This window comes from Perissodus microlepis, chromosome 5 (assembly GCF_051167445.1).
Source record: "Perissodus microlepis isolate ML-2025 ecotype Zambia chromosome 5, ASM5116744v1, whole genome shotgun sequence".
NCBI lineage: Eukaryota > Metazoa > Chordata > Actinopteri > Cichliformes > Cichlidae > Perissodus > Perissodus microlepis.
In genome coordinates, this window is record NC_140465.1 from 31,199,044 (window position 1) to 31,270,511 (window position 71,468).

Consider the following 71,468-nt stretch of genomic DNA (forward strand, 5'->3'; position numbering starts at 1 on the left):
GTGGGAGCAAAAGTGGCTGTAATGACTTGTTTTCCCACATCTGAAAGCCTTCCAAGTACAAAAAGCACAAACAGATTTTTCAGAAAGTGGGACTTTAAGCTACTGCACTGCCTCAACATGCTTGTTTTGATGGTTTAAATCCCCATTTCCGAGTTCCTCTCATCTGTTTACTACATCATTGAACCATGTAGTTTTTCTCCCAGTGAAACCTAATATTGTTACTGTACGCAGAGGAATGTTTTTCACCCTGTGCGATGTGGGGCGTGTTCACATCTCTCCCTCTACTCTGTTTCCTCCACGTATCGTTATGAATGAACAATAACACATGCCACATGTCATGAAAAAGTGGAGTTACAACTTTTCCTGGAAGTTTGCGTAATTGTACTTCTCTGCAGCCAAGTGTTCTGCTTATTGATGTAACAGATGTTAAATAAGAGCAGAACTGTCCATCATTCTATTGTAAACAGTACTGTCGTCCACTCCGGAGGTGTAATGGTGTATTGCTCTTATCATTGGCAGTGTTTTAAAGTTTTAGCATCAAAACGGTCTAATTCTTTTAGATTTTTGGTGGAAAGTTTCAGAGCTGACTGTTGATGTCGTCATTTATATGCCTTTTTTTCTTTATTTTGGATCTGACAGTTAACAAGGCAGTAGTATACAATGAAAAGAATGTAGTTGAGATTAGCTAGGTGTCTCTCAGTTTATGTTACTAATATACTGTATATAGTCCTAACATATATAGTATATTATTAATATTTAGTATAATAGCATATTACCTTCAACTCATAGGTTGAGTGGTAATATGGTATACTTCAGGGAATATATCATATTATCCTTAGAAGTTATTACTATATTGCCTTTAGTACCACAGTTCCTTTAAACCTTTGGTCTAAAGGTACTATGGCACATACTGTTTATGAGCAGTAAGGAATTATTCTGGGCTGTGTACTACTTTATGTACTTAAGTCCTTCATATATATTTCCAGTGATCTCCAATCATAAATGTTTTGTCCTCATATAATAGCTCACACCCAGCATTCCTTTCAGAGCAAGTAGAAAAGATAACATGTTATAATTTTAGTGGACTTGTCAACTGCATGTAAATGCTCCCAAATCTCAGAATTTCCACATCCCACAGATTATGTCCAGAACACCTAGTAATTCTGAATCCAGGACATTGCATTTATCACACTAGAGGAAGTCATAAGAACATGTTAAACTGTGCCCTTTCATGACATGATGGAAAACAAAACTCCACAAAGAGGCCAAAGTGTGTCAGAGATCCCTCCTAACACCATCATACTGCCAACACTAGCCTGAACTACTGACACAAGGCAGGTTTGACACAGGAATTAATTCTGTTCATTGTAGACCGCCTTTTTCCTGAAATCGAGCCTCATCAGACAAGGAAATATTTATTTTTCTAGTTTTCTAGTTTACATCTTTCTAGTTTTGGTGAGTGCTGATCCAGTGCAGATGCAGTTGGAATTTGTCTTCTTGGCACAACATCTTCTACGTTTGTAACCCATGTACCTCAAGACTAGACAACAGCATCACTGTTGCCGACAACTGGGGTTTCTGTTCCCTTCTGACCTCTTTCATCAACAGGGCTTTCTATCCATACTATTGCTTCTTTTGGGTGCTTTTTAGCACTGCCTTGAGTGAGTAATCTACGGGAGTGTATTAGAGCAATATTAAGAAAAACGAAAAAACACCAAAATTGTATTTGGAGAAAAAAGTGGAGATTACAGTTTTTATTTCACAACAAACTGCCATGGTTGCTGCTTTGGATATTTTTTTTCTCAAAATACAATTTTGACTTTAATCTGGAAATTTTCGACTTAAAATGATCAACAATATTTTGTTTTCTGTGTTGTGGCACTATTACTCTGTTGTAGTAATTTCTATAGACTGCAGTGGGTGAAAAATCCCAGTAGAGTCTCAGAAATAATGAGGAATCACTGAAATTACAACATTTCCAAATTCTGATGTTTAATGGGAGCTTTACTTGAGGTTCCTGACCCTCATCAGCTGATTTAGTGGCTCATAAGGGATTAGGTGTTTCAAAACCATCAATAACAATAAAAAATATTTCTGCTGTACAGCATTTTGGTCGGCCGTGTATTGTTTTTAAAATGCTGTATAAATAAATTAGGGTATGGTATGGTAACTAAAACAACAGTGCAAAGCAGAGTGGGCCATAATTCCTCCACAACAGTGTAACACACTGATAAAGTCATAAAGAAAATGATAACAGTCATTTTGCAAGCTGTTGAATAATGGTTGTACATAATCTTTCACACATTACTTCTGCATTTGGCTTAGTTTTTGTTCAGTAATAACGACATAGTATATCATGTCTTGTTGTTGAGGTTGTTCAGTATTTGCCTAAATTTTAAGACTTGCTAATAACTGAATATATTTTTTTATTATGTTCTGATATGTAAAACCTTAAGATTGCTCATTTTACCATAACTGTACATGGCAAATTGAGAACTGCCAATCAACCTAACATCTGAAGTGCTCTTCGTAGCCATACTTGTTGCACCTCCACTCAAAGCAAGAACGATTATTACAAAAGCATGAGTTGAGATACAGCATTAATTCTGAGCATGGTAATCCATCTACCTGCTATACAACTGCATGTTTTCACAGTCATTATAATTTTTGACAAAAAATTCTATTAGAAAGGCCAAAGATTATTACATGAATATACCTTTGTGTAGCAATAAGAAAACCTAAGGCTAAGTTTTCTAGTTAGCTGCATAAATAGTTTGAGGGGCTATTATACGGTAGGTTAATTTTCTTGCTCAGTGGCAATATGGGGCCGCTGAAGGATGGTTTCTTTAGTTCCTAACTGCTATGAAGGTTAAATGAGCCACGTTGAAAAGTATTTGCTCACTGGACACTAAACCTTGCATAAATTTTGTTGTGCAACTTTTTTCTGCCATGCACAGGCTCCTTTGAATGCCCATCGGCACGTGGGCTGACAGGACATCAGTGCATGATGACATTTACTCAGAGCTTCTGTTTATAATGATAAGATAACGGAGACAGAGCACTGAGTTAATGGGGGCATTGAGGATACAGTATATCTGTCAGGAGGGTCAAAACTTTCACAAATTTACCTCTGATACTCAGGTCAGCAAAAAGGTCACAGCGTTCAAAAATGGTGACAGCTCACTCACAACTATAACTGAACTTCAGTACCTTACTTAATGAAGGCCAATTAAATGAGAATTTAAAATACTAATTATTTTAAATGATTTAAAATGATCATTCAACATACTAATTTCACAGGGAAAATCAAAAAATGACAGTGTAATGTTCATTTTGGGTGACCAACATTTCATTGCATGTGGAGCACATTTGTGAAAACAATAAATCTTTTGTTGCGGTTCAAAGTGAAATATATCAGCGTAGAGGATTGATGGCTTCATGCTGTCAACAATCCCCGCAGAAAACATCATCAATCCAAAAACATCACACAAGTATGTCATAGTAACCGCTGACCCAGTCAAATACTACTGCACTTAATGCACTCCTTCGCTAAGTGGCCTTTAAATTCTATAGTCAGACTTGTTAACCTATTGTTTCTGTGTGTGCACAAAGTAGGTCATCCCATAAAGTTGTACAGTAAGTCATTGTTTCTGGACTGCCTTTCACCAGTGGTCAGATATTCTTTGTTTTTTCAAGGTGTATCTGTACTATAACCATCACAACAGAATGACAGGTAAAGATCCTCTCAGTGAGTTCATGACCCGTTCACTCATCAAATGACAAGCTGAAGAACAAATAAACACATCACAGCACGTCACTTTAATGACAGATGAGCAGCTTTTAGAGAGCACATTCAAAAATGGGTGTGTGTGTTCTTTTTTGTCTATTTGCACATATTATCATAAGTTACAGTGTGTTAAGCTCTCAAGGCCGCTGTACAAACTGTAGACTATTGGATCACTGCAGAGTTTATTGCTCAGACTTACAGATCAGCCTTACTTGTATCAGTTCATAGTTAATGCCACCTTTATTTTGCAGAGTTAGTACTATATCCTGGCAAAACTGTTGTTTTCCCATTTTTAAAACTCCACAGGATTGTTTTGTCTACGAGAATTAAAATATGCTCTATTGGTGTATCTTACATGATGCATGCTTGCATGCTTTCTCTGGGACTGCATGGGTTCTCTCCAGGTGCTATACTCCAGGTACAGGCATGTTCGTTTAACTGGTGTTTCTAACTTGGGCATAGGTGTGAACGTGAGCATAAATAGTTGTCTCTCTGTGTTACCCTTGCTATAGACTGGTAGCCTGTCCAGAGTGTATACTGCCTTTTCCCCTGGGGGCTCCAGCCCCTTAGACTACTTAATGTAATATAATTAACATTCCCAATGTGACTGTTTTTACATACATTGACTTATTTTGTGAATGTTCTCTTATCATTTGTCTGAAAGCTTCCAAAGTATCTAAAAATCCATTCGATACCATCCTCTTATCCACTGCAAATTTATGCTTATTTTGTGACATCCTCCAGGAACTGCAGTTAATAACAGTACCATAAATAAATGAATTAAATTGTAAGAAAAACAGAAAACTAAATATCCAAGTGAATAGCATTAAAGATAAAGCGAATGTGCTGGATTTTAAATCAGGTTATATTATCTTTAATTATCTTTTATATTGTGAACATTAATATGGGTTTGTATGAAAAATCCCAATTTGTTACTGTGGTGAAAAAACATAATAATAAGCTTTGAATGTTACCACAGTGTCCTGAAACATGTACCGTTACCATATCATCATTACTGTTTATAATTAGTAGAATAAGTACTAATACTTACTGTATATACATAATAATTCATGTTTCAGACCCTATTTCACTGTTAACATGAGTTTTAAAGGACATTTTGCTCACATAGTTCAACTTTGTCAACCATACGCCCTCAGTGACCTCTGCATCTCTCATAGCGGTTCACCTCAGTCACCCCTACAGTTCACATTTCAGAAACAAACCTTGTGACTTCCCTGTTGTGCCAACCCTTACTATTTCTTCAGCTTCAAGAAAGCCCTCCCCTCTACAGACCTGAATGCATCCAGGAGCCAACAGCAGCCTCAGTGTATAGGAGGAGGTCAGTAGGTTCATGGAGATCTCCTTCCTTATAGCTCCAGTGCTTTTCCCACATACTCTATCAATAGCAATGAACTAGTTTCCTGTAAATGCCAGAAATCTATAGTCCACTGTGATAACTTAAAACAAAACAAAAGTTTGTTGATGTAACAGATCTACAGGTTTCCCAGTAATCATGAATTTTAAGGCTGAATCATGGCCACACATAATGGGGTGTCAGGAAAAAAAATGGAAAGAAAGGGCAATAACCAGTTGACTTAAGTGGTGGAGGAGTGCTTGTTGGATTATCCAAATCGTAATATATAGGTTCTGGGGAAGAGGGCACTTTCTGGGTCTGGCTGATGTGACTGCATGAGGCTTTTCCATCTCCACAGTCAATCTCCAGTAACGTCCTCCTCTGTAGGCCTCTACATTTTTTAAAGAACATGGTGGTTGTGTGGAGAACCTAAATGAATTTCTGTGGCTTCACATATGAATGTACATCTTTGTGTGCACACATGACTTACGTTTGTATGTACCTGTGTATAGAGCAGCCTCCACTTCAAACATAATCAGTGAACTCCCTGACCTGTCGCTCAATTTGGGCATGAGCGTCTTTAGGTCGTTAGGTTTGTTTGATCCGCGCTCTGGGGAGTTCGGGGCTACTTGAGAGGGTCGACCGGTCCCTATCTTGGTTCATCAGTTATCTCTCGCCTGCTATAGTCACTACTACAAACCCTCCACTGAGCTGACTGTAAAGAACAAAGAGTATTGACCTGCACTTCAATCAAAGGGATGTCTTAAAGATGAGGAATGACTGGTCAGTGGGAAGTATTCAGTCAATTCTCGAGGCTTCAGTTTTAAGCATCTTGCAAGCACAAACAACAAAAACAGTATGCTTGACTGAAACTAAAATGAAAATGTAACTTAGTGTGTTTATTCATTACTTATTTTGTTTTCTTTTATTTGTCCAGCAAATTGATATTCTTAGCAAATAACTAACACAGAAATGCTGACGGTTTGTGTTTCTATGCGTTTGTGCAAAATAATCCATAATACCCCATAAATGAACCCATAAACCCAGTTTGTCCTTGTGTCTCAGTTAATATACAGCTTTATAAATACATTTAGTAATGACTCCCCGATAAATGCCTGGCACAAACACACCACCTCCAGTACACATTTATTGCAATAAAACCTTCAGCTGCGTATTCTGCTCAAGGTCATTGGGGAGGGTGTTGCGTAGTTCTGTTTGCCTACACAGGACATCACAAGAAAACATGTTTTCTTTATGACTTGCACTATGCGCAGTGCCAACTATCTGTGACACTGCCAGTGTTTAATGCGGCAGCACAGACCAGCACACTGTCAGGCTGAAGTCCTGAAGTGACACCTTGCACAACAGCCAACTGCTTTTTGAAATAATAGAAATGTAAATTTTTTAGACTATGTCTAAATCTGTCATGCACTTTTTATACGATATTAATTTGACATTGGATCTAAATAAATATTTAAGTATTAGAAATTTTCAATACTCCAATTAATTACACTGAATTTTTAAGAGTGTTATGCTGCAACTAGCGATCACATTAACTCTTTATAGTGTATGGAAACCAGAGATTTGTCCGTTTCAGGGCATGACCTGAGCTTCACACTGAAGAGGCTGGGAACAGAGACATTTGAAAAGAAATTTAAATAAATACATCTTTGGACAAAATAGTCATTTCAGTTCCATAATGATGCTACTTTGATTTTTCCAAGTAAAGGTATCATTTTAATGCATGTGTCCAACATGCAGTAACTGGGCCATAACAGGCCAGCCACAATTTCTAGAGCACTGGATTATCCACTGGATAATTTTGCAAAGTGTGAGTCATTATTTGTCCAAATTTTCTTTTATTGTTTTGCATGCATATTAATCCCTTTGCAGTGGCCACTATTACTATATGGTAGTAAAAATAAATGAAAAGTTTCTAACTCCAAAAAGTTGGTTTTAAATACTATTTGTGATCTGTAACTTCTGTATGTGTAATGACACACTTACTGCATTTATTTGTCTCAGGATGCTCACTATATGATTTGTAAATGGACTGCGCCTGCGAAGAATTTGAAATTTGAAAGAGGAATTCGGAAATCATTACTTTTTTTAATTTATGAATTATTGCACGCTTCTGTTGATCAAGCCTACTTCAGATTAAATCAGGCCATATGCTCCATAACCTAAAATGGGTTTGACACCCTTCATTTAAGCTGCCCAGTAATGAAAATAAATGCATTTTCACACATTGTACTTCTTTTAAGCTGATGTTTTTTAAGATCAGGAGTAAAAATGTACTACAAATACTTGATTTTATTCATTACAAATGTGACTATGCATAATGAGAAGCACTGCCACTCATGCAACAAAAACACTTTATTGAGACGCTTTGGGATTTTAGAAATGGTTAGGTCCCATTATTTTACAACGTGCTTCAGGCTGAGCACATAGAGTTTGGGAGATGTAGATGTTTACCAAGAAAAGAAGGCTTAAAAACAGATGTTATTAATCTACACTTAACAAAATCACTAGAGTCCTCTTTCGCAAGAATAACTTGATGGTTTGCACAACACGCATTTTTTTAAAATTCTGAGAAACAGATGAGGTGATTGGTGCCATTCTCATGTCAGTATGGTAAAAATAAAAAATCCAGCAAGCAGACTGTTGGCTTAGCTTTGCATAAAGACTTGAAACACTGAGAAACAGCTGGCCAAGATGCAGATCATCTGTCTTTGTTTTCAGACTGACGATATATATACGTATATATAAGAGAAATAATGCGGTTTTCAAGAAGGTTGTGGGTTTTTTTTTAAAGTTTTTAAGTTAACATTTTTTTTAAATAATAAAGTAGCACAAATACAGTACTAAAGCTGCCTGATATCATGTGATACCACATATCAAACAGCATGAGTGGTCACCGTGTGCATTTGTAGGTGCGTGGGTGGTTGTTTTCTCGTTTTTGGGGGGGGAGTGTGTGGGGTGATTAATATGTGCCTGCTACACATGAGACGACTTTTGCTCGCTCACCCAATACCCGGCAAACATCAGTTAAGAGTTCAAGGTTGCTCTGATGCCACCCGAGAGTCTGTGAATGAGCACTTTTAAAGAGCAGCAACACGGGGCCCCAGTACATGTTATTTAAGTCATGCCAGCTCTGAGTGGGCGGCGTGTGCGTCTGTACTTGAGTGTGTGCGCTACATGTATGTCTATCTTTGTGAGAACCAATTAGTTTTAGCTCAAGTGAGGACGGTCCTAATTTGAGAACTGCGAAATGCTGTTGGGGAGCCAGGTTCGAGGCAGGTATATATCGGGTTTGGGCATGCAGTTGGGGGGGGGATTAAGATTGGGGTCCTCGCAATTATAAACGACATAAGGATTCGTGTGTGTGTGTTGGGGGGGGGGGGGGGGTGATTTCGCCATCAACTCGTTTCATTTTTCAATCTAAGAAATATATCAAACAACAAAAATCACATTTTTCATGCCTGTGTCTGGTGAGCTTCTTGTTGGTGGTGAAGAAAAACAGACTGTAAAAAGTCTGACTTTGATTTTGATCATCAGAGGCTACAGAACGATCTGGAAGTGTACGAATTAAATGTTATTTCTCAGCGGGCGACCATGGATGCAGGGACTTTTACATTTCCTGCAATAACAACTCCAATTCAGCGCTCCTGTTAATTGGACTGTATAAACTACCCCGTATAATTAGTACAATAAACGGTCCAAAAAAGCACTTTAAATGCCCACTTACCCCCACCACCCCTTTACCTCTCCACAAAGAACACACACTCCAAAACACCAACAAAGCAAACACACAAGCTGCAATCGGTCAAATATTTGCCCGGTGCAGAAGTGTGGCAGTAGTATTTGCTTTGCTAGAGTTTCGGTTCTTCCAATCACGGGTCGCTGTGAAACAGGTTCAAGCGAACCGCGTCACCTCAGTGGCCTGTGTGTTTATTTATAAAGCGGGGGTGGGGGGGGGTCAGGGCACTTCCTCGGTCTATCTGGGGTCATACGATCCTCTCAACTTGGATCCATAAATGAATGGCGGGCTCGACGGCCACACCATGCAGGACCGGCCCCTGATTGGTTCCGTGCACGGCAGGAATGAACACTCTCAGGGTATATATAATGCGGTATGGAGTAACACTTTTCCAAGAAACTAGAACAACCTCTAGGTAATGAAAAAGGAGCTGCTGTTAAACATCGGAGTACTAACTGAGTAAAAAATAAATAAATACAAAGTTGAGGATGAGGGCGCAAATCCAAAAAGTTCCTCAGATAGTTGAGCTGCTGAAGAAGAAGTCTGTCGGGCTGCAGCACTTCAAGCCAACATCCTCAGTGTGCGTGCTGGAGGAGAAGGATGCTGCGGAGGCTGCACCGTGTCCTCATGCTGCATTCAGAGCGCACAGTTTGGACGAGATCCCGGGACCCACCAACTGGCCCCTGGTAGGCAGTCTGTTTGAACTCCTGAGAAAAGGCGGTTTGACGAGGCAACATGAGGCATTGGTACAGTATTATCATATGTCATCATATAACCATAAACATTCCAAGTGTTTTTTAATCTATTAAAATGTGACCAAAACAGATGTAATCACTTTTTGTTTTCCATGACATTTTATAACTACTTGAATCTTTTTTTTTTTTCAGGTTGATTATCATAAGAAGTTCGGAAAGATATTCCGGATGAAGCTGGGGTCTTTCGAGTCTGTGCACATTGGCGCACCTTGCTTGTTGGAGGCGCTTTATAGGAAGGAGGCAAATTACCCTCAGAGGCTGGAAATCAAACCCTGGAAAGCATACAGAGACCTGAGAGACGAGGCGTACGGACTCCTAATTCTGTAAGTGGTCTTTCGATTTCTCCCTTATTGGTGCCTAAAATGGCAATAACCCACCAGGAGGCAGACTGAGGCGTAAGTAGAAGCACAAATGTTTTAAATTAAAACGCACTTACTTTTGTTTTGCAGGGAAGGAAAGGACTGGCAGAGAGTGAGGAGCGCATTTCAGCAGAAACTCATGAAACCGACAGAAGTGGTGAAGCTCGATGGCAAAATAAACGAGGTAAGACTCTGTTACATAAAGAATATATGCTTTTACTTCTTAGAGTGATCGATGACTGACACTTTCTGCTTGTAAAAACAGGTGTTGGTGGACTTCGTTGGCAGAATTGGAAACATCAGCAACAACGGGAAGATTGAAGACTTGTACTTCGAATTGAATAAATGGTCGTTTGAGAGTAAGTTCACTATTTTTGATTACTCGTTAAAGCTACAACTGGGATTTTTATTACAGCATAGATTGAGATTTCTCGATTAACCGTCTAATACAGAAAAGGTGGAAATTGAAACTCTTTAAAGAATCAGGTGTTACCTTTAAACGGTTTTAAAACCAGATAATTTACAGATAATACATTCAAGGTCGGTTAAGGCAAATAAAAAGCGCGAAAACTCTGGTAAATGAAGTGAAACTGGGCTTCAAAATGAATCATTATAAAACCGAAAAAAAAAACCTAATTATATCTTTGGCTTTCAACCATGTTATTTATAGAAGCAATATTTTGCTATGATGTTTTCTGTCACCTGTAATGTTAAAAAGATAATCATAAACTAAAAGGATTTTGAGACATTGCAGACCTGTACAAAGTAAAAATCTGGTATTCTGAATCTCACTTTTTGCTCTTTTTCACCTCACAGCCATTTGTCTCGTCCTTTATGGGAAGAGATTTGGTCTTCTGCAAGAGAAGGTCAACGAGGAAGCCATGAACTTCATCACAGCTGTGAAAACAGTGAGTATAGGAGCACTGTGACTTGTAAGAGGGGACAGTTGTAGGACTGAAGCTGGCTCTCTCTGTGAGCCTATGGAAACCTCACAGTTCATCAGGTTCACCAAGTGATGCAGCAGTTCAGTGACTAACACTCTCACTGGGATTTTCTGGGGCAAACCAATACCGTTAACAGATAATAAAAATATGCTTACAAAGGTCTCAGGGTAATGGGGGCAACAGTATAGAAAAAGCTTTGAAAACAATTGAATCAGAGACTTTCAGCACGAGTGACGATGGATTACATCAGACTCCCAATCCTTTTCTCTCTGACTCTGTCTTTTCTTGTCGCTCTGTTTTTTCTTGTCGCTCTGTTTCTCTGTAGATGATGAGCACCTTTGGCATGATGATGGTTACACCAGTAGAGCTCCACAAGAGCCTCAACACCAAAACATGGCAGGACCACACCGCAGCATGGGACCGCATTTTCAGCACAGGTGCGAGTTTATGCCTTGCCACAAAATTAAAAAATTAAGATTCCCCCGCCTGCAGTAATTACTGTCATAGGGTACTGTTTGTCTCCACTCATCTGTAATGTTTGCACTTGTCTGAGCTCAGTTCCAGTAAGAACATCAATAGGAAAATACAGACGAGGGTGGGTGGGTGGCAGTGAGATCTGAACTGTGTGCCAGTGTTTTGTGTACTTGGCGCTCTGGTACTCAGTGTTGTAGTAAACTGCATGACCCATGAGGGAGAAATATGCCAAATATTTGTTGTAGCAGAAGGTAGTGGCATACAGTGATAAAGAAGATTATGCTGCTTCAACCTCTTACAAATATTCACACATAACCACTTATTGTACCAACAATTGATGTTTTTATGTGTTTTCAGTACAGCACCAAAATATCTTGTCTTTAATATATGTCTTTCAGTCAGACAAGTTAGATTATGGATAGCATTTTATGAAAGGATAAAAAACAACTGACACACTTTCAGAAAACAGTAACGAAGAATAGCCCGAAAACAAAAACAAAAAAAGTTATTCTTTGTTTTATGTATAAATAACTTTGTATGTACTTCACATGTATTCCTTACATCTAGAGTTACAATTAAAGAGGCCTGACAGTTAGCCTTTAATATGTGAGATTTCAAACCAGCACAAAAGCCAACAGAGCTCCAAGAGCAAACAATCTTTTTTTTTACCATTTTGCCTGAAAGCACCTGAGAACATGACAGAAAAAATAAAGTAACAACCAAAAACCAACTTTTCAAGTGCAAACAAAACACATGAGATTTGACTTTAAAATGAGCATGTTTACATCATGACTGTTTTTGTTCCCTCAGCCAAAGTCTACATTGACAAGAAGCTGAAGAGGAACGCAACCAGAGCTCCTGATGATTTGATCGGTGACATCTTACACCAGAGCAGCCTTTCAAAAAAGGAGCTGTACGCGGCCATCACCGAGCTGCAGATTGGAGGAGTTGAGACAGTGAGTAACATTTTACACTACAAACATATGCATTTAATTCTCATTGAGATAGTTAAAATCATGGACATCGCTCTCCTATTTGTCTGGTCATTACAGCCACTCAGCTTAGTATGAAAACCAACGCTAACATTCTGTCCAACAAACATAAATACATACCGACATCTCTAAAACTCAATAATTAACACATTATTTCTTATAAATTTGATTGAAAAAAAAACACAGCTAACAGTTAACTAGAAATTCTGACTTCTGAAAGCCTTTCTGACAGCTGACATTAGCCGGTAGAATCTACCTTTCAAGCAACTAAGAACTGGTAGCGTAACTGTAGTTTTATAACTGGCCACACAGTGGCGCTACTTAATGTCCGCCAAGTTTAGTCCTGGTATTCTTTTTAACAATCGGGCCCCCTGGTGGTGTCACCCAGACACAACAATTTTATTTGTAACAATCCTTTTTTATTATGTAAATGGATGTAGTCTTCTATCAACCTCTTCAGTGAATCTGTAGTCGCCAGAATTTTTCTTTTACATCACACTTTTATATTCAGCTCAGCTTAGTTCTCACCACATGGTGGCAAAAGTGCTGCTGAAGTCCTTTGACTGGCTTTAACAGTCACACAGATTAGTGATTTGTTGATCAAGCTGGCCACTTCTACCCATTTTTAATGGCTGCTAGATGCAGAAGGCAAAGAAACATAATGCTGTGGCGCTTTAAAGCCATTTCTGTCTATTGCAGCTTTTTGTTTAGTCACACTTTACTAAACAAAAAACTGCAAGCTGCACTTTAACAGAACAAGTATGAGTTTGCTTTTTTAATTTCAACCTTTCACCTACTTTCCTTCAAGTGGTTAAAGAAAAAAAACTTTGTAAACTCTAAAACAAAAAGGTGCTGCAGTTTCAGTCCTTCAAAAGCGGAAAATTAATGTAGTAGATGTAACTGAGGAGCCAAAACATTCCATAGCTCCTTTCAGGACCCCACTGATGAATGCACTTAGTGTAGCTGCCTCACTTAGAGACATCTCCTCGCTACCTCCTTATTCCAATCTCTGTCTCTCTCGCTCCTCCCTCTCTGTCTTGCTGTTTACGTTTCTCAGACCGCCAATAGCATGTTGTGGTTTATTTTCAACCTGTCACGAAACCCCAGCGCCCAGAAGAAGCTGCTGCAGGAGATCAGAGAGATCGTGCCTCCCGACCAGGATCCAAGTGGAGAGCACATCAAGAATATGCCCTACCTCAAGGCCTGCCTCAAAGAGTCTATGAGGTACATTAACACTGATGGTTATATTATGAGCAGCGGTGTAGTATCTAATCTTCCTCTCTGAAAAGTGCCAACCATACTCTGTTAATACAATTAAATACATTTAGAAATCCAAACGATACACCAGTTTAACTATAGACTGGTTAAATTTAAATGTAGTTATAGAAAAATCTTTTTCTTTAATAGGAGTTTGGTGCAAGAGTCACACAAACAAAACAAATACTACAAATACAAATAATCTCCATTTCCTATTAAATGAATGAATTAGACACCAGTTAAACAATCAGTTTTGTTTTGTTTTTCCTAAGCAGTCATCGGTTGTAAATCAGACTTAAATCATAATTTTGGCTCGTACTACAGAGAGATTAAGAATGAAAACTCACACGCATGACTGCCTCAGAAACAAGCTCTGTGAGATGTGGTGGCATGACCAGCAACAACCAGCTTAAAGTCTACCATGTGGTCACATTTAAGTTGTTTCCTAGCCCTTGTAGGTTCTCCTTCGGTCTCCTTTTGAAGTCACAAGTTGTCTAACATTTCATTTAAGTCCACCAACATAACCACATCACCCATGGAATGTACTGTACAAGCCCCCCAACTGGAGATTATATCTCACCTTATTTCACCCTGTGAACAATGCCAGAATACTGCTTATACACACTGTAGTATGAGTATGGTCACTGTGTCATAATCTCACATGTATTTTTGGTCTAATTCCTACAGGTTATCACCATCAGTTCCATTCACCAGCAGAACCCTGGACAAAGACACTGTGTTGGGGTATTATGCTATTCCCAAAGGAGTAAGTGGCTTAGACAGTAGTCGTCATACACCTGACATAAGCAGATTACATTCTTGTGAAAATTTACATTTGACTGATGTCTAAATGAGTTTTTTTTAGAAAGAAAATCTGTTCATGTTCTCAGGCTTTAGTCTCATTATCTACTATACTGCTTCGTTCATCTGTAAAATAGGGACAAAACCAAAAACTTATACTTTTTCCTCCATTCACAGACAGTGTTGATGATTAACAGCCATGCACTGGGCTCCAACGAAGAGTACTTTGATGATGGCAAGCAGTTCAAACCTGAGCGCTGGCTGCGGGAGAACAACACCATCAACCCCTTTGCCCACGTTCCTTTCGGTATTGGAAAGAGGATGTGCATCGGCAGACGGCTGGCAGAGCTGCAGCTGCAACTGGCCATGTGCTGGGTACGATCAGTGACTAAAACATAAGTGGTTAGCTCAAGATGGTCCTCAACAAATGCCATTATTTGAACAGTTGTTGATTTTTGCTTGTCTTTCTTACAGCTGGTCAGAGACTATGAGATTGTGGCAACAGATAATGAGCCGCTTGACGTCATCCATTCAGGCCTTTTGGTTCCCAATAGAGAATTGCCTGTTGCCTTCATCAGGAGATGAAGTAAGAACAGTTTTAAATTTCTAGACTGTTTAGGAATTAGTCAAGATGAAAGTGGCACAAACATTCCCTAAATTACTCTGGCTGGCTACTGTTTGTAGCTTTATTTTAACAGTCTTATGCAGAGCCTGTTTGGACACTAATCTATGTTATTCTGGGAAGCTACAATTTCCAGATGTCCCCTAAATGCCTCACTTGCAGGCAGTGAGTTGCAGCCAGAACAAACAGAAACACACATGTTGAGATTCAGAGATGTAGACATGATATCATACTTTACATCTAAGTTAGACAACTGTAACTATGAATCTGCCAAATTATATTTTTATTTCCATTTCCATCAAGTTCAGAAGAGCCCTAATTGATCTTTTCTTCCCTTCCAGGCTCTAAATTCAGCTCTTCCGGACTGAGCGACAGAAAGGTGATAACTTTGTTGCTTGTCCCAATGGTCCAGTGACTCCCTGCATTGCTGCTCTGTAAATAAAATACAAAACAACAATTATTATAACTCTAATCTTACCACAAATACCTCAGACATATTTAAAACTATGACTGTTAATGACTGACCAAAGTACCAGTTGTTATGTATAAAGTGAATATTGTACCAAGGCAGCTGTCCTCAAATCTTCGATCTCAGACATGTAGAATGTAGTCCAAGTATTTTGTTATGCTTTTTATTGTGTATGTGTATGTGTATATATATATCAATATATATCAATATATATCAATATATATATATATTGATATATGGGTTATGTTTTATGTTTTATTGTATATATAAGCACAATTATAATATTGCAAGATTGTACATCGTTTTTTGAAGAGACATATTTTATTCATGAAAACAAATGTATCAAATAAATATATCTTTAAACACGCCTTTCTGTGTGGAGTTTACATGTTTTTTGTTTCTCCCACCTTGCAAAGATTCGCTTTTTAGGCAAAGCAGTAATTCACAGCTGTGAACATGAAAATGAAATCACTTTCAGCTGGTTAAAAGTTTAGTGAGTTATGGTGAATTTTATAACTCCATAAACATGCATTAAGAGACAATAATATAGCATCTGCACTGAAGCACAAGATTTAACATCAAGGTCAAGAAGCTAATAAAAAAGTGTGTTTGTGACAGTAAATATGTTTGCTTTTACTGAGTGGTACAAGTACATAGCAGTGTCTCACATATCCTTTGTTTACACTTTGTAAAGTAAAAGTTAGGTAATAGTAGGCAATGGACCAAACCACTATGAGGTACATGAGGGGGAGTGCATCTTTCAAAACTAACAACACTTATTGTTTTTCACCCTTTTGCTCCGCCCCTGCCATTAAAATGATGGATTCCTCAAATGCACAATGTGAAAAACATGTTACACAATCCCACAGTCTGACGTTTCTGTGGGATTTCTAGTGTTATGAAAGTAAATTATGAAATTATAACTGAACTTAATAATTATAATAAAAGATCAAGTGAAGTGATTTAAGCACTGTTTTAGTCCCTGTTCCCCCCCCTCACTGTTTTTAAGTATTTCAGATGGGTTAAACAAAGACAGAATGAGCTTACCTATGCAGGGATCAATAACAATAAAAAAAAACAACGCTTAATCAACAATCAATCAATAAACAAAGCCCTGAAGTAACATCAGATTTTCAGTATTACACCGCAAGATCTTCAGTTTAATAAAATTAAATAAAGATCCTGGACTTACATATCCTGTGTTGTACTCAGTGCATTTATTTGACAGATCTGCTTAGTTTTCAGGTCAATGTTTGACATAAAACAAAGTACAAAGCACTCTTAAAAATGAAAATAGTTTTTGGTTTGGCAGCTCCTCAGTAAAAACCTCCATCTTGTCAGGTCTTTTATCACTTTATGAGTCTTGAGCAGCTTCAGCAAAGCCTGATGACGAACTTCCCTTGTAGAACTCCCAGGTGGTTTCATTTTAAATAACTACTTAAAGTACAAAATATGTAAAACTACTTAATATTTCACACATATGCACACAGGAAAAAAACCCCAATCCATTATCAATCATCCCTCGTGATCCCTCGTTTTGGCTCGTGATCTCATACATTACATACACACTTACACTACTTTTTGTAAATACTTTTTACTCGAGAATAAGGATCTGAGTTCATATTCCACCGATTGCTGGGACTAGAAATCTCCTGTGAGGACGCTTTCTGGACTGAGAAGGCTGATTACAGGAGGAGTTTCTTACATAAAAAACAATCTATACACATCGCTTCACTTTTTGATTAATTATTTTCACAAGTGCCATGTGCGCAAAGAACTTAGCTGTGACCTCAGGTGATTTCGATATGTAAACCTGAAATGGTTACTCTGCTCAACAGCAATTATGAACAGTCTCAGTACTCAGGAGAACTGATGGAAGTAGAATACCTTAAAAAAAACAAAATCTTACTTTCTTTATGTAATTTTCATGACAATTTTTTCTATAAATCTCTGCATGTAAAGTAAAATACAATATTTCTGTGACTGAGTGTAGCATTAAAAATTCCCAAGAGGTTATGTTTCTTCCTGAGATTGGTTTAAATGACACATATTAACTACTTATGTAAACAATTCACATAACATAAATTTCACATGTGCAGGCCCTAGTGAGGATCGAACTCACGACCCCTGGTTTACAAGACCAGTGCTCTAACCACTGAGCTATAGAGCCCGGACATGCGTGCTGAGGCACATAAAACTTGATATAAGAGAGGCATATGAGCAACTAATCGCTATGAAACACAAGACGGCTTTAGATTCTTCCTTTCATATTCATGTTTTTTAACGCCCTTGGCTCTGTATGATGTCATGGAGGAGGAGGAGGTTCCTTATATGGTCATCTCCGGCACACGGCTCTGGCTGGGGGAAAAAAAAACAGCCCCACCCACCTGCTGCTCAAAGCCTCTGCTTGGGAAGCTTAAAGGAAAGAAGGGCACGTGGATGAACTGACGGTCAAAATAAGATAAAGAAGGATTGTTCTGATTTTTATTTATATGTGAATGATAAAGTACTTTAGGGGAGTGTAAGACTAGAATTTACGAGCTAGAAATGAGCTTAATGAATGAGAGAAACCTTGTATCGAGTAAAGTGTGAATTGTGGTTGCTAAATGTTCACCTGCTTTATAACAGGAAGTAGAGCTGTCAAAACCACAACTACAGTAAGTTTATGTCAAAGTGCAGCAATCAATATATTTACGAACGTCTAAAAGTCAAGTTGAGTTAACTTGAACAGCAATTTAAAAAAAAAAAGGGTGTTGGCGGTAATTGTGCAACACGGCCACCTACTGACCAGAGATTGTAAGTACGATTTTATTGGGGCTAGGACATGGAGAATCGTCTAATTTTCACAGATTTCTCCAACAAAAAATATCGATATGTGATTTCATATTACACATATTTGATAGTAGCTGCACATAAGAACAAAAACAGGTAGAGTTAAAAGAGGTGTGTCAGTCGTAAATTTTATGGTGCCCAGTTGAATAAAATCTTTTGTCTCCGAAAAAAAGATAACTAGGTCGAATACGAAGGAATAAAAGGTGCATTTAAGAAAAGAAAAATGTGTAAAAAAGAATCCGACTTTTATAATTTGATATCAGCAGACGTTATAGATTTTATATCTTAGAAAAAAAAATCAGCCTACCTAACTTAGACAGGAAGAGATGAGGCCTGTGTTTTGGAAGTTGCGCACACTCACACTCTCAGTCACACACACACCCACACCCACACACACACAAACACAGGTTTGCACCTCCTGCCTGCTTGTCATCATCAGCAGTGACAGGAAGCGTCTGACACCGCTCGTTTTTTTCACCTCGCTCAGTTAGATGCTTTATTTGCGCAGTTACTAATGTTTTGAACGCATCTGTGAAGTACTGTAACTTCGTCCGTTGCGTTAATTATCCACGCTGAGCCTTAATTAAAGTGACGATTTATTTGAGCAAAAGCTATTACAACAGTTACGTTCGTCGGGATTTAAACCTGTTTATTCCGAGCTGGAGATGACTTCTGGAGGTTTGGGGCTCACCGAGGGCCTGGGCCAAGACATAAACCAGGAGGAGTTAGACTTTTCGGACCTTTTTCTGTATAATCAACCTGATTTTTCTGTTGGCTGTGATAAAGGTGTGTATACATAAATTGCATATGCATTTTTCCAAACATAGTATCTTATTATTTATTTATTTTTTAAAGGCATTTCATGATCTTATTGCCGCTAAGACCACGTTTTCTCAGCTGAGGATGCGTCTGTAACTACTGTGTTGTGTTTTATTTTTATGAAAATTTAGCTCCCAGACCTTGACATTATACACTGATCGATAATCATCATCCTTTTGTTTTTAATCTAAGATCAAGAGGGCTTCCAAGACCCTTTTTTCTATTTTTGAATGGAAAGTAAACAGGAGTGCAACAGATTATAGTTAAGTAGATTCAAAATTAAGCGATCCTCATAGTACCATGAATGGTTTGGGGTTTTTTTGGAATATGTATCTGCAAGCCTCTTCATTTTTGGCATCCTGACTAAAACCAACACTTGTTCAGTATGATAGTAATAGCTTTACTGGGGAGAGGAAACGCAAAACCAGCTCTCGCATCCCCAACATTGGCATATTCTCAATTTATAGATTTTTATTAAGAGAAAATGTTGTTCAAGCATGTTTTAGGTAAAAAAAAAAAAAAAAAAAAAAACTTTAAAGGGAACCGATTATGTTCATTTTCAGCTCCATATCTTTATTTTTGGACTCAACTAGAGTAGCTTTGCATGATTAGGAAAATTAAAAAAAATATATTATTCACAAAATAATCGTGTTTTACTTTATATTCTGCCTTCATGCAGCGCCTTGCTTCATCTTCTTTCTGAAATTAGGTGTTTTAGTGTCTCTTCCTTTAATGCCAACTTTTTCTGAGTTGCTGTCCCAAACAAAGTGTTTAAAACCGAAAAGCGGTTAGGCTCTGTGCTGAAGCCAGAGCCATGTACTTGAGGTGACCATATTAATCATTAATCTGCTCGCATGGATATCATATAGATGCAAGGATGAAAAAAGTGTGTTACTTCATATTTGAAACACTGACTATCTTTAAGTCCACTTTAAGTTACCACATGGTAATAGCAATATTGTAGTAATCTGATATTCTGACCTGTGTGCTAAAATGTGTCCCTTCTTTGATCAGTGACAGATGACACTGGTGGTCTCCTTGACAATGACAGTCAGCCTCCTCTACTGGTGGTCCAGCCTCAAGATGCATACATCTCCACCTCTAACCCACCAATTTCTAACCAGGACACCTCCTCTCACAGCACCAACGCAGGAAACCTATCAGGAGCTGTGTTTGACACCATGGGGCTGACATCACGAGTCGGTATCCCTGCTCCCAGCCCCAGGATTGAGATCACTCCATCTGGTGACTCTCTCAGTTCACAAACCCTAGAACCAAGTCCTGCCTCTAAAGCCCGGGGATCCTACAGAGAGTGTGTTAGCCCTGCCAGCAGTAATTCTTCCACTGGCTGGGGAGCAGATACTTACTCTCCCTTGGCATCTCCATGTGTGTCGCCATCTAATGTAGGCAGCTGTGGTATGGGCTTGAATCCCTTGGACCTCTGCTCAAGCCTACAGGGCATCCATACGTCCTCTAACCACTCCTCTCCAGGAGCCTCACCTCGAAACAGCATCACGGATGAGACCTATCTCCAACCACAGAATCGTTCTGCTTCACCACTCCCCCATCAGCGTTCCCGGTCTGTCTCGCCGCAGCGAGGCAAACGCTTCTACGGTCAGACCCACTCTAGTCAGGAGGGCACTCCTGTCAAGCAGCGCTCCCGGAGTCCTAGCCCCATCCCATCACCCCACGATCAGCAGGGGTCCTACTACTTGCACCAATACCAGGCTCAAGCTGAGTTTCACCCTCAAGTTCAGACCGCAACCTCTGGCCTGGATGAGATTCTGAATAGCAGTCCAGGAAGGGCCAAAATACAGGACTGTGTATATGGCGAGGGTTACGACTGGGCTATTGAGCAAGAAAAGATGAGTAGGGGTGGAGCTGAGATCAAACCTGAGACCTTCTACATGCTCCCAACTGTGTGGCCTCCTTCTCATTCACTCCATCATAGTGGACGATCCGCATTCAGGTGTTATGTTTGTCTTAATTTATCACTTACAAGAAATATGTGTCGTTTTTAATGAGTTTTAATAAGCTCGGGTACTATGGTACAAGGTTCGTTTTGATTTTTTAAATCTAAACTTCTCTTTTTTGAACTCTTTCGTTCTTCCAGTGGTCTCGCCTTGGCTCCACTTCCATCTTTAGAGTGGTCATTGCCCAGTCAGACGGGCCAGTATGAGCTACTGATCCAACAACAGCCCAGATCGCATCACAGAGCTCACTATGAGACTGAGGGCAGCCGAGGAGCTGTCAAGACACCAAATGGAGGGCACCCGGAGGTTCAGGTGTGGGGATTCATATGTAGATACAAGAAAGGAGAGGAAACGAACGCGTGGTTGTTGTACCAGAGAGAGGGAGTGGGAGATTGTAAATGTTGGGGTGATATTTCCTGATAAACGTCTTTGTGTAAAGCTGATACTCATGCAAATATAGAAACAGTCCCATAACATGTCAGTGCTTCCACAATGCATGTGTGATTATTTAGACATGCATTGATTCAATCTGCCCAAATAAACACAGTTATAATTACAAATCAAGAACCCACAAAAAGAGCGTATAAATGTCAGTGCATGGTGTCCTTTATTTACTGTTTCTGGAAAGTAAAAAAATGGGCCTCCATTACCAGTTTTCCCAGTCATGCTACACAAATGGATTATGCAAAGCAGTGTTCTGGCTTTACCAGTTTGCATGTGAATTCTTTCCCACAGACACAAGAGATTTATTGTGTGGTGTAAATGTTTTCTCAAAAGGCATGGACTTTTATGATCTCAAAGTTAATTTAGTTCAGTATGAAGCATACATTTTAACTGCCCTTGTTGCTGTCACCAGCTCCGTGGCTACCAAGGCACATCCGCACTGGCGCTGCAGGTCTTCATTGGAACAGCCGATGAGAGGCTTCTGAAACCCCACGCCTTCTACCAGGTCCACCGCATCACCGGGAAGACCGTCACCACACCCAGCATGGAGAGGATGATCAACGGCACTAAAGTGTTGGAGATCCCTCTGGAGCCAAAGAGCCACATGAGAGTTGTGTGAGTAAGACTAATGCCAAGGGGATTCTCAATCATACGTCACAAATGCCTAGAGTATGGTCAACATTTCACCACAAGTCGTTCACATGTGACCTTGTGTTTTTCAACCAAGAGAGACCACTGAGGTGATTTAGCACTATAAGGCTCAGAGTGGAGATACAGCAACCTGAGTCGTCACATGTTTTCTTTTGATTTTCCACTGTGCTAAATCTTTAAATACTACAAGCTATAGCTGCTCATCACAACCACAAGGTTTTCATCTTTTTCCCTCCAAAAATGTTGCTGCTGCTGACAACTGATACATAAAACACACCACTTCCTGTGTGCCAGAGAGTTTTTCCAAGAAAGACCTAGCAAACTCTGGGTGTTTGCAGCAGCAACCAAAAATGGTTTGATGAACGTGACATATGATGAGTCACAACAGCAAATAGCAAACAAAATCAAAGAAGTTTCTTTTTCCATGAAAATGCCAGAGATCACTACTTTGGCTGCTTTGAAAAAAAATGAGCTTTTTACTGACTGAATATTTGAAATAGCAGAGATTGCATCAGTTAAATGTGAAAAAAGACAGTCTGGGTGGACTGTGAAGAAAATCAAGTTTTTTATAAATAAGACGGAAATATCATTGTGAGCACTGATTTTATGTCATATTTCTTCTCTTTCATGATAAAGGATTGACTGCGTTGGAATCTTGAAGCTGAGAAATGCTGACATTGAACTAAGAAATGGAGAGACTGATATTGGACGAAAAAACACACGCGTGCGCTTGGTCTTTCGCGTCCATATTCCTCAACCTGGAGGCCAGCCCGTGTCTCTTCAAGTGGCCTCTCATCCTATTGAATGCTGTAAGAAGTATTTTATTGCATATGAGCGTTTTCTTTCTTTCTGCTTGATCATGAGAGTCACTGTAGACCCTAAAGCTTTGTCGGCTGCTCTGTATTTTTGTATTTACATTCTTTCTCATTAGCTTTTGGTGGTTGATGTTAGCAAATGTTGGCAAACATGTTGGTTTATATTATTTAACATTGCCACATAACTGCCACTTGTAGATGTATTGCTGACTGCTCAGAAAAAAGGTACTAGCCTTAATGTGAATGTTCTTCAGTCTATAATGGTCAATAGTGCAACTGCCTTGGATCTGATCCCACTATACAGTATACTTTAGTGTTACAATGACAATAAAGCTGCTCATGTTTTCACAGCTCAGCGTTCAGCTCAGGAGCTCCCTGCAGTCGAGAGGCAGGACCTGGACCAGTGCTCTGTACTCGGTGGTCAACAAATGGTCCTTACTGGACAGAATTTTACATCTGACTCAAAGGTGATATTCTCGGAGAAGACACAAGGTGAGGAGTATTTTTTTTTAATCACAAATGTCTGTCTTTGGTGGAATGAATCTTCTAAGGTCTTCTTTGAAAGCTACTGTAGAAGAGCCACTCAAAGATTGTATTGGTAGATTGTAAAGAGTAGATGTGGCCCCTGTGCTACACTGCACATTGTTTACTGAAGGGGAGCTTGAGCCAGCAATTACCACATGTAGCCAGTTAGCATCAATGCTTAACAATTTTGTTATTTTGTTGTTGTTATTATTATTATTATTATTCATTTATTTATTTTACCTGTATTTATACAGGTTATCCCATTGATAGTCAATGTCTCATTTACAAGAGAGAGACGTGTTACATAATGTTTAAATGGGTGACTAACAATTGGTATGGTACTTATGACTTTATTTTATTTCCCCTGTAAATTTTTAACATTTAAACAAAGAGGTCTATAGGGACTAACTTGTTTTTGCAGCCACGCTCAAAGGAACTTCAGTTTTAGGCTAAGAGGTTGAAGCCCTCATATGTGATATTATGGTACTTCACAGTTTAAAGACTCAGAAAGAAACAAAAAAAATCTCAGTAAAGCTCATCAAAACATATTTCTGTTGTTAATCGCTGATCTTTAAAACGTGCCAGCACAGCCACTCAAAGAAAAGCTCAAACTTGAGTTTACAAAGCCTAATGTTGGTGGTAGTAGTCCATACCCTTTGTAATTACTGTAAAAACACACAAATAACACGGGAATTTTATTTAAAATGCAGAATTATTCCCAAGCTAAGACAAAAGTGCCAAAAACTGCAATTCCTCAAGTGGTGCCTTCGAGGCATGTTTTATGTAACCCACTTTAAGTATTATATGTGTTATTAAGGGCAAAAAAAATATGGAGGAGACAAAGAAGCAAATTGGATTGTCTACAAAGCATAAAAGTATAAAAAGCACAAACTACTAATTACTAACTTTATTACTTAGATAAATTCAATATTAATAGCTCTGAGCTAAAACAAAATGAAAAAGATGCACATTAGTACAGTTATAATGGGTTTAATGATACACCTTGTTAGCCAAACATGTTAGCCTTGGCTGCTAACTTTCACTGTATCCTCTTGTTCAAATATAGTCCCTTATAGTTACAAAAAAAATTAAAAAATTAGTGAGGCCAGAACAACAAACTGAAAGTTTACAAACTAATGTGTGGCATCACTGTGGCTATTTCTATCTTTTATCTACAGTCCATAATTATGTAATTAAAGGGTTGTTGACATGTGTGTTCACTTGTGATTTCAAACTTTTTTTCAGATTTTTTTTTTTTGAGGATTTAAAATTGAGCCTGTGTTGGTCTCCCAGTATCCCACTTGCGTGTGTCCATGTACACATGCAGTATTTGTATTTTTAGATTATTTGCATATCACCCAGGATAACTCAACGTTCAGTGACGCACTTCTTCCTCCAGCCCCCACATCTACCTTTGATAAAATTAACCATTAACTTAAACATTTACTGTTTTGCTGGCAGTAGCAACTTTTATTTACTTCTAAATGGAAATTTCTCACCTCGTCACTGCTTGTTCTGCCCACACAAAATTGTATGGTTACATAGTTTGAGAGAAGAAGGATGGGTACAACTGAAAGCATGTAAAGCCTCCTTGTTGCTTGGCGTGGGGTTTTATGCAACAGGATGTGGTTAGACAGACTGATAAAGACTCAGACCCAGAGCAGAGGCTTTGTGTTTTTCACTGTGTGGGTAGAAAGAAGAAACAGCAGGTAAAAACTTTAGATGGGAATGAAACACTAAACCAGACATAAAAGAGAACCCTGTTTTCCACTGTCTGTGACAAATGTGCTTACTGTACTGTTAATTAAAGTCCTGACATATCATCTGATTGCTTGCATTACTGTTTCCAGCTGATTAAACTTGTAGAAATTGTTTGGTTTTTTGCTACATTTTTGGTTTCTACAGGATTCTTTGCCACTTCACCACCACATATAATTTTGTGGCAAAAAATAAAACTACTCTCAGCAGCTTGTGAGCCTGTAGTAAGATGAGTAAGATGGTAGCAATATCTGCCAGCCACCTCCAAAGCCATAAAATAGTCCAGCACATAAACCACAGCTCTTTTGAATGAAGCAAATCAAATATAAAATGCTATTTACTGAGCTTTAGAGTCTTAGTGATGCAGTCAGCAAACCAAGAGTAGACCAAGCTGTTTAGCCCTTATGCTAAATTAAGCTGTGCTAAAAAACAAACAAACAAAAAACAACAACAAAAAAAACCCAGATAACATGTATTTTCCAAAATGGGACTCAAACCTGCAAAAACTGTATTCCTTTTAATTTCAGATGGACAGCAGATCTGGGAAGTGGAGGCCACTGTGGACAGAGATAAAACTCAAGCTGTAAGTTAACTTCCCTTTTACTGACACATAAGCTATGATGCACATTTTGTAAGATGCATGCTAAAGTCATTTGTCTGGTAACTGTACATGCTTACACGTGCTCAAAACAGAAATCAAAATGTAAAGCCTGTGTCTTCAGTTTTGAGTACATGAATGTGCTAATCGCATATCATCATATCATAAAAGTGTTATTTCTTGTACTAATTTTGATCTGACAGGTAGAGATTTGTGCCAGCTGACTCGTGACCTTTTTTCACATTCTATCAATAGAACATGCTGTTTGTTGAAGTCCCTCCATATCGAGACCGGAGCATTTGCCAGCCGGCCAAAGTCAACTTCTGTGTCATCAATGGGAAAAAGAAACGCAGTCAGCCTCAGCACTTCGTCTACACTCCTATGATAGGTGTATATCTCTTAGTCATCTCAGCTCTGTTATTACGGAGAAAACAGGCGTACCTCCTATGTTTGAGAAATAGGAAGGTGATTCAAGTGTCAGCATTTCCCAGCCTGGATTTGAATTTGAATTTGAATGTCAGCACTGGAAATCTTATTATTACCTTGTCAGCATAACGTAACCCTGCATGTGAAGTAAAATACTATATTAATCCCATTTTGGGGAAATTCTTCTGTTACAGCTGTTGAAATAACATTAATAATAGTAATCTGTCAGATATCTTTCTGCGGGAGAGATATTTTGTATTATAGCACTACATAACTTGTGCTAGCAAATAATGACAAAAAAAACACCATAAGAAAAACATAAACTGACTTTGATGTTGCTAAAAGAGGCAAATGTGTGCTAAGTCATCCATCAGCGATGAGAAAAAGCAAAAGAAAAGTTACAGGAAATTGCAAAATGTTAGTTAGATTAAATCTGACAGTTCTAAAATTTTAACCCCAAAAGTAGATTAATGCAGTTACAAACTTCTGATATAACACTCCTGTTCTGCAGTTTTATCAGAAATCAGAAGTTAATCAGTTATAGCAGCACGCTGACACTGCAGCCACAACAGAGACTGCGTAGGGGTTGGGGGCAAATCTTACTTCTTCTCAAAGGGAAAAATTGTTTTCCTTTTTAACGCCTACATGTGATACCCGCATTACAGCGCCGACATACTCTGGCTAATTTCAAAAAAAGGCTTTTAGTTTATTGGTTTATATATATATATAGATATATATTTATAGCTTTTAGGTGAAGTGAGGCAAGATTATTAAGGAGTAGAGAAAGAAGCGTAACATCATTGCAGCTGACAATTTAAAGCCATTTCAATCTACACTGATTTATACTCCGGCCACTGGTTATGAAACCTACATGTGTTTACTATCACCAGACCTCCTAAAGATGACTGGAGATGCAATGACTTGTTTCTTTAGGTCACATAATCACTGAAATAACTCGAGAGCTTCTAAATACGCTGGCATTAATGTTCCTTTTGTAAATATCTTCTTCCCATTTTATACTAGCTGAGTTGCTGTGACATTTCAGTTAATATACTTTTTTTAAAGTCTCAAGAGAACAGTTTCCAGTAAACTTGGTTTCACCTTGTCTAACAACACAATACCTGCAAAAACTACTGGCATTTACATCATCCCTATGTTTACTCTGTAAATAGGAAAGTAAGTACTAATCAGCAAATGTTAGCGTGCTAACATGCAAAGTAAGATGACTGTGGCTGTTTGTTTATACTGGTCTAGTGACAGACCTGCATTGTTCTCTCACTCTCTGAAAAATCTAATAATAATTGTTTTTATTTTTCAGCCATCAAAGCAGAACCACTGGATGACTACCAGCTGAATTCTTATGGCTATTCAAATAATCAGTCTCTCTCTGGCATGTCAATGAAGTCACTGTACCATCCCCTGGAGCAAGACAACAACCTTCAAGCCTTGAATGTTTCCTCAGCACTTTACCATCTAACCACTGTAGACCCCCGAGCCCACATGTTAACCCCAGATCAACTGGATGATCAACCAGTCTATTACCAGTCAAGACCTGGCACTCTGGTCAACAACCCAGTGCTGTACCACACTGGGAATCAGCGTTACAGCAACTGCAGTAGCGCTCTACTAGGTGGTTCCCCAATGGCTCCGCATCCAGCCTCTGCTCCCAGCCAGTGTGTCAGTGCCAGAACCCCTGTGCCCAAATTGGGTGAAGGTCCTCAGGTTGGTGATTCGTTTGACCCTTATTCAATGTCAAGGAATCATGGTTACATGCAGACAGCACTACCACTAGGAAAGTCTCCACCTCTGAGATACATTCAAAGTCAAGTCCAGGCAAAGGTTGGAAGCCGGGTGGACACAGGTGGGCAGCCTCTGGCCCAGATCGCCCCTGCTAGAGGAAACCATGAGGAACGAGCTCCAGAGAAAATCATGATCAAACAAGAGAACCTCAGTTATGCCTATCTGGAGGATGGTGAGTATAATGTTATGTACTGTTTGAATGCTTGAATGCTTGAAGTCCTCCTGACATTTTTTCCACCATGGAATTATGGCTGACAGTTTTTTTTAACCTTTCCATCAAGAATTCCCGCTTCACCCAGGAATGTTGGCAAGGTTTAATCCTTTCTGAATCTTTATATATGTAGTTTTTTTGTTTGTTTGTTTGTTTGTTTGTTTGTTTTTAACATATTTGCGCACAGATAAGTCAGCCATACTTTGGGAAGGGACTGAACAAAAATGTTTGCTGTTATTGTGTTTATAAATTTAATGATCCTTTGTCATGAGGATAAGCTTTTCACCCCCACCTCCAAGTGTAACCACTGTGATGTAAACACATTATTAAAAAAGTGCATTCAAGGTGCAACAGTTAGGTGAAATACTGAAGCCTTGTGTTTGTGGTCCAATTTGCAGTGCATACAAGCATATTGCAACTGTATGCTTGCAAATCCTGCGTTGTGGTTTTCTTTAGGGCCTTTCTCTCCACTTTCCTGTCTCTTTCAGTCTTACTTTCACTGTCTCATTTCACACACTCATGCAAGCACACACGCTTGTTAAAGTATCACGGGCTCACTTGAAACTTGGTATGACCCAAAGCACTTTCCTTAGAGTTTTTGCTGTGTTTGTAGATAATGAATGGGGAAACAAGCAGCGGCACTGCTTTGAAGCAACCTGACCTGCTTTGCTGTGGAAGAGTGTTTATGTTTACACATCCGTAGTTGAGGGAAGATACAGGAAGTACATGGTACAGGCAAATACATGCGGATACATTTACATCCATGGTTAAAAAAATAAATAAAAACACTTTGTTCTTGTCTCTGATGTAGACTTTACATTTGGATGTTGTTTCTATCAGAAGTAAGGATGTAACATCCTGAAATCATTGATAAGTGTCGATAAACCCATGTTGCGTAACAGAGAGATCTAGTGGACGTAAGTATAACTGCAGCCATGCAAAGTCACGATTAGACTGATTTATGCTTAAAATTAGAACATTTTTGGGGAGGACTGATGGCTGAGGCCTCCAGAGTGCAAACCACGACCCACAACATCCTTTCAAGTTCAAGTCTAGTTGAGGTCTTTTGTTGTATTTCCCACAACTCCCCATCCTTTCATGTTATTCTCTACTATCGACCTTTAATAAAAGCATAAACTGCCCAAAAAAGTCTGACTATGGCAACACCTGGTGGTGGGATCAAATAAGGCACTTAAGGTCTTCTCACCCTTCAGATCAAACTTGAGGTTTTAAGAATTTAAATCTTTGCAACTGGGCTTTAAAAATACAAAAAAATATATATAATCTGCTTAGCATTTAAGAATAATAGAAATAAGCAGCTCAACTTGCATTTTTGCTGCAAATATGAAAGTTCTTAATCCCTCTTTTCAATGTTTTCCAGTGAATGACATCATAAGAAGAGACATGAGAGGCCACAATGGAGAGTGATCATGCTGCTCTGAAGCCACTCAAAGTTTAAGCATAATCTGTAGACATCAAGAACAAGAACAATAAATCTTCAGTAACTGTAATTTAAGCGAAACGATAGAGACTGATCCGTTATATACCATATTTCTGTACAACTTTGAAGGGTCAGCTCCATTTTGTTATCATATATTTCAGCCTTAGTAACAATACTGGATCATATATTCATTATACTCTTTTATTTTAACTTGTTTAACTTCTCTCTGTTTATACAGTTGTAAAATTGCTCTTTGTAAGCTTGTAGAAAATGTTTTATATTAAACAAATTCTTTGTATATGAATCATTGTGTTTGAGTGTTGACTTACTGACTGTAATCATTTTGTTACATATAGGAAGCAGAAGGAACTAAATAATAAATGTGTACCTTTTTTAAGTAATAGAAAATACACAGCACTGTGCAAAAGCCTTGAGCTAGCCCTCATTTCTATATATTTTTGTAGGAAAATGAGAAATAGGTGAATTTATTGAAGCATACAAACATAAATGTAAATACAGTATATAAGGCAAAAACAGAGGTTGCACAGTTCTAATCAGCTTGAAAGAAAGTCAATATTTGGTATGATCACTTTTTTTCCTCAACACAGACTGAACTCTCTTAGGCAGCTTTCTTGTAATTTCTTTAATTAGTCTTCAGGAAAAGTTCTCCAGGCTCCTTGAGTGGCATCTTTTACTGCCTTTTGTTTCATTCTCTGCAAAGATAATTTCAAGCTGAATGTTTAAAATATTGTTTTAGATTTATTTCGGGTTTAATTATTCCATTATTTGATTGTAAACAGGAAAGCTATTTTGCAATGTAGGTGGCAGCAATTAAAATTTATTAAAAGCATTTTGCATCTGAACTCACGTATTAATATCATGACTCACATTTTGACTGTCTCCTTTTTACAGAAGTAAATAAGGAGAAACCTGATGACATAAAACGGTTTTAATAACCGTTGCAATAGAAAGAGGGAGAGAAAATATTGGCGGTAATTATCTTGAGTAGCAACACCTATTAACTTTTACGCTTCATCTTTGAGGCGAGGCTGTAAAATATTTAGTGGGTGAAAACATCTCGAGTTTTTTGGATGGAAACTTATTTCCTGTAAAGCAGTGGCTCTAAAACAGCCATGCATCATCGCTGGTGAAGCACAGAAACTCTGCTTGGAGAAAAAAAGAAGCGCTTGCCACCTTGATGACATTTATTTCACCAAATTTATCTTTGATTTTTTTGTCTTTTCAATTTATTTATTGTTCACTGTGGATAAAATCTCGCCGCAAGGATTAAAAATATGAAAAATAAAATAAAATAAATAAAAACTCTTCTCCACGAACGTTAGAGGGTGTTGTTTTCAAGCCAATTCTCTATCGGAGCGGAAGGAGATGGCGGATTTATGATGTCATTTCCGACAAGTGATTTATTTTCTCTCCCTTTGTGAACTACTTTAGCTTTTTTACGTTAGAAGAGCTGACTTTGGTGTTTGCATTCCTGTAGCGGTAAAACGAGGCAAGTACTTCCATCACTGGTGAGCTTTTTTCCCCCACTTTCCGCTCTCGAACACTGTCTTGCCAAAGTGCTTCGCTACATTGTAACGCTGTGAGTGTGTGGTACCTAGGCGTATCCACAATAAAGTAAATATATAAAGTAAGCATGAAATGCGTTTATGTTTTAGTCCGTTTGAGTACAGTGGAGCAGAGTGTCTGTTTTATTCACATTTTTAAGAGAGTCTGTTTAAAAAGTGGCCGCTATGAGGCAGAGTAACATCTCAACACATAATCTCTCTTTTTTTTTTTAATGCACCCTGTCGTCACTTAATGGTTAACATGTCTTTCTTCTACCGTTGCTCACGTTGATTTCACAGGCAGGTCACCGGAGGAAGCGTAACAGAGCAGGGTCATCATGTCTGCAGAACTGGACTTGTCCACTCCAGAGATCCCTGAGCCTACCCTGCTAGAAAGCATACTGCGCTATGGGTTGTTTCTCGGTGCTATCTTTCAGCTTATTTGCATCCTGGCTGTCATCTTCCCTTCATCCAAGGGCCACGAACAGGTGGGTCTTATAGAGAGGTGTGCTTGCCCATCCTGAGGGGTGTACTGTGAAGGAAGTTCTGCAGTGTCAGGCTTTCTTTGTGTTATCTGAGTATCACTAGAGCAGTTATCCACCGGCTTTGGTAACTGTGGTTTTCTGTTAACATGAAAACCCAACATTTCTGAAATCGTGATCATCAACCACTCTCTGTGGTCAAAATAAATGTATGCGTCATCTCCAGTTATGTTTATTTTACTGCTCTGTGTGGTTTTGTTGCTACAGTTTATTTCAGCTGCACAATCCAGCTGTGAGGCTTTTGGTGCATGTAAATGCTACGCACGGCTAAGACTCTCCTGCAACCTAATAAAAGGGACAATGAATTCACTTCAGTTTGCCGCCAAAGTGAAAGTAAAATTACTGACTGAGTAGGTAGTTTTAGTGATAAATAGCCAACAAAAAGAACCAATTGATTTTCTAATCTGTGTTTTAGTAGCTGCAGTTCCTTCAGTGTAAAAGCAGTAGATTAGGACCAAATATTAAAAAAACATTCATAAACTGTATACATGCAAATTCTCATGACTCACAATGGTTTATAACAATGTTAAAAGAGAGCCATCTTCATCACACTGAACACTCTGACATTAAGTTTAACAGAGCTCGGTAACCCATTGATCTCTGCATACTCCTCCCCTCTGGTTTAGCTTGGGGTAAGGTTGGTTTCATTGAGCATCACAGGAAGGATGTGAATAAGTCTGGGCTCAGGTGAAACAGAGAAGGATGCACAAATCAATAGAACTGAAGCACAATGCAGACAGTTAAGTCAAATTGTCACTGTACACCATATGCCCATCCTGATGTTTTTCTTCTCTTGCATGAGCACCCAACAACTGTTATTCTCGGTTGTTACACACAATATTATTTTTTTCTTCTTAGAATGACAGTATGAGTTTGAGGGGGTAAAAATGGTAGGTGTATTAGAAATACATTAGGAAATGTCTACAATTGCATGCGCATTTGTTACATCACAGTTAACTTATTCTATTTCCATTTTTAAGGAGATATTAATGTGTAATCATCAACCTAATTTACACTTTTTAGGCTATTTTACTCTGCTTTAGAGTGATATATGGTATAGAGGCTGTGCTGTAACACCACACAGATACATCATATGTCTTTTATTATGTCACAGAAGAGTTTAATTGATTACATTATGGTTTCCAATGAGTTAAACACATTAACGTAGTTATACTATGGAACAGCTAATGTTAACATTAGAATACTGAAAGTAAAATCATTTATTTTTTATTATATTTTGCCTGTCACATTTAGAAGTTGATCTAAAAAGAAATACAGAGAAACTGGGCACCACTTAGCAAGTGTAGTGCTGAGTCTCTTGTTTTAGAAAGGCTGTGAAGATGGGGCTACTTTCACAATCCCCATAATAACAACTGTCAGGAGAGATTATTTATAGACAAGAGCAATTAAATCCACTGTCAAATTACTCTATTTTCAGGCATCATTATCAGATGCACTGATTACTCTCCACAGTATGTCGCCATTTCATCTTTTTTACAGCAGCCTGCTGTTGTTCCTACCCACCAGAACAATGGGAAAGATTACACTCACAGAAACTAGGCTGGCAGAAAATACAAAGTGCTGAAAAATGTCAGTTTCTTTTGTCTGCTGTGTACAGTATTTGTCTGGGAATTTCATTCAACTGTCCGTTAAACTGCAATAGTTTAATGTAGAGATGGAAAACTGCAAACTGTATAAACAGCATTGAAAATGTATACTTACCCCATGTGGGTAAGAAGTCAAATTAAACGCACTCTTTATGACAAGTTTAACATGGGGGAAAAATGATGAATAAAATGACATTAGCATTATATTTACTAGTTATACATGAATCAACTGGCTGTCAGTATGTAAAGTAACCTAAATAGCCTCTAACTTGTGAGTTACATCCTTCTTTCAGCTGCTCCAGGGTTCGGCACCCTGGTGATCTGCCTCCATCTCCTCTATTCTGACCACTGGCCACTGCACTGTACAATGTCCATTGCTTTTACTTCTATGCAGTATGTTGTTGTGGATATTTGCATTATTTTATTAAAGTTAGGATTGTGAAATGCTGGACTTTTATCACTATATTTCCATTTTTAAGTGAGTGCTAAGGACAAATGAAAAGACTGTTCCTTTGGAGGTTGTTCAGGGTGCTCTGTGTTTGCTCTGCAGGAGGAAGCCGAGTCCACTGACGTAAAGGCTGCTGAACAGATAAAGAAACCTAAAGGACCAACACCTCAGCCTCGACAGAAACCAAAGAAAGAGAGCAAAAAGAAGCGATAAATATCTGTGTGCATTTCTGCGTGCGCGCGTGTGTGTATTACCTTGAGAATGTGTGTGTTGGGTCATTGCCAACGTTATAAGAATTTCGTTATTACAAGTATAAGCACTAATTTACAACAATTAAAAAAAAATAAAGATGTGTGTTGAATTTGAGGCACAAGAAAAGGACCAACTACATCCTGTTCAACACATTACAAAAACAGCTCATTATCATGGTGCTTACCAACAGTTTATTTAGTTACACACCGTATTTCATTGGTTGTGTTTGTTATACATTTTCTTTTGTAACAATTGAATATCATTAGTTGAATTGTGTGTTAATAACAAGGCAGAAATAAATGTGTTCTGCAGCCATCCACCTTAGCAGTTTACAGTAATTGCCAAATCTCAGTTTCAGATTTTTGCTAATCGTTGATGCCCTCAGAAAGCCATTTGGTCGGGATGTTTATTACCTCGTTTAGATCCATTTAGCATTTTATTAAAGCGGTAGTATTGCACATATTTTACATGAACTGTCTTGTATAAAGTCTTGATTTTAATCCAAGTATTCCAGACAAATTCTGGCCATCTTGATGCGCATCTCGGCAGTTATTTTTAAATTAATTTTCATTTCAAAGGTTACTGGGACATAAGATTTTCACGTATAGAGTTACCAGTGAAATTAAAAAGCTTTTGGGAATTCTACTTCCACTGTCAGCTATTGCAGAGTTCCGAGGGTTCTATGAGCGACATGGGCCTACATTATAATATCTCTGCTTGAATATATCTTATTTGTCAAGGTAGTTGACTGTGTCATTGAAAAGAGTACTGGGATTGTACGCTTTATTTTAAGTACACCAAGTAGTCTCCTTGAAGTAGTTTCAGTTCTCCGCTTCAACTACTGGAAACTTGATGCGGGAGTGTGGGAGAGGATATCAGCTGATGGATGATAAACACCGCTGAACGCCGACCGCGTTCCGGTATCACTGCACCAGCAAAAACTTACCATTAGGGAAGTGTGTGTCGCTTAGCAACCAATTTTCCCAGTCGGCTGAATGGAGCTTTTCAGCAAACGAGAGACGTAAACATACAGGGCACGCGCGTCGTGTCTTATTACCTTTATTACAAGAATGTTTTCAGTCGTGACTAATAAAAAGATATTAGGAAAACCCAAACGGGGGGGGGGGGGGGGGGTGTTTGTGTCAACGCCGCGGCGAATTTAACAACCGGCGTCGAGTTACGCAAGGTGACGTGGTGAATGCTCCCGACGTTACTGCGTAAAATCCAGCCTCCCCATATTTGCGCTCTCGTGTTTCGTTGGTGATGCATTATCCAGTGCCTTCCCCCCCACGAGGCATGTCTTTTCCACACTACACCACGCCTGCTTCGTCGCACCAATTTACCGCGCCGCCGACCCTTCCCAGCTGAACAGGTTTGCCCGGCCCACCGCAGCCGCTCGGCAGCTGTGCCCCCAGCTCCTGAAAGCAGTCCCCGTCATGACCTCCTCCTCCTCCTGTGATTTTGCCGAAATTCGCTAAATGGGATTCGTGGCTGGCCCGGGGTTTCCACAGCAACTGGCCATCCGATTCCATTATTTTTCTAATGAGGACAGCCGTACGGATCTAACACGGTTCCTCGCTGCGCGTCTCTGATTTTTGGGCTAAATCTCAAGACGCATCAAAGGTAAGTTAATTAGAGCTCGTAGCAGTTTAGTGCGATAATGCAGATTTATTTTGGCATTCAATGTCGGCTGTTCTTTTTTTTTTTCTTTTCTTTAAAATAAATGTGTGCTGCGCATTTTTCTCTTACGGATGTTTCACACAGGGATTGATAAGCTACCCCCCTCTTCACTGACTTGTATTTTCATTGTTGCACAGGCCATTCACTCGCACATTTGGCCAGTGCCACTCAGTCTGTGCCAGGGCTAGGTTGTTGACGATTTACTACGCCCCGCAAAATGCAAAGCGTTTGTGCAAATCTCTCATTTTTGTCTTGGCGATCATCACGAACACTCGGGAAGACGCAGCAAATCGGCTGCGCACAGAAAATAAAGCCAACAATGCATCGAAATTCAAAATGGAGCTGTAGCAGCACCTGTTTTGGTTCATCAGGCCGCATATGCGCTGTATGTGAGCCAAAGCCTACGACACTCACTGGAGCATTGTCCCTTTTTCATCATTATTATTTTTGTCCCGGTTCCCATTCACAAATCACTGTTTACGAGCCTTGTGGGCATCTGTTTGGCAAACACGAACAGTGAACGTTTTTGATTTCATTTTACGATTCTTTCTAATAGCAAAGACATTATCATTTTTGACAGCTGCTGATCCTGTAGGCAGCTACTACCCCACCCCGTGTTTCTTTGAAAGCAGCTTTGCTCACAACAACTGGCGTTTAATCCCGTGGAAATAGAGTTTTAATTATGTGGTTAATCTATTTAGAGTTGGTTTGGGGGCTCTGGACGAGCTCCAGCTTATTTCCTTACGGCGGGGGATTCAGGTTTTTGGCTTGAATCATGGGAATGCTCAGTATTGGATGTTATCACTGGATGAAAATGCAAGCATTATGTTAGCAAATCATGGAAGAACATTTAAATACCTTGTTGAATTCTTACAAGTACATTGCAAGCAAAAAGAGTGCAGGAAGTGGGTGAAAATGCATCATAATCCCCTCATGTGGCTGTGAAAGATTGAAATTTGATATAGGCCTGCAAAAAGATTTTTTTTTTAATGATGTAGGTCTACTTTTTTACAAGTTGCAACAACCCTAGATATCGTCTTAATACCATTTGTTTTGTCCAGTCAACAGTCCAAAACATCAATTTACTCTCATAACAAAGAAAACCAGAAATAAATGACAGAAGTGAAAGCTTCTTTAATGTTCAGTTGTTCATTAAAACTGATTAACTGACTGCCAGTTAACAATCAGACAGGCTGTTGTGAAACAGTATGTGTGTAAAATGACTTTTTCAAGAGAACAGATTCAAAAAGCAGACCCCGACTTTATTTTAAAATCCTGTAAATAATAAAAAAAAAAAAGGCTGTGTGTAAATGACCTAGAATGACACAGCGTCATTAATAAGATGTATAAATTTGTAGACTGAACGACTGATGTCCTGTAAAATTAATCCGGCTGCAGCAGCTGTTCCTTTTAGTCCGGATCGCTCGCTGCCAGAGCCACTAGTTAAAGATGGGCGGAAGTGGGTTTTATCAGCTGAGTGCCACAGTGCCCCTCTCCTCTCCACTTATCTTCCTCCACTGCTTTTTTTCCGCGCCTTTGCTGAGTGTGTTGGCTTCTAAGGAAGAGGGAAGATGAATTGAGACAGCTAGACAGAGACTTTCACTTTCCAAAGTCTGTGGGATTTAATCATAAAAAGAAATGGGAGGAAAAAAAACACAGAAAATCTGATTTGGGGAGTTACAGGACTAAAATTGGAGAAGGCTCGATAGTTATGCGACTGCATTGTCTTTTCAGCTATCCTGCTCGCTCTCTCTTTCTCTCTCTGACCCTTTCTATATATAGATGATCTGTACGTTAAACATGTATCTGTGGACTGCATTGTTCATCATGCAACATCTATATGGGAATAAGACAGCGACACTAATGTGCACATTTCCTCTCGTTTTAATCTTGAGGAACCATCATTACTACGCCCCCGTCACCACCACCCCCTCGCCTCCCCTCCTCTCCCCTCCCAAGGGCAAACCGTAATTTTCCCATTCAGCTGAAACATTGGCTGGAGCTGTCTTTCCTCTCTGCAGCACAGTGGCAACTGTTACCGTCTGTTGTGACTCAGTGAGGTTTGTCGTGGCCAAATGTGCTTACGTGCCTGACCAGACATGTTGAGCTTGTGAGCTCAGCCTTAGACGAAGGATTACGAAGGTTGATATGGAACTCCAAACGTTTTTTGGTTGTTTTTTTGGGCAACCTATGCAAAATAAGAATGACAAAATTAGAATGTTTGCACTAAAACACTCCTCAACTGTAAGTAGTGCTTTAAAGCAGTCATTTTGTCAGAAATTCTTAGGATGGGTCCTTTGCATTATGGCTAATTATGCTATTTAACATTTAGGGACTTGCTTGTGTCTATTGAAGAGATAGGTAAAGGGACCAAAGTAAAGATGCTGTACACCAGAGAATATTGTCATTGGATGATCAAAGATTTAATGGTTATGTTAATATTTCAGTTTAAGTTGATGTAACAGACAACGTCTGCAGTTTTTATTCTGTGCAAGAATGCATTAAGATAAGTTCATCTACAGCTTCTGCATTATTATTCTGGTGAAGTGGATATCTTCCACATTCTTTTTCGGACTAAATTTTGTCATTGTTTTCTCAAACAATGGTTCCTTGTTGAGATGCGGGCAAAGGGTGGTAAAAACGGGGGGGGGGGGGCTACCATGATTGTAAAGGCTGCATTAATCAGGGATTCAGCTTGAAAATAATTGCAGAAAAACAGCACAGAAGTCTGCTTTGTTGAGTGTGTGTAGATTAAGATATCCGTGAGACAATGAATTAGAATGCAGAATTTCAGTAGGACTAACAGATTAACAAGTTTAAAGGTTTAACAGATGGATGCTACCTGGAGACAAACAAAAGTGGTGTGTTTTCTCATTAAAAGCTAATCCACAGCAGCAATGTCAATGGCAATCTACCCCAACAGCAGTGAGGAAGCAAAGCTGCAACACAGCTGACTGCAGCAAATGTCAGCTCTGTAGGGATGAGGTTGAAGTTGGGATTCCACCAAGTCATTCTTTGGGGAAAACAGATGTTTTTCCCTTACAAAATTATCGACGAGATGAACATATTTACTGATAAAGGCCAGCTTTGACCTGCTGTGCACACGAGGAAATGTCAGGTATGACTGGCATTGTGTATAACTGTGGACTTTGACCCCCTCGTCACTTACACTGGAATCAGTATGGACAGGGTGCACCATAAAGTCTTTCAGTATGCACAGAATCATTCGGTAGTCTTTCAAGACAGATATGAAAATGATAAAAAGTCATATTGGGGCACATGTAAATTGAAACAAATATTGGCCTGATGTGATGTAGTTGCAGAGCATGAAAGGTGTTAGGACTTGTCTACTTTATATCCTGCATTCCATTTAGGCAGCTGGCTATTATTCCTTTACTTTTTTCTGCTCTCTCCACAGCTTTTGCTCCCTGTTGATGAGCAGAAAGTTTAGATTCATAGGGTATCAAATCCCTAGAATCACTCTCCATAGAAGGCAAATCAAGAACCGGTTAATTCAGTTTAACTTCATTTATATAGTTTCCATTGAGAACAACACGTATCTCAGTGGACTTTACAGTGAGAGCTAAAGAGGTTGTATATGGCCTATATATAATATAGAGAAACCCAACAATCCAGAGCTTACCTTACATCATGTCTTTACTCTATCTCTTGACATTTAAACCACATATTATGTAACAAATGTGGAACCTTTTTTTTTTTTTTTTTTTTTTAAAACTGAAAGAGTGCCACAAAAATCCCAGCTGCTTACCTCAGCTTTAAGAAGTTTGCAAATTTGAGAAGACACTATCCATTCATGCTCGAAGCCAACTTTCTTTAATAATTAAAGAAAAGTATTTTTAATATTATTATTATTATGATTATTTGGTGCAAAGCAACATGAGTTTCTGTTTGAAAGAGATTCTGTTTTGCCTTCTTGCTAGATTGACCGCTTTTCTTCTGATTCGGTCATGACCCATAACCCACAGATCAGGTTTGCACGTCTTCACTTCTGTGCCAATCTGCTGAGCCTGTCATGAACTTGTCTAAAAATGTAATTAACACCAGTTGTGATGGGGCCAGGAGCATAAGGAGAGGTACACCCCGGACGGGTCACCAATCTGTTGCAGGTTTAACAGAGAGACCGGAAACCACTCATACTCACACCTAGATTCATCAGTTAATCAAACTCCATGCATGTCTCCATAGAGAACTCACATGGAAACAGGAAGAACATGCAGAGTCCACACAGAAAGACCCAGGATCTTCTTTCTGTTGACAGTGTTAACCGCAGAAACAAAGATTCATGACAAAAACGTTCACAATATCATGTTGCACTTCCACCTTCCTGTACTGGCAAGTTTAATGCGATGCGTAAAGCTCAGTCAGATAATGACTGAATTATATCAGAATATTGGAGGGTATCCCTGTGGTATTTATTTATTTTTTTAATTTTTATTGTTTTTGTTGTTCATCTCATCAAAGAGAAAAACTGAAGTATGAACTGAATGTTTGGTATATAGAGTAAACCTTGGTAACTGTTACACTCCTGTCTGAAGTAGGTCACGTCAACTGATCCATTACAAGATATTATCTTCCATGAGACAAAGTGCAATATGTAATGGTCTGTAATTGTATCTGGCGTCCTCATAAACACTGGGGTCAGTAATCTGCTAGTGTAGCATCAACCATTTCCTTGTTTTTCCATTGATCTGCAAGTTGGAAAATAGTCCAAGAAATTTTCAGTCTGTGCATCTCTAGTCCTGGAAAACCATGAAAATGGAGCTCCCCTGCTCCATCTTCCTCCCTCTCTCTCCTCTATTCCTTCCTCCCACCCTGCCCTCCTGCTGCTCAGGTGCCTGTTCTTGTTGCAGTCGAGGTGTGTAGTGCAGTCTGCTTCATCTAAAACTGCCAACTCAACTTCACCTCATCTCTCACATATTTTCCAGATCTTACTTACTCTTTTCTTTTGCAAGACTCTACAATGTCTAATTCCATTGTCACCAATCCATAGTCTTTCATTTTATACCCCTGTACTGATGTGGTCACATGTTACCACTTGATATTAGGCCGTTGCAACACCATATTAGGAAAAGGCACAAGGCTCTGCTACAGAGCTACTTCTGTTGTTTACACAAACACGCCAGCTTTGAGGCTTCCGAGGGCGCTGTGGTTTGTGCGCTGCTCTGCGAAGTACTAAACTAAGTGCTGGACACTGCAGCTCACGTTAAACCTGTGTGTGAGAATCATTACTTCTCCTCATTAGTCTGAGATTGATCCTAATGATTAGTACGTCTTCCAAATCCATTTGAGACTATCAAAGCCAGAATAAGCGAATCAGAGTTGGATTGAACTCCTCTGCCAAGTGCTTACCCTGCTGAATTTACCACCAGGGAGATATCTGTGCAGTCTCCAAATTCACTGCGGTGCATATACTAGTAAAGTTGAAGTGGTGAAATGTAAATTTGGCATGTGTGACACACATGGGTACATGTCATATGGCATTACTGATTTCCTTTAGCTCAAAATTTCTTTCCTACGGGTATTCATCAAAATGCTAAAAATAAGATTGCATTAATGGTTTTGAAAGGTCACAATAATTAGATTTTAGACCTGACATTGATCAACATTATTGTGGCTATACCATCAACTTACATCAACGTTAGTATCATAGCATCACTTTGTAACTCTGCTTTGAAAAGTGCTTCACAGTATTAATAGAAGTCACACACTGAAGGTGAGTATACATGCTCAAATATTTAAGTCAGACATTCATTCCAACATAAACATATACAGACGTAATTGCAAACAACTGTCAAAAATAAAGGGCCAAGATTAACGGCATTTGTTTAAAAGAAATTACAGAATAAGCTGAACTGATTGACTGAAGAAGGCTGTCCCACACTTTGGGTGCAACAACCTTAAAACCACAGTCACTTCTAGTTTTAAAATCAGAGTGAGGGACAAGAAAAACAGGATAACATCCTGTCTCAAAGGTGTACTATGATAGACGGCAGAGTGGATCCGTGCTTTCGAGATGATGACAAATTCTGACCCTACCAGCCGAATGTCACGGCAGAAATGGAGGCTCATCACACCGTTTTTGGAATTTTTGTGAGCCTGTGCAAATTGTAGCCTCAGCTTCCTGCTCTTAACTGTGGTCTTCTGCTGCTATAGCCCATCTGCTTCAAGATTTGATGTCTTGTGGCTTCAGAGAGGTTCTTCCAAATACCTTTGTAACGAGTCATTATTTGAGTTACTGTTGCCTACCAATTAGCTCAAAGCAGCCGGGCCATTATCCACTGGCATTTGACATCAACTAAGCACTTTCACCCAGAGAATTTCCACTCACTGCATAGTTTCTCTCTTTCAGACCATTAACCATACTGTGCCATACCAACCGTAGAGATGGCTGTATGAGAAAATCTCAGTAGATTAGCAGTTTCTGAAATACTCAGATCAGTCCATGTGACACAAACAACCATGCTATTTTCCATTCTGATGATCAGTTTGAACACATTGTCTTGACCATGCCTACATGGCTAAATGCATAATGAGTTGCTAGCATGTGACTGGCTGATATTTGCGTTGATGAACAGGTGTACATAACAAAATGGATGTTATGAAGTTTTCATAAATTTCCAGTCACACAGATGTAGTCTGACTAGGGGCAGCTGTGTCTAAGGAGGCAGAGCGGGTCATTCACCAGTTGGGAAGTTGATGGCTCAATCCTCTAGGGAATCCCCTAGTAGCATATCGAAGTAACAGAGGACAAAATGAAAAGTTTCCCCGTGTGTGTCTATAAAAATGCTTAGGCATAGAATAAAAAGTGTGAATGGGTGAATGAGGTGTGTAGAAAGCATTACTTGCCACTTGTGTCGCATTTTAAACGATGATATTTTGAGGTTTTTGTGACTCATTATTAAATTATTTTGTGTTTTCCAACCAAAATATGTTTAACCAAGGTAGGACCAAATGTAAAGTTAATTGGATGCTTTAGTCAATATTTCTTTTTAAAGAACTAATACTTTTAAAGCAGTTTTAAGTAATTCTGCAGTTGCTAATACAGATTTCGATTCCTTCACTTCTCTTGTACCTTGACTGACTGTGCTGTGGATCTTTTGCACAAGTGACTCAACTATTACCTGCAAGGACTGTGATTAGTGGTAAGGGCCCACTTTACATGTATCTTATCTTTACCTTTTTTTTCTTCTTTTTTTTTTTTTTTTTTTTTTTTTTCCCATTGAGGCGGATGTTGATCATTAGCAGCGGTCAGTGCAACTGGCCATAATGTTGATTGCCAATGTCTAAACTAGCTCTTTAAATTGTTTGTTAACACAATTCCCACTTCCCTGTCCATCTTTGTCTGAAGCCCTATGAGCTTGTCTCAGTATGACTCAGTGTTGCACCATGGGATACATTAACCCCTCCACTGCACCAAATTACATCCTGGCAGGGGCTGAAGCGAAGCTTGCACGACTGCGCTCGTGTTTGAAATCGCTCGTGTACGTTCACACACGCATTGTAGCTTACACGCCAACACAGCTTCACAGTGGGAGCCTTGGATGTCTTTGAGGATTCCCGTACCTGTGTAATTAAGTTATAGTCACACATCACACTTAAAACACCCACTAAGCCTCAGCTGTCTGCGTTGCAGTATACAACAACCACCTACGCGTTCTTTTTACAGCCGCTGCCGGTTCCTTCCTCTTTCCCTCTTAATAACACTCTGTCCTGTCTGTCAGACTAACACAAGTGTGTTGGAAACATTCATAAGGATACATGGGTTGCTGGAAAAAGGATGTGAGACACAACTGTGTTTGAGTGTTAGTGTGCGACTGAGCTTAGTTTCCCAGAGACTAAGGAACAGCTGCTAATGCACAGAAACGCACACACTCTGTCTCGGTTCCAAAGGAACAAGACTGTTTCATGTGTGTGTGACTGTCTCTGTTTCAGCTGGCTTGAAATAGTCGGTCTCGCAGTGACTCACGCCGCTATGCCTGGAGGGGAGGATTGGTCTTGGTGTGTGAACAAGGCACTCTAACTTTCTGCGGGTGCACTTGACTGTCTGAGCATGTTTGTCTTTGTCTGCACTCGGGATGAAGGCGCACTCTTGACTTGTTGCATTTATCAGGCTGTAATAAATGTATTCGACATGAGGATGTGAAGGAAAAGCAGCAGTATAATTACCTGTTGGAGATGAAACTGTTTGTGTCCTTGTCAACTCAGCAGCATTAACACACGGCTTCAGTACGGCCCACTGCTCCTTTTGTTTGAAGCTTTCTTTTCCACGTAAATGCTTATTGATTCAAAACAGATTGAATCAGACAGGAACGACCTTGAATCTATGCGTGTTTTTATGTGCCCTCTTCGTGGAGTATTTGCATGCTAAACGGTTTTAACTGAACCTGGAGCAGCTCCAAGGATACTCAACAGCAGACCGGGAGAGCTAAAATGAATGCGATGCTAGAAGCAAGAGGAGTTTTTCTTTTAGGAGAGTGAATGGCTAGAAACTGAAATGGGGTCGCTTCCTTTTCCTGAGTGAAGTTCATTTTTCTTTTAATCGTCATCTTTAAAATGTACATTTGTACAGTCACACTGAAATGGTCAGATTTAGTAAACAATTAAGAAAATGAACACTGTATTTAAAAATAACACTGTATTAAATGTCTACTGAAATGGCATCAATAATTAAGGGTTAAAGCATTAGGATGCTTGTGGGTCAAACTGCATTTAAATATTAATAAGAATATCCTCATTCATATGCCTGCCTCTGAGTCAAATTTTGCTGCTAGGACTGGCAGATATGATGGCAGAGATGTTGGATGAAATTGAAAATGCAAAAAAAAAATACTAAATAAACACTTACTGAATTGGGATTAGGTAGGGTTTTTTTTTTATAGCAGTGTACATGGTCTACAGTATACAGTGATGGCATGTATTTGACTTTTATTGATTAACAGAAGCAGTAGCAAAGCCACTTCGGACCTTAAAGTGCTGCTTACTCATCATTGGCTCTGGTCCCAGGTCTGCACATGGGGGCGGGCAAGAGCAAGCCCAAGGAGCCAGGCCAGCGCTCCATGAGCCTGGATGGTACCATAGGCACAGGCTCCGACAGCGGGCACTTCCACCACCTGGGACCCGCCCAGCAGACCCAAACACCCAACAGGAGCCCTGCCGTCGGAACAGGCAGGCGGGGGCATCAAGGGCAGCACCAGCACGCCCCAACAAATACTCCCGAGCTGGCTCTCTTCGGAGGAGTGGACCACACGGGAACTGTCACATCACCTCATAGAGGACCTCTGTCAGGTAGGAAAAACATTATGATAATGGGTTAGTTGGGGCAAAGTGGACAAGTTTATTCATGTAGCGCCTCTTAACAACAAGCCATGAAAAGACAAGATTTAAAAAAAAAAAAAAAAAAAAAAAAAAAAGTCACCCTTTTTTTGATTGTATAAACATATAAAACATTAGAGTAGAATTAGAAAGATGACTCTGGAAAGTGTAAAGTAAAACTACTGTGAAGCTGTAGTCCCACATTTAAATAAAGTAAATGCAGCAGGAAACAGAAACCCATCGTACCCTGATATGAAAGAACTGAGTGGGAACAAACAGTAACCTCCTGTATAATTAGTGAGCTTTTAGAAGTGCTTTTAAAGGCCGATTTTGTTGTTTCTCTTGGTTCCAGTCTTTATGCCAACACGAGCTAACTCCCTGTGTGAATGTGGTCGTGAAACGGATTCAATAAATCTGACGAGAACTTTGATGTCTCTCTGTCAGCCTACGGACTTGCTTTCAGTTTGAGATCACAAAAGTCCCAAAGTGGATGGGAAAAAAAGAAGCAAAATCTGATTCATAATGAGTCACATTTACACAGAAAAATACTTAAAAGCATCTTTTTTTTCTCACTATCTAAGAGCCAGACTTAAAAACTTCTTTTCGACTTTGAAGCGCCACATGTCACGCTGTCCATATTTTATTTACTGGATATATTTAAACTGTAATGTGCCTAAACCAGCCAGATGGCTGGGTTAATGTTGCTCCATCCAGAGAGCAAAGGCCTGCTGGTATATGAAGAACAGTTCTGCTGGTTGCAACCTACTGCTGCGCACCTAATGAGCCAATCAATGATCGGCTGAAGAATTCCCCAGTTTAGGTCTCAGGTTCATTAAATAAAGCTACATAGAACCCCATTAATATCATACCTTTGTCCTTCAAGGGTGGTCAGGCAGATGCTGTCTGAATGTCAATATTTTTCATTAGATACATTTTCAGAGCAGCAGTAGAATACCTTAACATCCAAGAGCTAGGTCACAGTGCTAAAAATCACACACGTTATTCATTATATATCAACTTTGGGAATATTTTTATTATTCCACTGGTTTTTAACTGATGATTTTCTTCTTCTTCTTCAAATTTAATTGAAAAACTGACTGGCGACAGCCTGAGAGGGTTTGGGCTATGAGACAAGATGAGGGAATCTTTCCTAAATTAAATGCAGAACAGCGGTGTGCTTTTAAGTTTACCTTGTTTTTAGATCCCCGGGAAACCAAATTGTACCTAAAAAAATAAATTTCCCAGCCCTGTGTCATTGATCTTAAGTGGAAATACACTTTTGTGTGCTAAATGTCTTTATTTCAGTGTCTGTATTGTTCCCCAAATGAATGTTTCTGTTTCTCCGTGGTCTCTTTCAGGAGGCGTCACTACATTTGTGGCTTTGTATGATTATGAGTCACGAACAGCATCTGATCTGACCTTTAGGAAAGGGGACCGGCTGCAGATTGTCAACAACACGTAAGAATCAAGAGTCATCCCACTGTAACTCTAGTAGTGATGCCACACAGTCACAGAGATGTGAATGAACAGATTTCTTGGTGCACACGTGATCTGTGATGCGCACATATGTGTACATGAATGAACACGCAGTGATAGTCAGAGCTGGTAACTGTCGATCCTTCCCATCTGTTTACTAAAAGTGAGCAGAACAGCTCTGTGCTAATGCATTCTGTTCCTCATGGGCAACCGTGATCATCATAATCTTTTAAGAGACTTCAGAAGGAGCATTTTGTACCGAGATATAGATAGAAACAGGACAAAACAAAACAGAGGTTCAAGTGAAATTACGTTTTTTTTTTTTGTTTTGTTTTGTTTTTTGGATGCGAGTTTTTTCAAGCTGCTGTTTCTAAGCTAAACATCTGGAACATGATTCTCTTGCAGGTGTTTACAATCAGAACAATAGTGTTTTGTTTTCCTATGAGCTCTTTCTATAACTTCCTACTATAAGTCTGCTCTGCTAGTATTTATTGAGAGCCTGGCACTACATAATTGGGCTGAAAAGTAGAATAAATACATAATGAAGCATTACAAAGCAGTGCTTAGTAGTTAGATGGGTTTAGCCAGACTGTATTTCTAAGGCCTAAAGTGGACATTTATGGAAGATAAATGAAATATATTCATACTCTCCTATAGTATTAGAATCCCACATTGAAATGGAAAATCAAAGTTAAATCAGCCCCACTGTGTAATCCCACAGCTTATGCAGCTCGTCTGCTATCTGTCTGTGCCGTGCTGCGTGCCTTGCTGTGTCTCCTTGCCGCATTTTGATGTGTCTGCTGTGTCTGTTATCTCTCCCTCTCTCTTTTTTTCTCATGCTTCATGGTTTCTCCTAGGAAAAAGTACAGCTTCAGGTCAGTAATATTTAATGCAATAAAAAAAACAAAAAAACCTCATGCAACCTTTTCTTCACCGTCCCTGCGATCCTTGCATTTGCTTCATTGTGAAGTGGTAAATAGAAATGGACTAATTCTATATCTCCTGTATAAAACACATTGCATGTTTCTACATAGAGCTAAAGTTGAATCTAAGATGGGACTACAAGTGGAATAAAAGGTTGCCTGCATTTATTTTCCATCTTACCAATTTTTTTTTCTTAACTCCATCCTATCAACTTTGAGGTTTTTTTAAGTTTCACTTTTGCAGTGTAAATGGCACTATGGTTTTCAGTCAAATGATGTGGAAGTTTAACTGGATGGATCATATCAGAGGGCACTGTTTCAAAGTTACTGGAATATTTCAGGGATAAATCCAGTAATGTTCAGTTTTTTCTCATTGGCAACAAATCCCATAAGTCCAAAGCCATTGACAAATGAATGCACGGTCTTTCCTACAAATCTAAAGCTCAAACTGGTCCTCAATACATGTGCAGCTTCCCTCAGTTTACATCATTAAATCACATTTTTTTTTAGCCTCTCATATTCTTGGGTCTTTGAGCAAAAGACAAGGTAGAAGTTGTTTCTCATCAATGAAATATGGTGCTGATGTTGCCTTGTTCAGTTTTGTTCATGATTGACTCTCACTCTCTCTTCATCTCTCTGTCTCTCTCTTTCCCTCACAGAGAAGGGGATTGGTGGCTCGCTCGCTCCCTGACAACTGGAGAGAGCGGTTATATCCCCAGCAACTACGTGGCTCCATCCGACTCCATCCAAGCAGAAGAGTACATTATCCACTCTTTGTTCTCCTCATGCGATTTACCCTGCAGTTTATTTACATCTAAAGCTGGTTTTCAGTGCAGAACCTGCATGTAGTTGTGCTCTGCACGCATTTTAATGATCCATGCATGATAAGGCCATGTTTACAAATAAAGAGTACTGACATACTGTTTATACATATAATCCAAATGCAGCTCTGCATTCCTGCTCCAGCTGCTCAGTAGTAGCTCATCACTGATCTCGCTCTCTGTGGCCCAATTTGGCAGGTGGTATTTTGGGAAGATCACTCGACGTGACTCGGAGAGGCTCCTTCTCAACCCTCAGAACAGACGAGGAACTTTCTTGGTGAGGGAGAGCGAGACTACTAAAGGTGAGAGAGCAGACATTTGCATCACTTCAGAGACTACAGTCATTATCATGAACCATTATCAAGAACAATTAGCTCTTCTGCCTGTCTGCAGTCGCGTAATGATGCATTAGAGTGCTTTTTTTTTTTTTTCTCACATTAAAACTATCTAGCAGCAGTGTTCGACCTGCACAAAGTGGCATTTCTTTATTTGACCTACAGGCTTTCGGCAGGTGTATTTTCGTTTTTTCAGGCTGATGACATGTGCAAAACGTGGATCAACATGATTCTTCTAAAATGTATTGTGACTGTGTTTAGGCCTCCCAAGTATGAATAAATAAAAATTATATCATACATACACTATGAGATTTGACATTTTGACAGCAGGGATTTGAAGACATTAAAAAGATTTCCACTGAAAACTATATTTTTATGCTAAAGTGGTTTCATTGTTTAAGTAAAATGCAGATGCTCTCTTTTTTCAGCTTTTTAAATGCTTTAATGTGCTGTTTTCATTTTGGTGTGAGACAGTGCAAGCACAACAAATGTATGGGCTCATGTTTTCTCCCCTTTAAACATTTCACACACTAAGCAATTAGTTGAGGTGGCAAAAACTGCTGATAAGTTGATAATTAAAACAAGAGTTAGTTGTTGGCGTAATGACATTGTGAAATGATCAGTTTTTCAGTTGTTTCCTTACACTCCATGATTATCTAGTAAAACTGTCTCTGTAAAACATGTTTAATAAAAACCCAAGATTTTTTAATTTTTCACACATTAAAAATGTGTGAGGTGGGAAAAAAAATGAAGCGATGACACTTTTTCTGCCTCCCTGGATGCTTACAGAGTAGCAGATGTGCTTTGAAATAAGTAGATCTTCAGGGACTCAATTTGAAAGAGGTAGAACCTGCTAATTAAGTCATTTGTTAACTTTCACACTGGCCTGCGGCGCTGTGTCTTTGTTCTCTGGGCTTGTGGCAGAGTTTTGCATCTTTCGCTGAAAGTCTGCACTCAGATCTGGTCCCTGTGACGTAAACTGACTCTTTAGGGGGCTGTTTTGGAGGAAGTAAGAGGAAAAGGAAAAGATTGGAATGGGTTGGGCTTGTGAATGGATAGGGGTGAATCACTCTGCCAGAACTAGGTCATCTTAGAAGGTTGCTGGATTTTCCCCCGGCTATAGGTCCATGTTCTCCCACCACACACACACACACACACACACACTCTGAGAAGAGGGGAGAACTGTGAACACTTGTAGGAAAAAGGGGAGGATTTGGGAGAATAGGAGGAGCTGTTGGCAGAAGATGCCATGGCCTCTGGGTGTGTTCTGTATAAGATATCAAATGTGAGGCTCGCAGTGAGACAGGGATGAGCATGAACATGCCTCTTGCATGTTGAAAAAGATGAATCTTATCATTCAAGGTTCAGGCTACAAGCACTCACATTGTGACCCTGTTAAAGAAACCTTTCCTCTGAGCTCTTGACAGGTTTTTGTCTCTCTCATGTCACATACCTAAGAAGAAATGGTGTGAAGTGGCTAAATGCTGTAGTAGTTGTAGTCATACATAGTGTAAAGGCTCTTTAGCGTTCAGAATATGAATAAAGGATAATTCAGTTTTACATGTTTAGTTTTAAATCTGGAAGTGAAGGTACTTGAGTAGTACTATAGTGGTGGTAATGATTTGGTACATTTGCTTGATGCACTTGGGGAAGTCTGTCTTTCCTGCTCTAGAGTTTCTTTCTAATGAGAGAATAGGTCAGTCAGTGAAACTCCAGATCAAACACAATTGATTTTTTCATTTTCTTTCATGTCTCACTGTAAAGCTTAGGTTTGCTAAGTGAGTTCAGTCCTTTTTAAAATCGCATCAAGTTTGAGTCCTGTCATATTTCTAAGATATTTGCATTTTGTTTGTTTTTACCTAATCGGCTATTTTGTCATTATTATTCTTGTGAAATGTAGTTTTGTGAAAAACTGTTGGACAAAACAAGGTTACTGAAAGTTTCTGTAGCGGTGGGCAGTGGATAAGGACATAAAGGCTTAGTTATTTGGCCATTAATCCAACCAGCAGGGTCTTAAATAGCCAAAGCACAGCTGCTAGGAAACTCCAGAGAGCAGCTGCCAGACAGGCCAGGAGCAATGTGGTTTTATTGTTCTAACCCGTCTCTGTCTGTTTTTGTCTTGCTCACAGGGGCGTATTGCCTGTCAGTGCTGGATTATGATAACACCAAAGGCCCTAATGTTAAACATTACAAAATCAGGAAACTGGATAGTGGAGGTTTCTACATCACTTCACGCACCCAGTTCACCAGCCTACAGCAGCTAGTCTTCCACTATCGCAGTAAGTACTCGGGCGCATGTAGTCACCAAAAGTTAGGAAATGTCAACTGCACTGATGGTAACTCTTAACCTTTCCTCATTCAGAGCACTCTGATGGACTGTGCCACGCTCTAACAGATGTTTGTCCAGTGACCAAACCTCAGACGCAGGGACTGGCTAGGGATGCCTGGGAGATCCCCAGAGAGTCTCTCCGCCTTGACGTCAAACTGGGACAGGGCTGCTTTGGAGAAGTCTGGATGGGTAAGAATCCCTAACATACCTTAGCAGATGGGTTAAACTTTTATGATGCAACATGAGCATCATTTACTCTTTCTTGTTAAAACTAGGAAACCTTTTATATTTGGAGAGTAGGTGGACTAAGAGGAGTAACGACAGCAGTTTACTGTAGAAGCAATGTCTTTTTGTCTGGCTTCTGACAGGTACGTGGAACGGTACAACACGAGTAGCCATTAAGACTCTAAAGCCCGGCACCATGTCTCCAGAGGCCTTCCTTCAAGAAGCACAGGTCATGAAGAAGCTGCGGCACGAAAAGCTGGTCCAGCTGTACGCCGTTGTGTCTGAGGAGCCCATTTATATTGTAACCGAGTATATGAGCCAAGGTAGCGCATGACAGCAGACTGTGTCAAGAGATGGTTCTCAAACCTGCTTGATACTCGGACAAATTCATAATCCTCTTTACTAATTCTTGTTCAAAAAAGGGGGGAAGGGATGTTTACATTTGACAAATTATCATCTTAGGTTTTTGTAAATTAAATAATATTGGGTTTGTGTTCACAGGCAGCTTACTGGACTTTCTTAAAGGGGAAGCTGGAAAGCTGCTTCGTCTGCCTCAGCTGGTAGACATGGCTGCTCAGGTAAAACTACAAAAGATCAGTGTGCTTAAGTGCATCATCTAACCACCAATAATTCAATACTAAAAGGTGTACTACATGGAAATTTAAATTTCTCGTCCTCTCTCCTTCCAGATTGCAGCAGGCATGGCCTACGTGGAGAGGATGAACTATGTCCACAGGGACCTGCGTGCTGCAAACATCCTGGTAGGAGACAGCCTCGTGTGCAAGGTGGCTGACTTTGGTCTGGCAAGACTCATTGAAGACAATGAGTACACTGCAAGACAGGGTAAGTCTCCTCTTCCTACTTAAAATATTTACTCTCAAATCAGAGAGAGAGAAGAAGTTCAAGTTTGGTTACAGAAGAAAAAGTGACTTGCAAGAATAAGATGTCCTAAAGTGTTTATAACATGCCACACTGAGTTTCATAATGTTTTCTTAGGAGCCAAGTTCCCAATCAAATGGACAGCACCGGAGGCAGCTCTGTATGGTCGTTTCACCATTAAGTCAGATGTCTGGTCCTTTGGTGTGCTGCTCACAGAGCTGGCAACTAAAGGCAGAGTTCCCTATCCAGGTAAAAGCTCCACCTGACAGGATAAACCCACATAATTTCAGTTTCTTATTCAAATAAGAAAAATAAATTGCGTTGTATGATTTAAAATAATTCAATATTTTATAAACATCTTGCGCTGTGAGACAGAATTGACCAATACTAGCTGATACCTTTCTACACATCCAATGGGCAAATCACATAAGTTGCACCATATAAGGTGTTTTAGCATACCCACAATTGCTGCACATCTGCAAATCTTCTCCTTTTCTTGCTACATCTGACTTGATCAGCTGTTGTCATTGATATCTGCTCTGCTCACTGATCAGGATGTTTCTGTTGCCATCCCAGCCTGAACCAGCTTCCCACCCTTGCAGGCTGGGAAGGTCCTAGATCAGAGCCATACCACAAAAGGATTTCTGTCCAAAAATCGAACTTACTGTTTTTCTTGACAGGTATGGTTAACCGAGAAGTGCTTGACCAAGTGGAGCGTGGCTACAGGATGCCTTGTCCAGCAGAGTGCCCAAGCTCCTTGCATGAGCTCATGCTTTCCTGCTGGAGGAAGGATCCAGAAGAGAGGCCTACATTTGAGTACCTGCAGGGCTTCCTAGAGGACTACTTCACCTCCACAGAACCCCAGTATCAGCCTGGGGAGAACCTATAGAACCGTATATCGAATGAACCTGGTGAGGAGGGGAAAGGGCCTCAGCACAGAATGATCTGCACTAACCGACCTCAGAGGAGCTCCTGTTTAAGGATCTGAGCCTGTGAAACTCAGTTGTGAGGAACTTGAGATTCATCTGTGGAAGTAAAACCGAAATAGAAACCGGCAGAAGTCCCCTCATGTGCCATAACGGAACTTCTACAGAAGAACCTGAAGAACCTCCTTTCTGCAAGAACTCACTGTTTACTTAAGTTCTCTTGCAGTAAAGAGGTTGAGCTGTAGAAGGCAAACTCTTGCTGGACTGACTGTGGCTCTGATTGAATCGATCGACTAAACTTGCGGGTAAATGTTTTGGAGAGATGCGACCGATGTGGGAGGAATCAAATCAGGATCTACAGAAAGGGCAAGAAGAGAAAAGAATAAACCTCCTGTCGAAGAGAGTAAGAGGGAGGATATTTCAATCAGGCATGAGCTGTTTAGTGAAACCTCCCTCTTTCCCTCTTTTGTTGCGTCTCTACACCATCGTCTGGTACCTTTTCCGCCCACAGAAGAGCACTGCCCCTGTGGCTCAGGTGCCAAAGGAAAGTCTGTCTCTCTTGAAATCCTTTATCTCATTTCTTCCCCTCTTCCTCTATTTCTGTCTGACTTTCAGCATTTCTCTCCAGTTTTCTCAAGTGCTGCTTCTTCAAAGTGTCTCCAAATAACTCAGCTCTGGAACTCAACTTTGCATCTTTATTTTTATGTTTACTTGGACAGTACTTGTCCTGTGGTTTAAGGTTTTGTTTTTGTGGCAGACAAAAGTATCTGACAACACTTTATTTTGTGGATTTTTCTGTGACTTTCAATAGGCAGGCTATTAAAATAGCCATAATGGTAGTGCCAGGGTAAATGTACTCAACAGGCAGGTTCTGTAACACTTAAATTAGGTAACTTAAATTAACAATTGAGGGTTCTCTCTTGTTTAATCATCCTTTAATCATCACCCTGTCCTTTTCTAGCTGTATTTCTTGACATGCATAATAAACAGCCTCCTGGAACCAACCTTGATTAAAAATATCTTTGATGCAGATAGTGTCTGAGTGCTTGTTTTGATTGACTTGATTTAACTGGAAAGTTGCATTGAAATAAGCACTGTCACAGTGGCACTAAAGGCCACCTTCAGTGAATATCTCTGAACCATAAGTGAGGGGAAAAGTTCCATCATTTATGTGAACTACTAAGAGGTTGATGATGCTACTACTGGTAAATATCCAAGTCAGGATGGGAAAAGCCTCTTTGGGCCTGTGCCAAACAAATCACATTTCTTTACTGCTATCCATGTATATACTGTTTTATTATCAATGGGGCTTCCTTGGTTTTTTTTTTTTTGTTTTTTTAAACATACTATGATTTTTCTGAAATTAAAACTCCCCAGTAAACTCCATGCTAGCAAGTAAAGACCAACTGCTCAACAAGACAGGTTTTCATTTACCTCACATGTGTCGTCCCTATGAAATATGCAACCAGGCAGCCCTAATGAAACTGTAAAACTCTGATCAGGTAACCCCAATAAAACTGTGTTTATGACTTAAATATAAAAGTTGATTTATGAAGCCAGTTAGCATGTTTTTTTTTTTTTTTGTTTTTTGTGCCATTCTTCTCTTGAACATTGGCTGGGTTTGTATTTATGCTGTACTGTACATCAACATGTGTCTGTTTACTTCATGTTCAGGTCAGGCCCGGAGATCATATACAGACTTCTGAAACTTTTTTTTTTTTTTTTTACATCTCAACCAGCCAGTTTTCACTGTCATATTGTACATACTGTAGCTGTACCATGTATGCCACTAAATGGCAGGGTTATGTTGGATGTCACACATTTTGCAGTGATTTGTTTCATAAAGTAGCCAATAGAACAGCAAGTGTAAAGTTGGAGGTTGTTGCCAACAAAAACAACAATGCCGCTTATCAAACTAGGAGGCATACAGCAATAAAATGAATATCATGAAAATATGATCCAGTGACCGTTAATGATTATGACTAATATTCTGAAACCACAATAAAAGCGAAGTTGGGTTGTGATGCGATGGTTTGACATGATAAATGAGGTCAAAGATGTAAATAGTATCTTAAACAAATGACTGTGACTATCATGTAATTTGTTTTTGTATAGTTTCTTTCATTGCACCTCCATGCTGAGGTTTTTACAGTGACACGCCTGCTCCCAAAATATTAATAAGATGCTACTGTACATGGGGCTTAAGGAATGTTTCTTCTTTTTTATTTTTAGCCATGTTCTATTTGAAGCCTCTGTTTCTGCAAAAGACAATTCAGAATTGGGCTTGAGATATATATGTATATCTTTCCATGAACATATTAATAGTATGTTCCTCTTTTAGAAAGGGTAAATCCCAACTTGTTTTGACACTCTGAACTGCCTGCAAGTCATTGGGACAATGTCAGTGGGCCCATGACAAGTATGAGTAATGCCAAGGTCTGATTGGATTTTCTGTGCTATATTTAATAAGTGTCTCAGTCTTTTTTTTTTTTTATAAATCTATGCAGTTTCAGTCTGAAATTCCTGCAACTTTATGGCCATTTTGTTCTAAAAACAAACTATGATCATAAACAGAAGGTGTGAGCATTTTGTAAGGACTTCTTTTGTCTTTCTTTCTTTTTTGTTCCAATGTAACAAGATTGAAATAGGTATTGTGCCACTTTATGTTGATCTTTAAATGTGCAATAAATTATATTTCAAATGTGTTTTGATAAGGGTGTGTGCTGGTGTGTGTGCTATCTTAGGATTACAAAATTGTATGTCACACTACTTGTTATGACTCATTAACTTCTTCATAAAGTTGTCAGTATGCGACACCATGAGCATGTGATGATCATTGGTTCAGTGTGCTGCAGTTTCTGGAATATTTAGGCCAGTGGGCTTACAGCTTTAGATTTTTCTATCTGATGTAAACCCTGTATGTTCAGATATATTCATTTGTATTTTATCTCTAGACTATTTTCAGCGTACATAAACTGTATATAAAAGAAAGATGTAGTAGCCACTATAAAGAAACCTGATTTTGAATTCGGCTTGTTAAAGTCAAAGCGCTAGAATCCTGGCATCGTTCACTTCGGGGGTTTTGGAGCCAGAAGTGAACCTATTTCGGTAAGAGGTTTGAGTGCTAAGGGATCAGCTAAAGTTGACATGCTGTATTCATAGGGTCTTTATCTTACAATCTAAAGTTCCATAATGCGACTGCTCTTGTGATATTACACTATATAAATAAAACTGAGTTAAATAGACTGTATAGGTGCAACCCACTGACACAGATAACTGCTACTTAGTGCTAAGTAACAGACAAATAAAATACTAGAATCGACCAAAAACAAAGCCCAGATTTCTTGGACCTTGAACCACACAGCAAGACATAATATGGCCAGATAATTACATAAAAAATGCACCAAAGCCACAAAGAATTTTCTAGCCTGCTCAGCAAATACTGGTCATTAACACCAACAGCAACTACTTTACACAGGACTACCATCACTGTCCTTCATGCATCTCCAGCCTGGTACAAAAGCAACCACAAGCCCAACTTAAAAACATAAAACAGATCAAGAAGCACATGGTGGAATAACTGCCTTCTTCCACACTTTTGCCACCTTGTGACCAAAGTCTGTAAAACCAGGTGAACCACTGGCAGCACACTTAAAAAGTACATGACTATATTAAATTCATGACCATTATCATATTCCAAAGAAATCAGTAAATAACACATTTGCCTGCACCCCAGCATTCCTGGAGGAATACTTATTTAACCCATTACTTTTATCACCCTGCTGTGTGAGATCCAGCGAGGGTGAAGTTTTTCAGAAACTCAGATATTTTAAAATGTGTACTTCGGACAAGGAAAATGAAAATGACGTCTTGCTGCCTCAAAGGTGTACACCTTTATCACCCAACTGGACCAACTTATTGTTTTTAGGCTTCTGACATTTATGGCAGACAGTATATTTTGACAGTGCTTGACATCTCTGTATTCTCGTGTTGACTTCAGCACAAAATTTAGCGTGAATGAATGAATGTGGGAAAATGCTTGTTTTTAAAAATATCTCTGTATTTTTGCCTTTTTCAGATACCCAGTGGCCACACCCCTAATGCACCTTCAGCAGAGTTGCCATGGAGAGGGAAACAATCCCCAGAGTCCAAGAGCATTTCTGTAACAGACTGTAAAGCTTACTAAAATGCTTTAAAGATGGACATTTTAATATGGGAGTCTATGGAGGCTTAAACACTTTTGGAACCAGCCTCAAGTGGACACTGGAGAAAATGCAGGTTTAGCCCTTTTTGTCGGTCTCATTTCAATCTCAGAGCTAGCTAGTTGTTTGCTAACTTGCAGTTTGACCAGTTTGTCAGTAGTACCAGATGTGAACCACTTCAGACACAGACGGTAAATAAATGCATATTTAGCTTGTGGTTTCAACTGCCATACTTTTAGCTACCTATAAAACCATTTATTCACTTTTTTGAAAACTGAATGAATGGTTAACCATTATTGCTCAGGTTAGGATATCATTAATTTGAACCATGTAAACAGCAAATTTCATTCATATGTGTCGATATCAGGCAGAACACAGACAGCTGTCCTCTCCAATAGCAATAAATGAGAGAGGAAGAGAGAGGAATGTCTATCCGAGTGTGGCTTCTTCCTTCAGCACAAAGTCTTTACTGCCAAAATAAGAATGTGGATTATTAGTTCATACAATCACTGCATTGTTTGTGGTAAACATAACTATCCCTGCTACACGCAGGGTATAAACCACGGGCAAAATATGTCTGAAATTCCAGAAACCAATTAAATTTGAGCCATTATACTTCTAAGTGTTAGTGCTATTTTACCAGCAGTTCTTTGGACAACCCTGCCTTCTGGGTAACAGCTGGCCCACAGAACATTTGTCAGTGCTGTAACTGAGCCATGAATACTAAAAGTTATTACCCATATGTGTCTGCTATTGCTCTGGTTTCACTCAGCCTCGGTAATAACTGAGATATATCCATCCATCCACTTTCTTTAACTCCTTCTCTTTTTTAAGGTCACAGGGGGCTGAAGTCTGTAATGGAGATCCAGGATTCCTAAAAAAAAAAAAAAAAAAAAAACCTTTATTTTTATTTTTCTTAGCACTACCTCTGAGCACTTTTTTGTTCACTCTGAGAACTATTTAGTGTGTCTGTCTTATATTTTTGTATACATATTTTTCATATCTACTATTTATATTTTATTCTGGCAAAGTCTGTGTGGAGCACCCAAAATTTAGTTGCACTTGTACAAGGACAATAATGGGTATTCTATTCTATTTGTGAAATGTGCTGAATTAGCAGAAAGTTTTGAAAATGATAAAGAAATGGTGACCTAAGTTATTAGTGTTAATAAATAAAAAATATATGATATGAACACATGACATTTAAAAGGTTAATTCACCCAAAATCCCCAAACACCTCCGCCCACCGAGACAGAACTGAAACACTCTAAAAGCTAAATAAAGATTAAAAAGTGCAGAAGGGGAAATGATGCCTATATAAATGCTGACTTAGCAGGGATTGTATTAAATGAAGTAAGCTGGGAATTATACATTTAAAAGCAATAAAAAAAAAATTGGCAGATTTTTTATTCTTCACTAAGTTACATTTTCACTACGTATTCATGCAGAAAATGTACAGGAACTGAAAGGGTTAGAAGCCTGTGTTTCAGGGTACCTTATTCACAGATTTAAAGGTTGTCATTTCACACTGATTTCCTGTTGTAAGGTATTCTTGTCCATTTCAATGCTTTCAAGACAAATTTCAGCCAAAATCATATTGAAATTCTAAAGTTTCTCTTTCTTTCATTTTGAATAATTTACAAAAAGAACTTCAGCACTACTAGAGGTATGTCTTCATACCTCCTGTCTTACATAATCTGCACCTCATTTTATCATTTTATATTCAATTCTCTTGTCTAACAAAGCTGAACCAACTGATCAAGATCCAAAGAACAACGTGCTCTCAGCACAGCAGCGAGTGTCTTTAATACTTTTACCTAACCCGGCTCTGTGAAAGAACTGATCCGTCGCTTTGTTTTTATGATTCTGTTTTTTGGAATCATGTTTAACAGATACGTTGGAGAACAACAGGACTTCATTCATATATCCTTGAAAACATTTAGGGTTGCTTTTTTGCTGGCTGAGAGTCAGATGACTCATCCTTCACCTGGAACAGCTGGGGTGTTTTTGCCACATGGGGGCAGTATTTGTCAGGGATTTCCAGAGCATTCAGTGGTCGAGGTGCAACAGGCCACCTTCAGCAGCAGATTGTAACCCACCTGCTGTGGCAGCCTCCACTAAATAACATTAACCTTTGGAGGACTTGATGCATTACAAGCATTGGTACATTTTTCTAAAAATCTGGTCCTAGGGCGCCATACTGCAATTTAGAAGTTATTACATATGGGAAGAGTGTGTTGTTCTCTTTGTCTCTGTCTTTTGCTTTATGTCAGAAGTCCCTGAAGCTAGCTGCAGCTGGTAACTGATTACAGATGACTTCTCACTACATTAAGTCAGCGGCCACTCTGAGCCAATCGGCAGCTGACATTTTACCACTAATGAGAAGCTTCTCTTTTTCTGTGGTTTGCTGCTTTGCTGTGATTAGGAGAAAAAAAGGCATAACTTGATAAAGTGCTCCATTCCTAACAAGAAACAGTCTCCTTTACCGAGGGGGATGTTGATCTAGTATGTTTGCCAAATATGAATTAATTGATACCCAACAGTATCAGTAAATCACTTTTATTAATCAGTTGTGTGCGCATGTTTGATTGTGTGCACATATATAGCCATGCACATGTGTATGAATGAATGCACAGGAATTCGCAAGTGCATGCAGTTTTTATGTTTGTGTGTGCGCATTTGTGTGTTACTGGCTGTTGTTTTTCCCATCTGCTGAGCTGCACTGCGAGTCATTTATCTCAGTTATCCAGACAGTGTCAGAGCTCCATCTGTAAAAACAGTAAACACACTGACTCACACTCTCTAAGTGACTGCCATTGATACTAGACAAGAGAGTGCAGACACACACACACGAACATGGTATGTCTGCTCACACACACGGATACATTTACTGTTTGTTTTCATCTCATTACAGTGACAGGAGCATGGCAACCCCAGAGAGAGGTTGGGTAATAGTTGTGTTTTTGGTTTTCCTCCAACACTGGTTGAGGTTGCTGTTCTCCTTTAACTCTGCACATCACCACTGTACACGAAGATATCAGAGGTGCATGCTGTTGATGAAGGGACACCTTGGCTTCTAATTAATAATTTCAAGCACTTTTGCTTTTAATGTTCTGACACTCAGAGGAAGAGGTTAAATTTAGGTGGAATCCTTAGACTGATTAGCAAATTCTATGAATCTCATGCAGTTTTAGGAGTAGTTGCTAATGATAAACATACTAATGCACAGATATTTCAGTAGAAAACAGAGTACAGACTTTGTAAAATATATAATTTAACAGAGCAACATTTGTATTTTACTCCGGAGCTTAAACAAAAAAAAAATATATAAGTCAGCTGGCTAATAGTAATTTGTTCCCCATGAATCAGTCTTCTATTGACAGATCAGAGGACACAACCCCATATAACTGCTCCAGTATAAACAAGGGTGAAAAGTTAATACAGTAAAAACAGAGCTCATGTAAATATTGAAGAATTTGTCTGCACACGTTAGTGTCTGATAGTGGTCTATCAAACATATCTTTTTCTTTTGCAGGGGGTGGGGTGTGGGGATTATACCAGCATATTTTGTCCAGTTGAGCACCTTTGACTTCACCGTTTACAGTACTCAGCACTGTCTGCGATACATGTGTCAGTGTAGTCCTGACAACCATGGCAAATAAATGCATCCACAGTTTATTTTCACAGGTGAGCAGATGGTGGTGCAAGATCAAGCGCTGTTTTCATGCCAGTTTCCTGTAAAATTAATAAACAATGTTGCATGATATATACAGAAGACTGGCCGATGTAACAATATGAGAACTTTTTATTCCCTAAAAATCTGTACTGAACCCAAAACTGCAAAGTCACTCAGCCAGTACTTTTATACTCCCAGATCATCAAAAACCCTCTTTTATCAAAGCCACTCAACTGCTCAAAGACATGTACAAGATGTCCCTTGACGTCAGTGTAAACTGCAGTATGTTACAGCCACAGTAAGACAGGTCTAACTCCAAACTCTTCTCATTTTAAACACACTAGATTAGCATCAAGGGGCTTAAAATGACGCTAACACCACAGTGCTGCAAAAGAGTCAGTCCCCATTTGAAAAAGTCTGACTTTACAAAATTGCCAGTCGGTTGCAGGGCTGACACAGAAAGGTTGCATTCAAACTCAGGACCTTCTAGTTATGAGGCAACAGTACGATTCCCTTACCCACTTATGCAATTCAAGATAACAGTGAGTCTGGAAGGTATTCCAGCTGTCATATTTAAAGCCACAGAAAACACCCCAGAAAGGTCTGTCTCAGTGATCTATACATGCAGTTTTGCATAATGAATTCTTACATTATTTACATTGTAGTTTTACTGTTTTCGAATTACAGGACTTGTACTTGTTATGAAGTTTTTCCAAAGACTGATTGTGAAGTAGTCAGTCTCAAACGTCAAGGACGGTGGTAGGGACGCAGACTACGAAGATATTTCAGGTTTTCAGAGGTGAGCAATTTATTTACAGTGAACTTAATTTAATGTGTAACTTTACAAAACTTCTCCCCCAAAGTACCTCACTTAACAACCCTCACCAGCCCCAAACTCTGATAACACCACTCAGCTCTCCTCTCTCCACTGAATCTGGCAGAGACTGGCTTTAAATAGGGCCATCAATTTCCCTTCAATTAGCCCAGCCAGTACCACTCACTTGAACTGAGGGATCTAAAACTCTACACAGATGATTAAAAAGACACAAAACCTCTTCACACTTCTAATTGGCACATTTACACAACTAAATGGCTGTATTGACAAAAAGAAAAAGATTCAACAAATCCCTTTAGACCTTGACACAAACAAAAGGAAGCATTTCTATGGACAAAGAAACCCCTCCACTTGGTTCGACCTGCTGATGTCATGTGTGACATCATCAGGGTTTTAAAATGAGGAAATGCTAGGCTGGCATTTCCCCACACCTGACCCTCATGAAGACTGAAAAGACAGAACAAAGTAAGTATGAACAAATGACTTAATCTGTAACATAATAAAATATAAAGAAACATGTAACTGAGTATTTGCCTTAATTTGCAGCATGTTTGATTTGCCGGCAACAGAACGCTTACACAAACAAACCCGGGATAGTGAGTGCAGCGATGTTACTTAACAAATAGCAAATCATAGCAAATAGAAACAGAATAATGTGTATAATGTGGGAAAAAAAAAAAAAAAAAGGTCAACACATATGGAACAAATGGAGAGCAAGAGAGCAAGTTTCTGAAAAATAGGTTACTTTCATCAATCTATGTGATTTTTGATATTTCAGAGTCAAATAAAACATGCTTTTTAAACAGTACACTTGTGACTTTATCCTTGGCTGCTTGGTACCTTACAATTAGTAACTCTAGCATCATATCAGTTATATTTCATTCCTACTCCATCTTTTAGACTTCTCATCTTCTCCATTATAGGTCAGACCTAAACAGAAAGTGACCCACATTTTTCACCAAGATCACTCAGCTTATGAACAACACATTCAGTTTCCTCTGTACTCTAAATGAGTCAGACTCTGCAGGTTTTACATTGAATGTAAAACCTTATGAATGGTAACAAGAGATTCATCCTCTAATATCAAAATGAGCAGGTGTGCAGAGCCCCAAACTTTAATCAGTCTCCCTTTGTTGTAAAGCACTTTGCTGTGCTGACAGAGTTATTTAGACCCCAACCTGCATGACTGACTTAAAAGTTCCTTGCCAAGTTGCCACAGGTTATGGAGCTCTTTGTGGCATGAAGTTGCACCCTGTAGCCATTACCAATATTCTTCACCTTGGCAAGGGAAGTTTTGCCTCCGGCTTAGTTCTGACGTGCCAGCAAGATCTTTGTTGGGACAGTTTTGATACGCATGAAAACATGTAAACGCATCTTCAAGAGACCTTAAAATATGCACTGCCTTTTCCACTGTTTTGATGCTGGAATGAGCTAAGGATATAATCTTTCTTCAATGGATTCAAAGGAGTTATTTGTGGAGTTATAACTCTGCACTCTTTCATTGCCTTTCACTGGTTTGTTTTTCACAGTTTGGGCGATGGGAAAACAAAAAAAAAAGTCTTTGTTTGCAATAATTTGTTTGCAGGGTTGCCAGGCAAATTTGTCTGCTTTTATGTCATGCTGTTTTTTCTTGCAGTGTCTTTGTGGTGTCATGGCATACAGTAGATGGCTTTTAAAAGCATGCACGCTTCAGTGAATAACAGAAGTAATGGAGTCCATCCATCATCCCATAGCTGTCTTTCTTCCACTTGTTTTGAAACCTAATGGTTTCTGCAACCCTTCTGAATGTGGATCTAGCAACTTTTTTGATGTCTGCTGATTGGCAGCACAATAAAAGTTTCCAGTATATGACTCTTAATCACTTTTGCCACCATGATGGCTTGTAGTTTTCCTAGATTTCACAACACTTCAAATAGCTATCTGATGGACTGTCATAATGAAAAGTTGACTTTAGCTACAGTTGACAAGAATAAAGGTAAAGCCTGCCTGCAAATTACCTGCAGGGTTTCTAAAAACCACTATATACAGCAATAAAATGTGCACCACTTCCTACTGCTAACTGTAGTAGACTAAAGTACTTTATAATCACTGGTGGCAAAAGTACACACATTCATCCCTTTAGTAAATGTATTGATACTCTAGTATCTGAAGTACAGATCCAACTTTGTACTCAAGTAAAAGTGGAAAAAGTACAGGCTCTGAAATATACTGAAAGTATAAAAGCAGTTTTTTTTTTTGTTTTTTTTTTTTAGAAGTTTGGGTTTCTTTTTTTTTATGCTAACTGAATCTTGTGTTATATTAATATCAAAACAATATTAATAAAAGAGAGTGCGCGCTTCTATTCAAAATTAATTTACACAACTTGAACACAGCTTTTAAATGGCTCTGTTTCCTGTTGCCTATAATATAGACTAAAGGCCATTTCACATTAAATGCATTGCGAAAAAACAAAACTGAATTCAGAATTTTACAGATCCAATCTTGATTGTAACCTATATGCAGACTAAATGTGTTGTGCAGTTGCAGAAATTCATCCTCAAAAATGCTCTAAGACAAAAAAATGAAGTTGACACGAAGAAATGATGAGCTGGTCCTGATGGTCCTAAACGAGAAAATTAAGAAACAGAGTTCATTCAATTCTCATGAGAAAGCAGCAGCAGGGAGAATAATATGGTTTGATTCCAGGAGCTGAAGCTGTATCACGCTTTCATACATATGAAAGAATATCAGTGGGTTTGAACTCTTGTTAGCCGAGCCAGGACCAGGTCTGAGGAGGCAGAGAAATAATTTCAGAGAGCCAACTGACCTGGAGCAGCTGTGTGTCTGAGGTAAAAAAAAAAAAAAAAACATGTTGTTTTTTGGAAATTCAAAAAAATTTCCATATCATTTTATATTCCCATATCATTGCACATTCACCACTGGTGCACAATTTGAGCGCAGGTGATGCCAAATGGAGGGATCTGATTGATCAGATCTGTTTATTCAAATCTAAAAAATTGAGATTGGTTTGAAAAAACAAATCCCGCAAACTGTGCAGTGGAAGCACAAGTTCAGTGTGAACGGCTTTATTAAGGATAGGTCAATCCAAAAAATATTTTTACTGCACAAAATGTTCGCACAGATTTTACACGTCCAGTGTGGAAAGGCCTTTACACCTGCATCTGTTTGAATCTGCCTCCACTCCTGGACAGAAAAAATGGTAAATTCAGGGGTTATAAAGGGGTGGGATTTGGCAGGAGGCAAACTCTAAGATTGGTTGTAGTGGTGAGATGTGGGGAAGAGAATAACTTAAAAATGAATGATATATAAGGCACCATAATTTGTATTATGAGCTCCATTAGATTTTGTGTACAAGCTTGGATGAGCTGGCCTGTGCTGCAGATCTTTGTGGATTGTGCCAGCTCAATTCAACAAGATAAAAGTAGTTGTTATATAAGCTAAGATGTTGGATTTACCACCTCTGCTAGTCTAAAATACTTTATACTAGTCTAAAACTAGTGGAATTCTGTGAGTGAAAAATCTGTATAATTACCTTAACCTCCTAAGACTCGAACTCTTTCATGGCACAGATTTTTTATTTCTCTTTGCTTTTTGGGCTGATTGGAACCGGATGAATGTAAAAACAAAGAATTATCATTTTACCTGATTTTGCTCTACAAGGGCAGGATATCCACATATGAGGTCATTCGCTTTAAATTTCAATAGAACAGTGGCAGTATAATTTCCTCGCAAGAGATATCTGGCTCTTATAGAGCAAAATTTAGTATTTTAGTCTAGACAACCCAAAATGTGATGTCCAAATATGTGGACGCCAGGTCCTAGGAGGATACGTTCTCTGCCACCTTTGATCTACACTTACACTGACCATGAACACCACAGCTGCTCAGCTGTCCAACATACTGCATTGCTATAAATTTTACTGCAAACTAACCAGTATAGCCTTAACAAAACTGCCTAGTATTTTCATGTAACCACTGAATAACCTGAATTTAGAATAATTTGTTTAACATTATGTTTCACATTGTGAAAAAAATAAGAACTTGAGCCCATTAAACTTTGAGCTCAAACCTCTCGCATACAATACCTTGGTAGGCTACAAACTCAGAACTGCTACCTCTGATTCAGGCTCTATCATTCCTTCTTAGTTTTTTGTCTTTCAGCTCCTTTCCTCTCAGTCTACATTTCTCCCTGCTTATTTATCTTCCCTCCCTTTGTCAGCTCTCCTCCCCTCGCTAACACTTTGTCACATTGCTCTTTCCCACTCACTCCTTTCTCCCCTCACTTATCACTGTGGACACACTCTCCCTCTACCTGTCTCCTCTATCTTTCTTTATCTCCCATCCTCCCTCTTCCTCCCTTCTCTTTTTAACATCTTCCTGCTACATTCATGTTTTAGGCCTCACTGAGACCGTGATCTGCCCCTCACCCGCTCTCTACAATGTTATCCATCATCCTCTATTGGTCTATTCATCACATAGCAAGAACACTATTGGTTCATTTATCAACCAGGCAGCAGTCCTGTAGCTGCAGACAGCAACCAGCACGCAGGCTCAGGAATGTATAGGCTCAGAGTTTGGTCCTTAATGCGCGACGGCACTTGAAACTGTGCTGTAAGTATTCAGGAAAATACTTCCTCTTCTTCCTTGAGGAGACTATTTTGAAGACTTGTCCGGTGTTCTGCGATTTATAGAAACACAAGCAAAAATACATGGAAATGGAGAATATAAAGCAAAGACAAAATCTGTGCATTTCTAATGGATTTGTAGCCAGCATTCCTTTAAGACCATTTCTTACAAGGCTTCAGCAAACAGTAGATGGATCCAGCATCTCTCAGATCCTGTGTAAGGTCTTTGCTGGATTTTGTTTCCTATTTCTTAAGGAAATGAATATCAGATGCTGTTCATATACTTTCTGTCACTGCTTGTTTTGTCCTCCACTTTACAAATTTCCTCAAATTTTTTTTAAGACATACTTCACACCCAGCTTTTGACTAATAACTCTTGGAAATCACGTCATTAGTGCAAAAATACTCTTTAATTCCCATCAAACTGTGTTATATTTAGAATTTATCATAGATTCAACTAAAAAAAGAAACAAATTATGTGTTTTGTTACAAGGTGCTTCTAGCAAAGTACCAAAAAAAAAGCTGGTCCTTTGCCAAGTTGCCTGGTCTGTATAGACCAAGGTTGGGCAACTCCAGGCCTCGAGGGCCAGTGTCCCTGCAGGTTTTAGATGTGTCCTTGATCCAACACAGCTGATTTAAATGGCTAAATTAGCTCCTCAACATGTCCTGAAGTTCTCCAGAGGCCTGGTAACGAACGAATCATGTGATTCAGGTGTTTTGACCCAAGGTGAGATTTAAAACCTGCAGGACACCGGCCCTCGAGGCCTGGAATTGCCCACCCCTGAGTATAGACTCGACACATCCCTTGAGTTAGGTGCATTATTTTGAATTCATATTCATACTGTTTCATAGGTCAGTATTACATGTTTTTACAAAGAAACAAGCACACATTGCTCTGAAAATGGGCAGGTACAAGCACTGGACTGAAAATAAGTGATAAAGCAAAGAAAAAATTTGAAAGACCTTCAGAAAGCCTGAAGAGCTATTGCTCAAGAGCAGTTTAAAAAATTACAAGACAGTCTGGCTCCTTGGAAGTAAAATATAAAGAAATGGGGAGTGGCCTGAGACTTTTGCACAGTACTGTAACTTATTATTTATGGCGGTTGTTATGCTGGAGCGTCTGTTTTCTTAGAAGTTCTTAACAGGAATTGTGTATTGAGACACTTGTGACTGATTAGCTTGACAGACATGAATGTGAGTGTAACACTGGGTGGTGTGAATTTATCTGTATTTAAGCCTTGGCTGAGGAAAAGTATTTGTGATTGGCTGCCAGGCATCTGTTGAAATCATAACAGAAAACACCTCAAACACAAGCTGCCATCTAGTTCAACTTGTGAGGTCGAATTTTTGACAAACAGAACTGAACACACACTGTGCCTGGTGCTCGAATAAACGGTTTACGTGTAAAACACTGGTGTATTTATGTAGAATTCAATATTGTTAAAAGCCAGATCTCTATGTTTGTTTTGCATGTCACAAGAAAAATATACGAGAGACACGGACGCTATAAAAGAAAAAAGAGAGAAAAGAAAAGCAGGTAGATAAGGTAAATAATACATGGTAATCATGGGCCTGTAATTATCCTTTGAGAAAATGCTAATGTGACCCAATGGCAATACTAAAATGCTCATGCTTAAAGTGTTCACCTAGTGCATCTCACATCGAGTACCTTCATACTTACACTCACTGTTCTGAAGGCATGAGTGCATTCAGACTAACAAAGTGGGGCTAAGAGGCATGATAGTGTTTTCATGTCTGCTGAGACACTACAGTATAACATACCAACTATACACACACACTTCAGACAGACCTTAAAGGACTAGAAGAGGAATGAATACTCGTCTGTGGTGTCTGCAGCGGTCTGTGTTTATATCCTCAGCAGAGTACGACTCTCTGGATCATTGTATGGATAGAGTACTCACAAAAGGATCACAAAATAATCACACTTCACAATCATGTTTGTCGCCTGCTTAGCTTCATAGTGGAAAAGGAGGGACTACCAATCTATTTCAAGCATGTAGCAGGTATTCATTCATGTGGAATTATTTTAATATGAGGCACAACCTTGAGAATTTTCAGATCTCTACAAATTGCAGCAGCCCATTAAATAGTTGCGATATCTTCAGTGCTTGAAAAGAAGGCAACTGGACTTCTTTAAGTTCAAGAAAACTATTTCAGTTCTAAAACAAATGGCAGACAATACTACCTAGGTGATACTAGCTACCTAGTACACCAGTACGTAAATAGTTTAGTACATTAGTGGTTTTACAAAAGTATTTTGTTGAAGATATTTAGGATGTTAACAAAAACAAAAACTTAAGAATTCATTAATTAGATTTAATGTTAACTTCAATGTATACTCTTCACACAAATACATTGACTACAAGTAAATAAATTAAAGTGCATCTGATTCATAACATCCAGAGTAATGTTTGTGGCAGCTGTTGTTTTAGTGGAGACTGTTCACCAATATACACACATGTCAGCCTGCACACGCAGTTACGACCTGGACAGAAAGACAGAACTCTAAATGAGGTACTCCTGCTTTCCTCTGGTCACGTATAAATGTTTGCACATGCTCAGACCAAAAACAAACGCACACAGAACTGGCTCTGACACAGAGGTTAGGGGCCACACATCTCCTTATGCATACACACACCAATACGCAACCCAACCAGTTAATGTATTTCTATATTTCTACACCCAGGTTAACAAACACTGGGATTCAGGATTTAAACTACACCAATATTCCATGTGATATTAATTAGAAGGTGAACATTTCTATGCATCTATCAACACCATTTTCCTCAGAGGAGGCAGCTGTCTCAGTCTCTGAAAAATCAACTCATTTAACCTGTCTCTTTCTCGCTAGCTAAACCTTCTGCCCCCCAGAGAGCCCAAATGAAAGATGGACAGAGAAATATACACACGCATGTGAATGTATCGATTAGGAAGGCTATTTGTCATCGCCAATGTGTAATTCTTGAAAGTAGTTTTTAATCATCACTACCCACTGAAAAGTTTTTAACCTCCCCGTGACCTCATTCTCGTGACTTTTAATGTTTTCCTTCATTGAAAGCTGTTGCTTAATGGTTCTCCTGAAGGCTGCCAAAATTATTTAACCCCCAGGGTTTACTAAACCCTTTCAAAACCAATTTAATCCTGCCAAATGAATGGATACCGAAGCAAAATCAAGGCAGTTTTACTCATTTTCTGACAATGTTTCAAATAAAAGTCATATGTTTCTGCGATGATTAAATAGTCAACTTGTTAATATTTAACACATTTCAACACTTGGTGATGTCTTAAACCTTAAGGGATCAGCTCCACCAAAAAAATTTTTGTGGAGTATAGACTAGACTTTGTTGCATGAAGATTTATAAAGCTGTGCACATGTGGCCCTGTATAACTATACCATGATGCAAAGCAGGAATACACACCTAGTAGTCCTGTTCAAGCAGTACACAATAAATTATTTGCACAACTGTTTTCCAGTAATACATAAAATGCAATATTTGGGTGGAGCAGCGCTTTGTTTAATGCAAATGCTGCAAAAGGCAAACATCACAGCACCCCCTGCCAGTTGCAAAACAAAAATAGATAAAGATGTTGAAACACTTTTAAGATGATCCCTGTTCCTATTTATCTAAGACAGGGGTCTCAAACCTAAATGAGCTGTGGGCCACTGTTGGCACTGTTGTCTCATTGGAGGGCCACTTTAGTGTTCAAGTAGTATAAAGCAAAGAAAGAAGAAAACACCCACAAATATTTCAGAAAATGTAGTGTTTTGTATGTTTTTTTTTAAAAAATTTCAAATATTGTATAACAAGACAAAACTGCAAACATGAACACAGAACTCTTAACTAACTGAAGCCTTTCAGTGAACTATCAAACAAGTTGGTACTCTCTGTCACGCCAGACACGTGGCAGCACTTCAGCTATAATTTTGTTCGTATTTAACAAAATAAAAATGCAGACATGAGTGTACACATTAGTTTTTGACTCCTAGTGAAAACAGTTTTCTTTAAAAAATAACTCTCACTTAACTAACACAGACAATCCCTCAACATGTTTGTACTCTCTGCTCATATTGCCTTCATTTTAAATAATTTTATCATTTTAAAGAACTTATTTTAACATTGCACTCCACAACAAACAAGTCCTCCCTAACAAAAAAAGTAACTTTAAGGGCAAATTGCATTATATTTCTTCACGTCAATATACGGGCCGCAAGTGGGCCCCAGGCTGCAGGTTTCAGACCTGTGATCTAAGAGATATATGTGATATATATGTATGTAGCTATGACGTTGTGACAGGTATTTTTTGTGTCAATTAACATCATACCTCTGAGTGCCAAGTATTATAACTGTGCATGAAGGTAAGGTAGCTTTTTGCTTTTAAATAAGTCTATTGTAAGTTTATCATTATTAAGAAATAATTTCATATGACCCCCCCACCATCAAACATATACACAAAAACACACGCACACACACACACTGCTCTGTGGAAAGAGAGTGTTTTTGTGCTGGTATTAAGGAGCATATGTTTAACATGCTTGCCTGCATTTTTTCATGCTGACATTAACAGAAACACAACATTACACATACTGTAACATCACTTTGTCCTCGTCCTGTTGAGTTTTACGATTACAACTACTGTTATAATTTATTATGTACCAAGTTTCATGCAATAGTTGCTTGGATAACGACACACACATTACAAAATCCTAATTGATGTCTCTCTTTTTTTTTTATCAGGTTGTTTTGGAAACTCAGGACATAACTGTGAACAGTTGTCACTGGAGCTACTTTTGACTATAAAAATAGTCCCTGTGAAACATGTTGATGCAATTCTTAAGGGCAATAAAAATGTTAATCTGCACCAATATATCTTCTCAAAAACTGTGTCCCCAGTTACTTCAGA

At 39.1% G+C, this 71,468-nt stretch overlaps 4 protein-coding genes and 1 non-coding gene across 9 annotated transcripts; 4 read left to right on the forward strand and 1 right to left on the reverse strand.

Moving 5' to 3' along the window:
- Positions 1-9,202: 9,202 nt before the first annotated feature.
- Positions 9,203-15,956, forward strand: cyp24a1 (cytochrome P450, family 24, subfamily A, polypeptide 1). The gene is made up of 12 exons (XM_084929375.1): positions 9,203-9,647; positions 9,789-9,979; positions 10,106-10,199; positions 10,281-10,374; positions 10,832-10,923; positions 11,285-11,396; positions 12,244-12,389; positions 13,483-13,649; positions 14,370-14,448; positions 14,661-14,858; positions 14,958-15,069; positions 15,447-15,956. The coding sequence occupies exons 1-11, from the start codon at positions 9,390-9,392 to the stop codon at positions 15,066-15,068; spliced, it is 1,542 nt and encodes a 513-aa protein (XP_084785501.1). The 5' UTR covers positions 9,203-9,389; the 3' UTR covers position 15,069; positions 15,447-15,956.
- A 1,715-nt stretch (positions 15,957-17,671) lies between these two features.
- Positions 17,672-17,744, reverse strand: trnat-ugu (transfer RNA threonine (anticodon UGU)). Its single transcript has one exon. It is a non-coding gene; the product is annotated as a tRNA-Thr (tRNA).
- A 1,129-nt stretch (positions 17,745-18,873) lies between these two features.
- Positions 18,874-30,705, forward strand: LOC146387625 (nuclear factor of activated T-cells, cytoplasmic 2-like). The gene is made up of 10 exons (XM_084929376.1): positions 18,874-19,192; positions 20,240-21,194; positions 21,339-21,510; positions 22,055-22,257; positions 22,930-23,102; positions 23,460-23,600; positions 25,919-25,974; positions 26,245-26,377; positions 27,734-28,387; positions 29,808-30,705. The coding sequence occupies exons 1-10, from the start codon at positions 19,072-19,074 to the stop codon at positions 29,852-29,854; spliced, it is 2,655 nt and encodes an 884-aa protein (XP_084785502.1). The 5' UTR covers positions 18,874-19,071; the 3' UTR covers positions 29,855-30,705.
- Positions 30,706-31,237: 532 nt separating this feature from the next.
- manbal (mannosidase beta like) lies at positions 31,238-34,598 on the forward strand. Of its 3 annotated transcripts, none has more exons than XM_084929377.1 (3): positions 31,238-31,396; positions 31,733-31,920; positions 34,132-34,598. In XM_084929377.1, exons 2-3 carry the CDS (start codon positions 31,771-31,773, stop codon positions 34,240-34,242), a joined length of 261 nt encoding a protein of 86 aa, XP_084785503.1. In that variant the 5' UTR covers positions 31,238-31,396; positions 31,733-31,770; the 3' UTR covers positions 34,243-34,598. The 3 variants fall into 3 exon arrangements, with proteins under 3 accessions (XP_084785503.1, XP_084785504.1, XP_084785505.1); XM_084929378.1 differs by having other exon boundaries at positions 31,238-31,381; positions 31,737-31,920; XM_084929379.1 differs by lacking the exon at positions 31,238-31,396 and adding an exon at positions 31,421-31,515.
- An 884-nt stretch (positions 34,599-35,482) lies between these two features.
- Positions 35,483-55,913, forward strand: LOC146387627 (proto-oncogene tyrosine-protein kinase Src-like). Of its 3 annotated transcripts, none has more exons than XM_084929381.1 (13): positions 35,484-35,904; positions 44,922-45,267; positions 46,653-46,752; positions 47,628-47,645; positions 48,353-48,451; positions 48,713-48,816; positions 50,979-51,128; positions 51,212-51,367; positions 51,547-51,726; positions 51,905-51,981; positions 52,093-52,246; positions 52,400-52,531; positions 52,963-55,913. In XM_084929381.1, exons 2-13 carry the CDS (start codon positions 44,994-44,996, stop codon positions 53,169-53,171), a joined length of 1,653 nt encoding a protein of 550 aa, XP_084785507.1. In that variant the 5' UTR covers positions 35,484-35,904; positions 44,922-44,993; the 3' UTR covers positions 53,172-55,913. The 3 variants fall into 3 exon arrangements, with proteins under 3 accessions (XP_084785509.1, XP_084785507.1, XP_084785508.1); XM_084929382.1 differs by having other exon boundaries at positions 44,986-45,267; XM_084929383.1 differs by lacking the exon at positions 47,628-47,645 and having other exon boundaries at positions 35,483-35,904.
- Positions 55,914-71,468: the final 15,555 nt, after the last annotated feature.

Coding starts and splice junctions, on each gene's coding strand:
- manbal (XM_084929377.1), top strand. CDS start 31,771: ATGTCTGCAGAACTGGACTTGTCCACTCCAGAGATCCCTGAGCCTACC. Junction 31,921..34,131: donor CATCCAAGGGCCACGAACAG/GTGGGTCTTATA, acceptor TTTGCTCTGCAG/GAGGAAGCCGAGTCCACTGA.
- cyp24a1 (XM_084929375.1), top strand. CDS start 9,390: ATGAGGGCGCAAATCCAAAAAGTTCCTCAGATAGTTGAGCTGCTGAAG. Junction 9,648..9,788: donor CGAGGCAACATGAGGCATTG/GTACAGTATTAT, acceptor TTTTTTTTTCAG/GTTGATTATCATAAGAAGTT. Junction 9,980..10,105: donor GCGTACGGACTCCTAATTCT/GTAAGTGGTCTT, acceptor TTTGTTTTGCAG/GGAAGGAAAGGACTGGCAGA.
- LOC146387627 (XM_084929381.1), top strand. CDS start 44,994: ATGGGGGCGGGCAAGAGCAAGCCCAAGGAGCCAGGCCAGCGCTCCATG. Junction 48,452..48,712: donor GACTCCATCCAAGCAGAAGA/GTACATTATCCA, acceptor CCAATTTGGCAG/GTGGTATTTTGGGAAGATCA. Junction 51,368..51,546: donor CTTTGGAGAAGTCTGGATGG/GTAAGAATCCCT, acceptor GGCTTCTGACAG/GTACGTGGAACGGTACAACA.
- LOC146387625 (XM_084929376.1), top strand. CDS start 19,072: ATGACTTCTGGAGGTTTGGGGCTCACCGAGGGCCTGGGCCAAGACATA. Junction 19,193..20,239: donor TTCTGTTGGCTGTGATAAAG/GTGTGTATACAT, acceptor TTCTTTGATCAG/TGACAGATGACACTGGTGGT. Junction 26,378..27,733: donor CGTCTACACTCCTATGATAG/GTGTATATCTCT, acceptor TTTATTTTTCAG/CCATCAAAGCAGAACCACTG.